The sequence below is a fragment of the Gorilla gorilla genome, chromosome 4 (assembly GCF_029281585.2).
Source record: "Gorilla gorilla gorilla isolate KB3781 chromosome 4, NHGRI_mGorGor1-v2.1_pri, whole genome shotgun sequence".
NCBI classification, from domain to species: domain Eukaryota; kingdom Metazoa; phylum Chordata; class Mammalia; order Primates; family Hominidae; genus Gorilla; species Gorilla gorilla.
Window position 1 is genome coordinate 81415209 of NC_073228.2, and position 60948 is coordinate 81476156.

The following is a 60948-nucleotide window of genomic DNA, read 5'->3' on the forward strand; positions in this document are numbered from 1 at the left end:
ATGGGGTTTCACCATATTGACCAGGCTGGTCTCGAACTACTGACCTCATGATCCACCCACCTCGGCCTCCTAAAGTGCTGAGATTACAGGTGTGGGAAGGTGTCTTTTAAATTATAGTGCATATAGTTATAACTAACAGCTGTGAATTCAGAGCTGTAAAAATAAAGCAAAGAAACCACATTGTGTTTGAGTCAGCAATCTTTAGGTCTCTACTAAGTTATCCTAAATATAATCCTGTGTTAGTCCCTAAACATACTTAGCCCCTATATTCTAAATATAATCCTACTTCCTAAAGAAAATCATGCTTTCCCCTAATTCTCTGTTATCTAGATGTTGCTTTGGTTAAAGGAAGAACACAAATATCCTGCCAAAAGGTATTCTGTTCAGTGCAAAAGGTGAGTAAACACAAAGCACATTTTACCAGAAAAAGTTTTTTTAAGTCAGAACTATAGCTCTATGCAGCCAAGCAGAGGCACTCTAGGACTGAATTCTCTATGCTTCTTTGTTACCTTCTTTGCTCTCTTTGTTTTCTGGTAGCTGTGATTGGCACAGGTCATGGAGAGTATCATTCCCTGAGAGAAGTACAACTCCAGTGTCCATCTTTTCTCGTTCTGTTAAGTTCATCTGTCCCAGTTCTTTGGTTGCTGACTGATTTTCAGGCATTGATGGTGATACAGATGGACATTTATCATCAACTTTCAGATTCTTGGATCTCTGACAAGTCTCATCACTAAGGGTCAAATTAGTAGGATGCCAATCTGAAAAATCCGAAAATGAAGTTTTCATTTTTAGGATGTAAATAACACAATAATTTGACTAACTTGTATACATGCTTTCTTCACAGAAACAGTCCCACATCCTGCTCTCTCCCACAACACACTATGCATTCAGGCTTATTATATTTTACATGTCCTATGCTTACAATTCATTCAGGTAAGTTTAATTAACTATCATCTCTCACTTTTCTACATTTTTACTGTTTGCTGTTACTTACTTTTATTCACTCAGCAGTCTCTATTACATATTTTGCTTTCCATTAAGATTCTTCGTGAATATACATTTTTTAAAACAGAATTTAGTCTAACCATTTTAAGCTTAAATATACATGACAGCATTGTATGTATGTATTGTGGAGACACAGGATTTACAAAAACTCATAATAAATATACTTTTAAAACTATTTTAATTATAATGAGATGGTCTTTCCTCAATGCACCACTATCTTCAGAATTTCCTTTCAAATACTTGGATAAACTTCATACATTTATTTGCAAAATAAGAGCTGTAAGGGCTCTAACTGTTCCCATGTGAGAACAGGATTAGTCTAGGACCACACTAGATCCAAATAGCACACAGTGCCACGAGACAGGAAAGGAATACATAACAAAAATATTTTCCTTTTTACTATATAAACAAAATTGTTGGGATTTAAATTTTTTTTTTTTTTTTTTTTTTTTTTTGAGACGGAGTCTCGCTCTGTCACCCGGGCTGGAGTGCAATGGCGCGATCTCGGCTCACTGCAAGCTCCGCCTCCCGGGTTCACGCCATTCTCCTGCCTCAGCCTCCTGAGTAGCTGGGGCTACAGGCGCCTGCCACTACGCCCGGCTAAATTTTTTTTTATTTTTAGTAGAGACGGGGTTTCACCGCGTTAGCCAGGATGGTCTCGATCTCCTGACCTCATGATCCGCCTGCCTTGGCCTCCCAAAGTGCTGGGATTACAGGCGTGAGCCACCGCGCCCGGCCTGAGATTTAAATTTTTTAAGACAAGTGAAAGAAAAAAGCCAAAAACACATAAGTGAAACTTTAAAGTCCATTTCACCATAAAGGGTGCATTTATCCACAACCACATATGTGGTTTAAAATGTTGACTCTCAATTATGATCTGAGAATCCCTGGAGTTCAAGATCCAGATGAGGGGCCAAGACGTCAAATAACACAAAATGTTATTTGCCATTTTCACTCTCATTCTGTTTCACGTGTACAGTGGAGCTTTTCATAGACATGGTGTGTCATAACATCATAGCTCTAATGGTGAATGGGTCATACTTCTAAAGGCTATTGGAATGTATGGCTGCGCGTGCTTGTTTTTTTTTTTGTTCGTTTGTTTGTTTTTTGAGATGGAGTCTCGCTCTGTCACCCAGCCTGGAGTGCAGTGGCGCTATCTCGGCTTGCTGCAAGCTCCGCCTGCCGGGTTCACGCCATTCTCTGCCTCAGCCTCCCGAGTAGCTGGGACTACCGGCGCCCTCCACCACGCCCGGCTAATTTTTTGTATTTTTAGTAGAGACGGGGTTTCACCATGCCAGCCAGGATGGTCTCGATCTCCTGACCTCGTGATCCGCCCGCCTCAGCCTCCCAAAGTGCTGGCATTACAGGCGTGAGCCACCACGCCCGGCCGCATGCTTGTTTTTAAAATATTTTAGTTTTTATTTCTAAAATAGTAAATATCAAAAGACACAACTGACTTAAATAAAAGCTCTTTGGAATTTGCAATAATTTTTCTTTATTTGAATTATTTATTTATCATTATGAAGAGAGTTTGAGATCCAGTCATTTGATAGAAAACCAGAGCTTCCTGTGTCAATAAGGACTGACCTCAAAAATGTAATGTGACCAGACAAAAGAAAGTTGCAAAATATGTAGAGTGTAAAACAATTTATATACAATTTTAGGACATGAAAACAAATTCTACATATTATTTATGACCATACACATATGTAATAAAATGTTTTAAAAGGGAATGGACATAATAAATTCTTAATTCAGGGTGTTGGTTACCTCTAGGCAATAATATTTAATCATATAAAACGAACCCCAGGCCAAAAAGTTTCAGAATCAATGTTTTAAAAGACTGTGTCCACCATATAGTTATTAAGGGTAATTAATTGCTTTCTTTGTTTTTGATAATCAAAACACACACACACACACATGATTTGCTGACCAGAATATCTGACTGGCTTAAAATCATCAGTATAGCCACACTATGATGAAATAATTAAACTTAAAGCACAACTAACATATTGGCAAGTAAAGTTTGTCTTATCTGATAAGTTTTGGTGCTGCACGTTCACCTTATATTCTTTCCACCTTTCTAATACCCCACTCTTCTTTTGAAGTATTATCTCATTTTACCACCCTCCATCATATCCACTTGCTCCTTTTCCCTTCATTTACTCTCTATACTCTCTGCCTTCCACATTCTTTATTCCCCCTTTTACTCTTATCCTCTTCCTTCTATCCTGACACTGCATATCTAGGGTTCAGTACTATCCACAGTTCCAGGCATTCACTGGGGGTCTTGGAACATATCCCCCATGGATAAGGGGGGAAAACTGTACATTTTGTTGTGTAGGTCTATGGGTGCTGTGCTGTGTTATGTGGCAAAACACAGGGAAGAGACCAGGGACAAGGATCTTTGCAAAGACTTTTCAGCTGCCAGTGGAGAAGAGCTCGAGGGAGATCAATGTACTCACTCTCCCTAATCCTCTTCTGGGGCAGATGCTGGCAATGTTTACTGAGTTCTAGCTATTTTCCCTAGCACAAACAAGGCTCAAATTCACCTCCCATTTTACCTCCTACGGACAGAACCACTGGAAAGATCACTCCCTTAAAGAGCTTTTTCACTCTGAGCCACACCGTTCATTCAGTGAGAAGCTTAAGAAGAAACACTGCCACAGTGGTGGCGGGTTGCCAGGGAGTACTACCTGGTATGAAAAATATATATGAACAGAACTATCAGCTCACTCAAGCTGTCAGAATGTGCCAACAGTTGTTACTCTCTCTGGTGAAAACAAAATTATCTTTCATTTATTGTAAAGAAAAACACTGGCATTTCCTATGACAGAGCATTTAGTTGTAGATGAGCCATATTCTAATAATATAGACTGTTTTCAAGCTCATCCCTAAAAGGAAGAGAACCAGAGAGGAACATATTTATTCACCTGTAGTGTTCACTGCCTGATCTTCTTTTTAAGTGCAAGGTAAGTATGCAAGACTTTGTGATTCTAGTTTTATAAAGTCCAGCTCTTGAGATTATCCCGTCCCATTGCTAGAGTCTATCTGGACCCATCTCCTAGAGCACGATGGTCCAGTTAGTGCTGTGGAATACTGCATGATGCCATTTTTCCCCACACTCCCCGTTACGTGGCAAACGTCTACAGAAATCACGCTTTCTCAGCACGTCAAATCATATGCCATCAGATCCTGTTCTGATGAACACAACATGAGGAAAACAAACGCAAGGACAAAGAACATCTAAAATGACAGCATCAAATTACCATGGAACTTTATTGTTTAAATATTCAAAAAGATATCCACCACTGTTTTATTCCAACTATATGACTAGTCTGGAAAAAGCAAAACTACTGAGACACCAAAAAGACCAATGGTTGCCAGAAACCAGTGGAGAGGAAGAGACGAAACAGTGGAGGACAGAGGATATTTAGGGCAGTGAAACTATTTTGTCTGTGATACTACAAGGGTATATACATGCCATCACACATTTGTCCAACACCATAGAATGTACAACACCAAGAGTGAACCCTAACGTAGACTGTGGACCTTGGGGGTGATGTGTCTGTCAAGGTAGATTCCTCAACTGTAACTCTGATGAACTCTGATGGGGGGTACTGATAATGAGGGAGGCTATTCATATGTCAGGGGTCATGGGGAATATGGAAAATCTCTGTACCTTCTCAATTTTGCTGTGAATCTAAAACTGCTCAGAAAATAATATTATTCATTTTAAAGCACATACTCACTGAACTTGCTATTACCCTAAATTATAAAAAGACAGAGTCACCTTGAAAATTGCAAATCACTAAAGATCAAGGTAACAGAATATGAGTACTATCTCCCAAATTGAAGCATATAAAAACACATAAAGCAATTAATTTTAATTGTATACTTAGGCAAAAAAAATTCACAAAAATGATTGAATATCTGATCTTATTTCATAATTAGAAACAGGGACTTAGTACAATATGAATCAAAACTGGTCCATCCATGAAAATAAAATGAAAGACAATTTGTATTCTAATTTTAAATCAGAACTTATTATGCCTACTTTATCCCACAATTTTACTGAAAGGTTAATCAGATAAGAAGGACAGATTATAATTACTTAATATTGCCATAGTAACTTATGTACCAATACCTGTTAAGTATTCACCAAATGTCAAAACTGTAAGCAGCCTTGCTATTTAATATGAATGATGCAACTGAAACCAGTACCATGTTATGGTCTATCGTATTATTTGCTATTATATTATATAAAATTTTAAGATAACACCAAAAATTTACTCAGGGGCATAGCTGCTGGGCAGCAAAGATTTCATATAGCAGGCATGAGACACCCATCCTTAGAAAGGCTTGCTTGCAAGGCTAGTCCTTGGCTGGTGTTTGGGACCTTGAATTTGGGAGGGTTCCCAGCATTCCCTAACTTAGAAGAAGGGAGTGGCTCACTGTGCCTAAACTGTTTGTGCAAATGTGGTTTACTATGAACAATTAATTTCCTCCTGGGAGTCTAGAGTTTTGTTACATGTGAGGGAGAGGAGAGGTGGCCTATGTGACTAGCCTCCATCGAAAACATGGGTGCTGAGCCTCTAATGAAACTCTGGTAAGGTAGACAACATTGCACATGTGTCGTCAAGATTTGAGGCTGGGGGAATTAAGCATATCCTGCTAGCTACACAGGAGATGACTCCTGTAGCTTGTGCCTGGCTTCCTCCAGACTTTGACGCATGCACCTTTTCCTTTCTCAAATGTTGCTTTGTGTCTTTTTGCTGTATTAAATGTAATAAATCAAAGCCCCAAGTATGACTACCTGCTGAGTCCTGTGAGTCCTTCTCAGTGAATTACCAAACTTCAGTGAAGGGGGTCTTGGGAACCCCTGATACAATTGCATTATACAATTTTTTATTGTTTAAGTTGATGTGTTACATGTGACTACAATCAGAAGGTAATTTCACAGAATACCTTTCGCTAATCTGCTTATTTTTTATTTTTTGACATTTGCCTTGGAGATTCCTGTACTTCTATATCCACTGGACTAAAGGCATTAAAAATGCATGAAACAATGATGTCAGAAAGTAATTTCAAAAAGCAACAATCCTATTTTAACCCAATTAAAAATAGAAAATCTTAATGACTGACAATATATTCTGCAGTATAAAAGTTTCTGGAACAAAAAATTATAAGATCACAGTCAATTTTCTCCCACTAGGTAGGATTTAATTCATTTTTATAATAATTGTGCAGCAGGCCAGGTGCAGTAGCACACATCTGTTGTTCCACCTACTCAGGAGGCTGAGGCAGAACGATTGCTTGAGGCTAGGAACTAAAGCTGCAGTGTGCTATAATCACACCCGTTCAAAAAAAAAAGTCCAGGCTGGGCGCGGCGGCTCACGCCTGTAATCCCAGCACTCTGGGAGGCCGAGGCGGGTGGATCACGAGGTCACGAGATCGAGACCATCCTGGCTAACACGGTGAAACCCCGTCCCTACTAAAAATACAAAAACTTAGCCGGGCGCGGTGGCGGGCGCCTGTAATCCCAGCTACTCAGGAGGCTGAGGCAGGAGAATGGCGTGAACCCGGGAGGCGGAGCTTGCAGTGAGCCGAGATAGCGCCGCTGCAGTCCCGCCTGGGTGGAAGAGCGAGACTCCGTCTCAACAACAACAACAACAACAACAAGTCCAAAAAAACCCTGCAAATAGTGGAACTGATCAGTAAGGATTAACAGGACTTTTAACTTATCTGGCCGGGAGAAGAGACATCTTATGTATAGATGGTTAAAAGTGTGGTAATCCAATTGACCACATATTCTAGTTACATCACAGATTACCAATTTCTGAAGAAATGTAATACCAGAAAAGCACTTCACATTTAAACTATGTCAGATAAAACAATTTGTATTTGACAACCCAGAAGACACTTAAAATCTTGGCAGACCATCATCATCGTGTCATTGTGGTGCAGATATAAAGAAGTGCATTTGAAATGTGTTCTAATAGTATTTTCTTTAGGAATGGAATTCAAAAGGAAGCAGTAAAGCAGAAATATCACAAGAGGGTAAATGAAAAGGGAACTGCACTAACAAAAGGAGTCAGGCACTGACTTTTCTCCTGATGTGACCAAAACCCCAAGTACTGAGAATTGCTATATTCAGCATTTCACTTTATATATTTCTCCAGGACATTATATTAGTTTCCTGCAATAAAATATTTTTAAAATGTCAGTTTGTCTAAACTGCTGGCCTGTAAACTATTTCTAATCAAAACCTGAAATTGTGTCACAACATGGCTGTATTATGATTCCATGTCAGATGAAGGATATATACGTGCATCTGGTAGTGGCTTCCCATTGTTGCTGTCAGATGTTTGTTTGGGAATGCATTCAGAAGAGCCTATCAAGGACTTGAGTACCAAACAAGCATTTCCACAAAAAAGCAGGTAAGAAAGACTACACTTTTCCTCACATATGACCTTAGGTTTAGACAATTCTAGGAAAATGGTGGTACATTAACTCACCAGTCTTGACCATTTTCCCTGATCCTGTACAGGGAGCTGCTGCAGTTACAAAAGTTAGGTAGGATCTTGATAGGTGTATTCTTCCACATTTGAACATCAGAAGTACTGATCACATAAACAGCGAACCCCACAACTCTATGATTGTTCTTTAGAAGACAGTGCCACTGAAGGCTTTTAAAAGGTTAACTCACTTTACTTTTTAGTAATCTGACTGGTTAGAATTGATACTCCCTCCTTGAAATTCTCACCTTTGTAAATTTTTGCAACATCACTTTATGATTCCTCTCCTCTTTTTCTTTAGCCACGGCTCAGGCTTCTTTCCTAATTCCTCTGGGAAATGCTGATATTCCCAGGGTTCTGTCACTGGTCCTCTGCTCATTCTATACCTTTCCCATCATGGACAAGCTCACTCAGATCTACAGCTTTGCCTCAGTTATTCCAAGTCTGCAACTCCAACCTCAGAGTTCCATCTCCAGCCATAAAAATTTTTCCAATTACCTACTGAAAATATCCCACATGGACATTTCAGTAAACTCAGCAATGCAGAGAAAACTGTTAGTCGTGACTGCTGACCTGCTGCTCTCCTCTATACACCTGAAAACTGCCTACTCCCTCATGTCCAGGTTAAATGCTAGGGCACAAGCCAGAAACCTGAGAATCATCTGAGATTTCTCCCTATCCCCTATCTTTTTACATTCAACAATCACTAAATCATATTAACTGTACCTCTTTTCTGCATCTGCTTTATATTTCCACTGTGACACGTTTATTTTATGTTTATATTTCCTAGTTAAACATGGGCTCTTAAGTAGTGGCTTTTATAGGGAAAAAACAACTATTAATGTTATTTCTTAAATAAAAAAAAAGTAGGCCGGGCGCGGTGGCTGACGCCTGTAATCCCAGCACTTTGGGAGGCCGAGGCAGGCGGATCACGAGGTCAGGAGATCGAGACCATCCTGGCTAACATGGTGAAACCCCGTCTCTACTAAAAATACAAAAAAAATTAACCGGGCGTAGTGGCGGGCGCCTGTAGTCCCAGCTACTCGGGAGGCTGAGGCAGGAGAATGGCGTGAACCCGGGAGGCGGAGCTTGCAGTGAGCTGAGATTGCGCCACTGCACTCCAGCCTGGGCGACAGAGCCAGACTCCGTCTCAAAAATAAATAAATAAATAAATAAATAAATAAATAAATAAATAAATAAAAAGTTTAAGTAAAATAAATGAAAAAGGCATCATGCCAAGAAAAAGACCAACATTTTTAAATGAATAACTGAGCTCCTTAACCTTACTGATTTCACCATGGATGGGTGAAAACCTTACAACAGACTGACACTAGTCTGAGGACAGCACAAGGAAACTATAGCTCTGATAAATGCAAATGTTTCTTTTGTTTCCCTGTCTCTTTATGTGGTTATCTTCCAGCTGCTCTCCATATGAGGGGTCAGCAAACTACAGGCCATGGAGCAAATCCAGTCTGCCTTATAGTTTTGTAAATAAAGTTTTACCGGAGCTCAGTCATGTATATTTGCTTGCCTTTTTATGACTGTTTTCATACTTCAATGGTAGGGTTGAGTAGGAATGACAGACCACACGAAAAAGCCCTGTACAGAAAATGCTTGCCAATCCCTGCTTTATACCATAACCAGATTGCCCTAATACTCAAATCTAATCATGTGACTCCCCACTCCAATGAGTTCCTACAGTAAACATTGCTGTCTCCCTACCCAATAGCGATTCCCTGTTCTGTCTTGCTGGAGAAACACGCATCTATTTGGATATTTATCATGCCAATAGCCCTCCCCACTCCAAAAGAAGAAATGATTATTCTAAGCTCATCATAGTAATTACATTTGCTTCCCCAGTGCCTGGTTTACGAATGAGCATGTGGTAGGACCCAGCCAATCAAATGTTACAGGAAGTCAACTGCACCCTTCTGAGTCTTCTCCCTAACTAAAAGAAACATGTAAAGAAAAGCCACCCTTTCAGCCTTCAGATATTGTCGGTGAGACCATGATGTTTGGAGCTGTTGCTAATTAGTCAGCCACGAAAACAGACATGAACAAAACACCGTGTTATCACTGAACCATCAAAACAACTCTGGTCCCTACTGTTTTAGCCACTGTTAGTTAGGTCATCTAGTATTTACAGCCCAAAGCATTCCACCTGGTAAATTTCCCATGGCCTACAGGAAAAGTTCTACTCATTTCTTTCTTTTTTCTTTCTTTTTTTTTTGAGACAGAGTCTTGCTCTGTCACCCAGGCTGGAGTGCAGTGGTGCGATCTTGGCTCACTGCAGCCTCTGCCTCCAAGGTTCAAGTGATTCTCCTGCCTCAGCCTCCTGAGTAGCTGGGACCATAGGCATGCTCCACCACGTCCGGCTAATTTTTCATGTGTATTTTTAGTAGAGACAGGTTTCACCATGTTGGCCAGGATGGTCTCGATCTCCTGACCTTGTGATCTGCCCTCCTTGGCCTCCCAAAATGCTGGGATTATAGGCATAAGCCACCATGCCCGACCCGAGATCTACTCATTTCTATAGTATTAAAAAGTCTGGGCAGGGAGTGGTGGCTCACGTCTGTAATCCCAGCACTTGAGAGGCCGAGGTGGGTGGATCACTTGAGGTCAGGAGTTTGAGACCAGCCTGTCAAACATGCCGAAACCCTGTCTCTACTGAAAATACAAAAATCAGCTGGGCATGGTGGCTCGCGCCTGTAATCCCAGCTACCTGGGAGGCTGAGGCACGAGAATCACTTGAACTCGGGAGGCGGAGGTTGCAGTGAGCCAAGAGAACGCCACTGCACTCCAGCCTGGGTGACAGAGTGAGACTTTGTCTCAAAAAAAAGTCTGTCATGAGCTTGCCTTAGGTATTCACTTCATTCCCAACCATTCACATCTCATATGTTTTGCACTGGCAAAACTGAACTGCTCATAAACCTTGCAAAGTTCACTCAAGCATCTTACTTTTGCACTCGCTGCTCCTTCTGCCAAACACACAATCTTCTGCCCACATCATCCTTCTGCCTCTTTACCTAGAAAAGTTCTACTCACTCTTCATGCTTACCTTAAATCTTACCCACTTTTTTACAGCTTTCATTCCTCACCACATAAAGCGCCTGGCACATATTTAACATAATAAATGAACACTATACGGTTCCAGAGGGCATCTAACACAGTAGTAGGCACTGAATAAATAATTCATCAAATAATTAAAGTGACAATGATAATAACAAGCTCCTGGGTTTTGTTGGTTTGTTTTTTTTCTTTTTTGAGACAGGGTCTCACTCTGTTACCCAGACACAAGTGCAGTGGCATGATCATAGCTCACTGTAGCCTCAAACACCCAGGCTCAAGCAATCCTCCCACCTCAGCCTCCCAAGTAGCTGGAAGTACAGGCACCTGGCACCATGCCCAGCTAATGTTTTATTGTTTTTTTAAAAATTTAGTAGAGATGAGGTCTTGTCATGTTGCCCGGGCTGGTCTCGAACTTCTGGGCTCAAGTGATCCTCCCATCTCAGCCTCCCAAAGTGGTGAGATTACAGGCATGCACCACTGTGCTGGCCCCAACAGTATTTTTAAATGTCTGTATTCTGTAACATTAGAAAAAACATGCTTAGTACTAAAAGACATTTGATAATTATTTGTTAAGTGGACAAATGAATAAATGATTTCCTTGAAAATTCTGTTGAAAAAAACACAGAAATTAAATAGAGAAAGCTCTATTCTATTATGAGCACCTCAAAGACCAAAACTATGTCTATTTCATGTTTGTCTCCCATAACGTGCAAAACCTAACTTAGAGAAGTTCTTTGATTAATATGTACTAAATTAAAGTGTCCTCTTACAGTTCAGATTGTCCAGTGCATTAGGCATCATATCTTGGAAGCACAGAAGCATTTTTTGTTATTGTGAAACATTTTTATACTTTCATTATAATTTGTTGAGCCTAGAGTTGGGCTATTTGAATATTTATTATGATAATCTTTTGGCTAATGGTAACAGCATATCTTGTTCTAACAAAATTACTGTTAACATAGCAATTAACCAGCAGGTAGAAAAACACATCTTGTTCTAATGAAGTAAATATACCTCATTCGATTTCAAATTGGGGGAAAGTCAATAATAGTGACACCTTGTTGGTTTATAAGTATGTAACATGACCTGTTCTTCTCAACAAGGAATTGCTTTTCTGACTTCTGCACTCAGAAGGTATCTTTAAAAAATAATTTCCCATTAGTATTAGTGCACATTGGGTATGTTTGGCAGGGTTTTGTTTGTGTTTTTGTTTTTGTTTTTTTCTGAGACAGGGTCTCACTCTGTCATCCAGGTTGTGATCATGATCACAGCTCACTACAGCCTTGACTCCCAGGCTCAAGCGATCCTCCCATCTCAGTCTCCCAAGTAGCTGGGATTACAGGTGTGCACCAAAACACCCAGCTAATTTTTTATTTGTTTTTGTAGAGATGTGGTCTCACTATGTCACCCGGGCTGGTCTGGAACTTCTGGACACAAGCGATCCTCCCACCTAGGCCTCCCAACTTGCTGGGACTGCAGGTGTGGGCAGCACACCTGGCCATTTCACAGTTCTTATTGCCATTTGTTTATGGTGCCAGAAAGGTATTGCTGAGTTTTCAGTTTTGAAACTAATTTCTTTTTTTTAGTGACACAAATCACTATGTAATATAGTTAGCCTTTGAACAACACGGATTTGAACTGCAGGGGTCTACTTATGAGCAGCTTTTCTCCCACCTCTACCACCTGAGACGGCGAAGACCAATCTTCCTCTTCCTCCTCCTTAGCCTGCTCAACTTGAAGACTATGATGAAGAGTTATATAATGATCCACTTGCATTTAATGAACAGTAAGCGTATTTTTTCTGCCTTATGATTTTCTTAACAGTTTATTTCCCTAGCTTCCTTTACTGTAAGAATACAGCATATTAATACATATACCATACCAAACATATCTTAATTGACTGTTTATGTTATCAATAAGGCTGCTGGTCAACAGTTAGCTATTAGTAGTTACGTTCTTGGGGGAGTCAAAAGTTATACACAGATGTTTGACTGCAGAGGGAATCAAGCATCCCTAAATTCCACATTGTTCAGGGTCAATTGTGATTGATATTCATTTACTAAACATAAGTCATTTATTTTAAAAATTAAATAGAAGTTCCAATTTCATAACAAGTCTAATTCATTATAATGTGACTATAAAGAAAACATACAACTTACTAACTCAAAAATATCTTTTTCTTGGCCGGGTGCGGTGGCTCACGCCTGTAATCCCAGCACTTTGGGAGGCCGAGGCGGATGGATCACGAGGTCAGGAGATCGAGACCATCCTGGCTAACACGGTGAAACCCCGTCTCTACTAAAAATACAAAAAATTAGCGGGGCGGGGTGGCAGGCGCCTGTAGTCCCAGCTACTCCGGAGGCTGAGGCAAGAGAATGGCGTGAACCCCAGGGGGTGGAGCCTGCAGTGAGCCGAGATCGCACCACTGCACTCCAGCCTGGGCGACAGCGAGATTCCGTCTCAAAAAAAAAAAAAAAAAAAATCTTTTTCTTATTTATACAAAAATATCACATAGGATTTTAGGGACCATAATTAATTTTTTTTCAGACCAGATTGTTTGAAAAAATAAATGACCTACAATTAACTTTTTAAATAATTGTGACATCTAACCTACCAAGAAATCTAACCTATCAAGAAAGAAATAAAGATTTTTTAAAACTGCTCTTTCATGATCAAAACTTCCTTACTCTTACTTCTTTTTTACCTATGGTAGGACCACCAAAAATAATTCACTATCAGAAGTCTTACCTGGATTGTTATTTTGAGGAAGACTTTCAGGTGTCTGTTTTTCCTTATATTCAGGAACTAGTTGCTGAATGCTATGGATAAAATGTAATAAATGAAATTACTATTTTAAAACAAATAAAAATACCAAATATATTAAATTTTTAGAGTATTTCAAACAATATCAGAGTTAATATCAGAACTTTAATTATCCCATAAACTTCAATTTGTGAGTTCTACCAACTTCTCTTTAAGCTTCTGAAGAAGAAAAAAAGATGAAGTACTCATGAATTGAAGGGAGTATAGCTCAGTAAATTAACTCACATTAGCTTGGCATAATGGAAAGCGTCCTAGCTCTATTACCAGCAGCTATTTATTCTCTGACAAGTTGCTTCTCTTAGGCTCAATGTATTCTTCTAAAAAGCAAGGATTTTACTGCCTTATTTCACTAGGTTGTTAAAGATTTAACAAGAAAACGTTTTGTAAATGCTCAGAGAAACAGTGAAGCAATGAAATAATTTGTTCTTGAGCTTTATTGCGGAAATGGTTTTGGAATCACAAATAAAACCCAATGTGTATTTTTTCCAGAGTTTCTAATATTCAAATGTTGCAGTTTTCCAAAACTGTTATTAAGTTCTAGTTTTATTAGTTCTATTCTTTGTGGCTTATAATTTGGGGCATCACAGCTAGTTCATAGTTTGTAACTAAATTTACTTATAAATATATTATTTCATCAAACTAGATAGCAACACTGTCCACTATTACTGAGCTCATCAATCACGCCAAGGGGAGAAAGCTAATAGATGTCAAGACCTAGCTTGGACTACTGTTCCATACAGACTCAAACTCTGAATCGGCAGATCTTTGTTAGAAGGATGTTCAATCCCCATGTTCATCTCCAACTGACATGGAAAACAAAATTCTACTTTTTTTTTCAGTTCCATGAAAGACATGCAAGTTGACATTCTCTCATTTCTGAGATACATACTGACAATATATTTGCACACAACATCCCACGTGTTACTCAGCTCCATTGATCACCTTACTGCACATTTTTGTAGTGAAAAATCACAATTTTAATATTAGGTGATGCCCAGTTTGCTTTGACTCACACTGTGTCTTCAGAACTAGTCAGCAAATAGTCAAATGAACTTCTAGTGACTGTGCAAAATATGGACCACTTCAAAAATCTGTGCATCATCCTTATGCAGGCAGGGGCCATGCTAATTTCTCTCCATTTTGTTCCAATTTTAGTATATGTTTGCTGCTGAAGCAAGTTTTGTTTGTTTGTTTGTTTGTTTGTTTGTTTTAGACTGAGTCTCGCTCTGTCACCCAGGCTGGAGTGCAGTGGCGCGATCTTGGCTCACTGCAAGCTCCGCCTCCCGGGTTCCTGCCATTCTCCTGCCTTAGCCTCCAGAGTAGCTGGGACTACAGGCGCCCACCACCACGCCCGGCTATTTTTTTTGTATTTTTTAGTAGTGACGGGGTTTCACCGTGTTAGCCAGCATGCTCTCAATCACCTGACCTCGTGATCTGCCCACCTGAGCCTCCCAAATTGCTGGGATTACAGGCATGAGCCACTGCACCCTGCCAAAGCTCTCATTTTATACATGGATATTCATGAGTCATGGATGAGACTTAGCTCTGTTAAATCCAACTAACATACTTGAGACTCCGAATTCTGGTGATGGCTTCCTGCCACAAATCTGGGAAAGGATAATATGGGACATTCCACGATCTAAGAAAAGGGTCCTCAGCATACAGATCTGGTAGCAATGAAAAAAGGAAACTCATCTCTTTCTGCAACGTTATTTGAATTGAACCCCGAGGGCCTAAAGGATAACTTATCATGAAGGTCTTAGCTAAGTCTAGGCTGAGACAAAACATAACAGGCGGGGTTTCACCATGTTGGTCAGGCTGGTCTCGAACTTCTGACCTCGTGATCTGCCCTCCTCGGCCTCCCAAAGTGCTGGGATTACAGGCATGAGCCACCGAGCCCGGCCAACATGAAGTTCTTAAGGATGGAAGGAACCTGAGCGACAGTAGAATATGTCTGCTGTATAATAGGTATTCAGCTTATGTTTGATGAATAAATTGAGAAAATGGATAAACACAGTTGGGAAGTGCAATATTTTTAAAGAAAACTCCTGTAAAGTAGACCAACACTTTTGCAATAGTAATAATCATCTATATTTGATCCCGTCTCACTAAGAGGCCTGGGCCCCTGACCCCTCTGATGTTTCCCCATCGCGGGTGCCGTGGGGCCTGCGGGCACCAGAAAGCCAGTGTCCCCGACAGGACGGCGCGCCCGCATCCTTCGCCTGGCCATTACCTCTTCTTCCTATCCCTCTTGTCCACGCCAGTGTCTCCAGGAGCCAAGACGTGCTCCACCCCAGGGACGTCGCCCGACCGGGCAGCTCTGTGGAGCTCGCCAGGATCTTCCAGGCGGACATCGTGCTGGGGCTGGTCTAAGGCGCCCTCACCGTGCTTGCTCTCGCTGCCGACGCTGTGTTTCCACCAGCTGTAGGAGAAGCCCGAGGACCACTGGTCCCCCGGGTAGCCCAAGTACCACTGGTCCCCCTGGCTCCCGACGCTAGCGGTCTTCCTCGTGGCGTAGACTGCCGGCTTCGGAGACCCCTCAGCCCCTCCCCGCTTTTCTCCACCCCAGGAGGCCATCAGTAGCGAGCTACTGCCTCGGCCACAACCTCCCAGCAGGATAGCCCGCGGTTTCCAATCTGCGAAAGGAGGACCGCCAAGCCAGAAATGCCAAGCCAAGCGATCACTGCCACGCCAAGCCAAGCGACCACCGCCAAGCCAAGCGACCACCGCCAAGCCAAGCAGCCACCGCAAAGCCTCGCAGGTAAGGCCAAGCCACGCGGGTCAGAAATTGCCTCCAGGTAGAAAGCCAAGGCAATTATAGGGTTCTTTTCACTTATGTCCATTTTCCCAGGGATCACAATCATGTACTTCCTGAAATAAGTTATTTTATGTATCTTGTCCACTTTCTAGTTACTCACAGTGGGAGGATAAGTCTGGTTCTTGTTATCACATTATGGCTGAAAGTGGACATCCACACATGTTCAAACAAAGCTTTCAACATTTTACCGTTAACTGTGATATTATAAATGTTCCCCTTAATATTGGGGGCAAGCAAGGGTGCTTGATACCACCATGTCCTTACAAAATGATACTGGAGTTCCTAGTGAAAGCAGTAACGCATAAAAAAAATGAACATTGGAAATGAAGGAAAAAAAATCTGTCATCATTTGCAGTTTGCATGTTTGTCTAGATAAAAATCCCAAAATATCTACACAAAAATCCTAAAGTATATACATTTAAAATGAACCTTTAAAAAAATGTGATTGCATAAAATACTACTAATGATAGCAACAGAAAATGTAAAGTACCCAAAAATAAAGCTAACCACAAATAGAAAAGACCTCTATAGAGAAAATTATAAAAACTTTACTTAAAGAAATCAAGGACTTAAGAGACATACAATGTTCATGGATCAGAAGATTCAATATTGCAAAGATGAGAATTCCCCCCACTTGATACACGGTTTCAATGGAGTTAAGATCAAAATTCTAGCAGAGCTTTTTTGGTACTTAACAAGTTGATTATAAAATTATTATAATCTGGCCAGGTGCGGTGGCTCACACCTGTAATCCCAGCACTTTGGGAGGTCGAGGCAGGCAGATCACAAGGTCAGGAGATCAGGACCATCCTGCTAACATGGTGAAACCCCATCTCTACTAAACATACAAAAAAATTGGCCAGGCGTGGTGGTGGGCGCCTGTAGTTCCAGCTACTTGGGAGGCTGAGGCAGGAGAATGGCGTGAGCCCAGGAGGCGGAGCTTGCAGTGAGCTGAGATTACGCCACTGCACTCCAGCCTGGGCGACAGAGCGAGACTCTGTCTCAAAAAAAAATAAAAATTATTATAATCTCTACTAATTAAGTTAGTGGGTATTGGTGTAGGGATATTCAAATAGAGAAATGTAACTGAAAAGAGAGGCATGAAAGAGAACCACATGTATAGAGAAACTTAGTTTATGATGGAGTTGGTATTGGAGATTAATGTGAAAAGGACAGATATTTCAGTAATTGGTTAGCCACACGGGAAATAAAAAGAAATGTGATTCTGTGTTAGCCATGTTGCTGCAATTATGCTGTGTAACAAACAACTTCCCAAATCTCAGTAGCATATAATGACAAACATATATTTGTCACACAGAGGTCTATAAGTCACACAGAGGTCAGATCAGGTCTACTCCACATGTCTCTCATTCTCTGACCCAAGCTGAAGGAGTGTGGCCACCCGGGGCATGCACTTCTCATGTTGCAGGTAAGGAATACACGAGAGTAAATCAAACCATACATTTAAAGTTTCTTATTGGGTGGGACATACATTATATCTGCTCACATTCTACTCACCAAAACAAGTCACGTGGTTAAGCTCAAAGACAGTGGGGAAGTGGAGTATATTCTACCCAAAATGAATCATGGCACAGGCAGGAAGGAAAGAAAGAATTCTGAGCAAATATTACAAATTACTACAGATTCTACCTCACACCATACCAAAAAAATCAATTTGAGGAGGCTTAAAGACATAACTTATGAAACATTTAAGAGACTATATAGGAAAATATGTTTATGTTCTTAGGGTAAGAAGGAAATTCACAAATATGAAGCATAAAACAGAAACTATAAAAGATTGATAATTTTAATTGAGCTGCTATTCATGAGAAATTCAAAGTGAGATAAGACATTCACAATATATATCAGTGGCAAAGAATTAGCATTCAGAAAACACAAAGTACCCCTATAAATAAATAAGGAAAAAATAGACCTATTCACACCAGGAACTTGGTATTTGACAGAATGGCATCACAAATCAGTGAGGAAAATCTGGATTATTCAATACAGGGTGCTGATACAATTGGCTGTCTACATGGGGAAAGATAAAATGAGATCCCTACTTCAGTCTATATGCCAAGATAAATTCTAGATAATTTTAAAAGCTAAATATGAAAAGCAGCATTTTATAACTTTAAAAGAAAATGTAGCATATCATTATTACATTGATAAAGAGTGTTTTCAATGAATATTGAAAAGAGAAGTCATAAAAGTTGGTAAGTTTGGCTACATTTTTAAAAAAACTTATATAAGTCAAAACACTCCTGGCCAAGCATTGTGGCTCACACCTGTAATCCCAGCACAATGGGAGGCCAAGGTGGGCAGATCACCTGAGGTCAGGAGTTCCAGACCAGCCTGACCAACGTGGTGAAACCCCATCTCTACAAATATACACAAATTAGCCAGGCATGGTGGTGCACACCTGTGCACCACCAGAGCGAGATTCCCTCTAAAAAGAACAAACCGAACAAACAAAAAACTCCCTAAACAATGTTAAAAGTGAAGTTATAGAGCAGAATTTTTTTTTTTTTGGAGACGTAGTCTCGCTCTGTCACCCAGGCTGGAGTGCAGTGGTGCGATCTCGGCTCACTGCAACTTCTGCCTCCCGGGTTGAAGTGATTCTCCTGCCTCGGCCTCCCGAGTAGCTAGGACTACAGGTGCATGCTGCCCGGCTAATTTTTTGTATTTTAATAGAGATGGGGTTTCACTGTGTTGCCCAGACTGGTCTCGAATGCCTGAGCTCAGGCAGTCCACCCACCTCGGCCTCCCAAAGCTCTAGGATTACAGGCATGAGCCACCCCGCCAGGCCTTTTTTTTTCTTTTTTTTTTCTTTTTGAGACAGAGTCTCGCTCTGTTGCCAGGCTGGAGTGCAGTGGCACGATCTCGGCTCACTGCAACCTCTGCCTCCCAGGTTCAAGCAATTCTCCCACCTCAGCCTCCCAAGTAGCTGGGATTACAGGCACCCGCCACCATGCCCAGCTAATTTTTGTATTTTTGTAGAGACGGGTTTCACCATGTTGGCCAGGCTAGTCTTGAACTCTTGACCTCAGGTGATCCACCCCCTTTGGCCTCCCAAAGTGCTGAGATTATAGGCATGAGCACCGCACCTGGCTAGAAGATATTTTTTTTTTGAGACAGAGTCTCACTCTGTCGCCCAGGCTAGAGTGCAGTGGCGCAATCTCGGCTCACTGCCAGCTCCGCCTCTCAGGTTCACGCCATTCTCCTGCCTCAGTCTCCCAAGTAGCTGGGACTACAGGCGCCCGCCACCACGCCCTGCTAATTTTTTGTATTTTTAGTAGAGACGGGGTTTCACCATGTTAGCCAGGATGGTCTTGATCTCCTGACCTCGTGATCCACCCGCCTCGGCCTCCCAAAGTGCTGGGATTACAGGCGTGAGCCACCGCGCCCAGCCGCCAGAAGATATTTTTAACATGCCAAGAAGACAAAGGTTAAATATCCAGAATATTTCAAAGATGTCCTATACGCACTACAAAACACTGCTGAAGAGAGCTTGGTGCATTTGAAGAACAACAAAGTGTTTCTTGTGGTTGTAGCAGAGTGGGGTGTGTGTGTGTTTGTGTGTGTGTGTGTGTGTGTGTGTGTGTGTGTGTGTTACTCCCGTCTTTACATGATAAATTCCTTTGACTTAGAATGCCCTTTCACCATTTTGTTCCTGGAGTTAGAAAATACCTCATGAAAATTAGCATGACCTTCCTTTATGCTTCTCTGGTTTGTTTTATATTCTCTATTAGGCAAATTTTAAAATATTGTAATTCATTGAGAGTACCATTTTGCCTCCCCCTACTCCCTACTCCAAATATGAGTTTTTCCTGTTTGATTAAACAGCCTTTGAGCATCTGTCACAGATCCAGCTCTGTTCTAGGTACTTTAGAATAAAGGTGAATGCTTGGTTGTTTCCAGGCTATGCTGTAAATTCTAAGGAAGGGGGTTAAGGACAGGATTCTTGGAGGCAGTATGATGTGATCCCAGAGACAGGAGATAGGAAAAGGCAAGCACATGTTCTAGATGTGTTTAAATTCTCATCAAATAGGAGGCGACGCCATTCTCTGATGAGGAAGGAGATATGAAATCAGACACCCAAAGAGGCTTTCCAGAGGACACCCTAACTTTTGATAGATGTTTCCACCATCTGGGTGGCGTCCTCTTCTCCATCCCTCTGTTTTCTCAGAAGCAGCTGCTGGGGTCCCAGAGGGATGCACACAGTGGCTATAGGTGCTCACAGATCCACAGTGAAACACTCTTATCTAACCCTGGAAGGTTTTGCTGCTTGAAAACCTTTATGCCTTCATCCTAAGACACAAGGTTGCAAATAGCACCAAGAGCTGGAAACAGATGCCAGCTGAAACCTAAGAACAGACACAGTGCATGAGCAGTGTCCTACCAGGACCACCACTCGGCTCTTGGCAGTGGCAGCCCTCCTCCTGGCTTCTGGCAATGACCATCAGTTGCTTCATCTTCTGAAAAGGAAAACTACCCAGTTGGCCAAGCCAGATCTCCAGGAAGGAGGTGTCTCTGTCTCCTGCTTTGAGATCAGTCCTTCCACTGCTCCATCCAGGGAGCCCCAGAGAAAGTAATGTGTGAGTTGAACACACTGAAAATCTGTACCTAGCACAGGTCAGCAGTTGAAAACAGCATGTATACAATGGCTTTCACCTACACTGTTAAAAGGCGGGCACATGCCCAATAAATGTTTATTGAGTGCCATTAGGTGCCCGGCACTGGGTCATGCACTGACAATGGGAAGGCGAATGACAAAGATAGGCTTCCTGCTGTCATAGCGTTTACAGACAGCTGGAAGCGTGTGATGGTTAATTTTCTGTGTCAACTTGGCTAGTACTGAGTTATTTAATCAAACACTAATGTAGGTGTTGTTTGCTTTGAAGCTATTTTATAGATGTGGCTAACATCTACAATCTGTTAACATTGAGTAAAACAGATTGCTCTTTTACTGTGTGGGAATGTCTCAGCCAGTCAGTTAAAGGCCTTATGAACAAAACTAAGATTTTCCTGAGGAAGTAGAAAGTTGACCTCAACATTGCAACATCAGCTCCTGCTTGAGAGTTCCAGCCTGCTGGCCTGCCCTACAGAATTTGGATTTGTCAGTTCCCACAACTGTGTAAGCCAACTCCTTGAAATAAATCTCCGTGTGTGTGTGTGTGTGTGTGTGTGTGTGTGTGTGTGTGTGCGCGCGCGCGCATGCGCGCATGTGCATGCGCCCACGTTCATCTCTGGCACGAGACCCACATACAAAGGTGGTGTCCTAAGGTGTATGATTGGGGAAACTGCATGTGGTGCTTAGCACTGTAAGCCTAAGGCAGACTGTCCAGATAGGAACCTTGGATCCATCATGTACTAGATGCACCATGACCTTGGGTCAACTCCTACATTCTCTAACCCTCAGTTTCCTCATCTGTAAAATGGTGGTAGTATCTCCCTCACAGGGTTATTGCAAAGAGTCAAAGAGATTAAGTATCTCATGATATTTAAGAGGTTAAATGCCCATGACCAACACAGCAAGTAAATATGAAGCCGGGATTTAAACTCATGTTTGTCTGCACTGCGTATGCCCTTTACCCGCTGCCATATCACCTTGGTCTTCGGGAATTACACTTCAGCTATCAGCTCTTTAACAGACACAGTTGCTGTAGACCACTCCTACATTGTTACAGCTTTGACTCTGCTCTACAGAGATGCCTCTTAAATGTATACCTTTGGCCTAATCCTGAGGTTGACTTCCAGGTTTCCACTGCACTTTGCTAATTTGATATGCTCCATTGGCTTCAAATCTGACATATCTTAAATTCAAGCTCATCATCGAAGCCTCACCATTGACAAGTCCTGGCCTCACCTCTCTCTAGTTATATGACCCCAGGAAAGCTACTGATCCCCCAATCCTCAGTTTCATCACTTGTTAAATGGCAGGGTTTGCCGAGATCAGGAAGGTAGACACATAGCACTCATAGTTCTTCTTATGTCTGACTGTGTCTACGGTACCTGTCTTGCTTGATCTCTGGTACATTGTGGGTATTATATTGTACTTATTTATTCAGCATCTATTCATTCCCTGGCACTGATTTTGACTAATTTCACAATAAGATGCATGGATTTAGTCCTAACTCACCACTTGTAGGAAAACCATCATTTCTTACTAAACCAAGTAAATTGGCTGCTCCAGTATGCGTTGGTTTCATTTACATCATATGTTAGTATATTGCCATCTAGAGGACCAAGTGCAAGCTACAAGCAAGAGGGAACTGGGGCTTGGGGAGAAAGGCAACATCCTAGAAGAAATGTTTAAAAAACATTAAGACTCATTCGTAGCTGTGTTGGATTTCAACGATTATGTGAAAAAAATAAATAACAGGATGTGTTTTAACTGTAAATTAGAAATGAATGCTATAGTAAGTTACCGGCTCATAAACTTATGATCTCTGTTAAATAAAATTTATAGGAGGTCGTTGGTTTGAAGTAAGTTCCTGCACTAGGCCCCAGTAGACCAAACCAAAATGGAGTTATTCACGGTGAAGTTCCAGGCCACCAAGCCAAAACTACATTGTTATCTGACCTTCCAAGAAATCAGGAGCGAGAGGGAGATAATAGCCACATCTCCAAACAGCCAGTTTTAGCCTGCCTGATAAGGAAGTCCCCCTACTTTAACCTTCACAAGGAAAGTAACTTTGAAAAAACCAATCCACTTTGTGTTCTTTGTTTCTGCATTCTTCAGCCTTTTTCTGCCTGTAAATACTCACTGCCCATGTTTCAGAGCAAAGCCCAATTCCCATGAATCATTCTTTGCTCCATTACATTTATTTTGTTTAAAGTTTTTCTTCTATCTTTAACTTGTTCTAAACAAAATAAAAAATAAAATGAAATCAGCATTCTTTCCTATAATTGACTGTTTTGCTGCATTTGGATTATCCATGCCATATACTAGATGAGAATCTAAATTAAAAGAGGAGCCACTTAACTAGGGGTTAGCTCTCCTGACTGCTGCACCTTTAGCTTAGCAATTCGGTTTTCCATCTGAGCAAGTTACCATTATCGAGTGCTTACTGTGGGCTTGGGACTATACTGAACATTTTACATGAGTTATCTCATTTAATCCTCACAAGCTCCTTCCACCTCAAGAGGGTAAGTATTTACTTGTGCTTATGACTCTCAGCCTGCTGCTTCATCTGTAAAAATGGGATAAGTGACTTTCTCAAAATCTAAAAAAGGATATTGAACTGGATCCACAACTCAGATCTGCCTGAATCAAATACAAGTTCTTAATGATTACAGTTTACTAAATACAACAGCTTCTGCATTCTAAGAATGTCACGAGGATGAAACAATTCGTGGAAAGCACTTTTTGGAGAAAAACAATGTTCGAATGCTTACATAACAGAATGTTCACACAAAAAATAGGTGTAAAGTGATGTATATTCTATTGGGATAACCAATCGCTTTACAAAAGCATTCAGTAAGGATTGCTTTTTCAGTAAATAGCAGTGGTATCTTTTCTTTCAATCTGATTCCAGGTTTGTCAATTTTGCTAATCCTTTCAAAGAACCAACTTCTAGTTTTGTTGTTTTCTCTACTGTTTTTCAAGTCTTTATGTTTTTTCTTTCCTTTCTAATCTATTATTTCCTTCCTTCTGCTTACTTTGATTTACTATGGTCATCTAGTTTCTTAAGATGAAAGGTGAGACTTGATTTGAGATCTCTTGTTTAAAAAAAATAAGTGTTTACAGTTATGGATTTCTCTATAAACACTGTTATAGCTGCATCCCATAAGTGTTGGTATGTTGTGTTTTCATTTTCATTAATCTCAAAGTATTTTCTAATTTCCCTTGTGATTTCTTCTTTGCCCCACTGGTTATTTAGCAGTATGTTGTTTAATTTTCACATCTTTGTGAATTTCCCAAATTCCCTTGTGTTGTTCATTTCTAATTTAATTCCATTTTGACCAAAGATTATACTTTGTATGACTTCGATTATTTTAAATTTATTGAAGCCTGTTTTATGGCCTAACATATAGTCTATCGTGGAGAATGTTCCATGTTCATTTGAGTAGAATGTGTATTCTGCTGTTGTTGGACAGAGTCTCCACAGATGTCTGTTGGGTTTTTTTGTTTGTTTGAGATGGAGTCTCATTTGTCACCCAGGCTGGAGTGCCGTGGCGTGATCTTGGCTCACCGAAGCTTCCACCTCCCGAGTTCATCCTGCCTCAGCCTCCCAAGTAGCTGGGATTACAGGCATGCGCCACCACACCCAGCTAATTTTTGTATTTTTAGCAGAGACGGGGTTTCACCATGTTGGCCAGGCTGGTCTCGAACTCCTGACCTCAAGTGACCTGCCCACCTCAGCCTCCCAAAGTGCTGGGATTACAGAAATCAGCCACCGTGCCTGGCAGATTTAGTTTGTTTATAGTGCTTTTGAATCCTCTTTTTCCTAGTTAATCATCTGCCTACTTCTATGCATTATTATAAATGAAGTGTTGATGTCTCCAGCCACTGTTGTTAGATTTTCTGATTTCTTTACCTTTAACTAGCAAAGCAACTCAGTTTTTCTTTCTAAATAAGAGTTATCATTATCAAGTGCTTACCGTGTACCTGGGACTATGCTTACTCTTTTATGTGGATTATCTCATTTAGTTATTAATAATTATTAAGAGTAAATTGTTATGCCAGGCTCAGAGGCTCACACCTGTAATCCCAGCACTTTGGGAAGCCAAGGGAGGCAGATCACTTGAGGTCAGGAGTTTGAGACCAGCCTGGCCAACATGGTGAAATCCTATCTCTACTAAAAATACAAAAATTAGCCTGGCATGGTGGTGCAGGCCTGTAATCCCAGCTACTCGGGAGGCTGAGGCAGGAGAATTGCTTGAACCTGGGAGCGGGGGGTCGCAGTGAGCCGAGTCAGCGCCACTGCACTCCAGCCTGGGTGATAGAGTGAGACTCTGTCTCAAAAAAAAAAAAGTAAATTAATTGTTAATAATTATTCAATTGTTAATTATTCAATATGGAGAGTTTTGTCAGCTTTTGTTTCATGTGTGGGATTTTTTAAGTGCCTATTTGTTTTTAAGTGTTATGTTTTTCTGATGAATTGGTCCTTTTACCAATGTGTGATGTCCTTCTTTGTCCCTTGAAACAGTTTTTGCCTTAAAATCTACTCTGTTTGACATTAGCATAGTCACTCCAGCTATCTTTTGATTACTGTTTGCATGGTATATCTGTTTCTATACTTTCACTTTCTACCTGTGTCTTTGAATCTAAAGTGTGCCTCTTGTAGACAACATATAGTTGGATCATGTTTTTTGCCAATCTGTTTTTTGTTTTTTGCCAATCTGTTTTTTGTTTTTTGGGTTTTTTTTGAGATGGAGTCTCGCTGTCACCCACGCTGGAGTCCAGTGGTGTGATCTCAGCTCACTGCAACCTCTGCCTCCTGGGTTCAAGTGATTCTCATCCCTCAGCCTCCAGAGTAGTTGGGATTACAGGTGCCCACCACCACACCCAGCTAATTTTTGCATTTTTAGCAGAGATGGGGTTTCACCGTGTTGGCCAGGCTGGTCTTGAACTCCTGACCTCAAGTGATCCACTCACCTAGACCTCCCAAAGTGCTGGGATTACAGGCGTGAGCCACTGTGCCCAGCTGCAAATCTGTCTTTTGACTGAATTATTTAACTGGTTTTCTTCTAATATAATTACTGATAAGGTGGGAGTCATTTGTGGGATATCTGCTCTTTTCCTTTTATGCATCTTATGTCCTTTGATTTAATTTCTCCACTACTGCCTTTTGTATTAAATAGGTGTTTTCTAGTATATCATTTTGATTTCCTTCTTGTTCCTCTTATTGTATTTTTTGAGTTTTTTTTCTTAGAGGTTGCCCTAGGGACTATGATTAATATCTTAACATAAAGTAGGTTCAGATTAATGCCAACCTAACTTCAATAATACTCAAAAACTTTGGTATAGCTCTATTCCCTTCCTCCTCCTTTGTGCTATTATCATCATACAAATTGCATCTTTTATAAGTTATAACCCTATCAACATTATTTCATAAGTATTGCTTTATGTAGTTGTCTTTTAGGTCAGACAGGAAAAGAACTACAAACAAAAATACATTTATACTATATTTCGTATTTACCTATGTAGTTGCCTTTAATGATGCTTTTTATTTCCTCATGTGGATTGGAGTTATTGTCTAGTGTCCTTTCATTTCAGTCTGAAGGATGTCTTTTAGCATTTCTTGTAAGGCAGGTCTGCTAGCAGTGAATTCTTAGTTTTTATCTGGGTATGTTTTAATTTCCACTTTTTTTTTTTTTTGAGAGGGTGTCTCACTGTGTCACCCAAGTAGGAGTGCAGTGACACAATCAAGGCCTCAACCTGCCAGACTCAAGTGATCCTCCTGCCTCAGCCTCCTGAGTAGCTGGGACCACAGGCACATGCCCCCACACCCAGCTGTTTGTTGTATTTTTTGTAGAGATGGCTTTTTGCCATGTTGCCCAGGCTGGTCTCAAATTCCTGGGCTCAAGCAATCCTCCTGCCTCAGCCTCCTAAAGTACTGGGATTACAGGTGTGAGCCACCATGCTCATCCTTTCTTACAGTTTTGAAGGATAGTTTTGCTGGATCTAAAATTCTCTGTTAAGTTTTTTTCTTTTAGCACTTTGAGTATGTCATTCTACAGCCTTCTGACCTCTGTAGTTTCTGATGAGTGGTAGGCATTTAATCTTACACAGGATCCCTTGTATGTGATAAGTTGTTTTTCTCCTGCTACTTTAACGATTGTCTTTGTCTCTGGCTTTTGACAGCTTGATTGTAATGTGTTTAGTAATAGATCTCTGAGTTTATCCTAGTTATAATTTGTTGCTCTTCTTGAATGTGTAGCTCATGTATTTCATTGAATTTGGGAAGTCTCAGCCATTATTTCCTCAAATATTATTTCTGCCTTTTTCTTTTCATTTTCTGGAACTCCTTTAATGCATATGTTGGTAACTTGATAGCATGCCACAGATCCCTCAAGCTCTGTTCACTCTTCATTCTTTTTTCTTTCTGTTCCTCGGACTGGATAATTACATTTGTCCTATTTTCAAATTTGCCGATTCTTCTGCCTGTTTAAATCTGTAAAGCCCTCTAAGAAATTTTTCAGCTCCAGAATTTTTCATGTTTTCTATTTACTGATACTTTCACTTTGTTTATACATTATTTTCCTTTCTCGTGTTCTTTGTCCATGGTTTACTTTAGTTTTTAAAGCATATTTAAAGGTTGACAAACTTTTTGTTTAATAGATCTAATGTCTGGGTTTTCTCAGGGATGGTTTCTGTTTTCTAAGTTTTTTCCCCCATATATAGGCGGCTGTAATTGCTGTTTCTTCACGTCTTTTGTTGTTGTTGAAAACTGGAAAATTTAAATAATATAAGGTGGCAACTCTGCAAATCAGATTTGTCCCACACCCCCCATCTTTGTAGAGTTTGTTACTATTTGTTATTTTTATTGCAATGGTGGTATGTCTAGTACCTTTCCTCGACTAATTCTGTTTAGTCTGTGTTCTTTGTCATGTTGCAGTCAACAAAATCTCTGCTTGGTTACTTTAGTCTTGAGCATATGATTAGACAGGGATTTCCTTAAGTGGTTGAAGCATAAGTCTCTCACCTTTACCTGACTTTCTAGCTCCCAAGAATATTTTGGCACTTTTCAAAGCCTCTGTAGACATCGCACTCCCCTTTTTTTAAGTTTTCTGGCCAGTCTCATTTGTCCCAACTAGTATAGCCATGTCAGGCAACTGTGCTATTTAAACAATTGCCACCAATTGTTTATAACAAACAACCTGAGGATAGTTTCCTCATTGAGTGACCTGAGTTGGGTTAAATGAAGACAAGCCCTGTGATTGGGACTATTCCAGGGAGCTGCCAGACAGGTCAAGGAGTGACAAATCTCTGGGGATGGGGCTTCTTGGATAACTCCAAACCTATCTTGGGGGGACTCTAAATTCCTTCAGTGGTTTCTAGGCTACTGGTTTTCACAGCTACTGTGGTCTCAAGGTTGCTGATTTTCAAGGCTACTGTGGAGCTGAGAAGAAAATGGGGACAGGACAAGTTAAAACACCACAAACCTTATTGATCATACGGAAAGTCAGCTTTTTTCTCAAATACATTTTCTTTGGGTTGTTGCAATCGTTTGGTTAATTTCCAGAGTTTAAAAAAGTTTATTTTGATCATTCCTGCCAGTGTCCTCATTGATTTTATGCAGAATCAGATATTCAAAGATCCATACTCCACCATTCTGGAAATGTTTCTCTATGATTTTTTTTAATGGGATATATAGGATTTCTCTTAAATTAATATAAGCAGCATCTATAGGATTTCTCTCAAATTAATATAAGCAGCATCTACTACATTCACTTAGAACACTAGATATTACCACCCATGATAGACCATCTAAATGAGAAAACTGCTTCTCTTCTCAAATTTCATAGAATGTCCATGCTGGTTTCCAAAGCACATGGCATCTACCTTCAGTAAGCAACACAGAATATTAGAACACCAGAGTTCAAGTTCCTATCTATACACTCTCCAGCTCCAGCTAAGAGGGCCTAAGGGACAGACTGTTCATCAATGACTGTAGACTAATGGTTTTCACCCCTTCAGGCCCACAGCCACTTTTTATCAGAAATATTTTTAAACATGTTTTATTATTCTAAAACACAAACAATATAACTTACGTGAGGCATATTTTTAAATCATCTATCATGATTAAAGGTATCTTTAATATCTAACTGTAATGTAACAGACAAATAAAAGGAAGCAACTTACGGTAATGTGTAATTCAAACTGGAGATGGCCAAAACTCCTGATGACACAATCATTAGATGCTTGCATATGTACATATAATTACCATTAATGTGCCCACTACAAATGCAGACTACTGCAGTAGTTTTGACCTGGAACTCAAATGCCATGAGCAATGTTGCCACTAGTGACAGTTTTTAAAATGATAGAAAACTCTTGGTTACGTACTGAACAAAGACTACAACCTTCCCTCACTTAACTGGTAATTGCATTTTTGAGCAAATCAAGTACCGCAGATCTACAACAAAAATATAAAATGGAGTTATAATCTAAGCTCAAAAAATTATTGTCAACGTCCACCCGTCAGAGATCATGAGGAACAGATCTGTGGTTGAATTGAGTTGGGTTTATCAGCACACTTTTACACAAGAGAGATCACACACCATGGGGAACCATGGGGTGCCTCAGTATGAGGGTGCTGGGAAGGGCTTTTTAAAGGATTTGGGGTTGTGTTGGGTGATTTCAAGAAGGGCTCCATGAATCATGGTTTTATTCTGGATTAAGTGCTTTCAGAAAGCAAGGGAAATTCTAAATGACTGTAAATATTGAAATTTTTAATCTAGGAGGAAAAAGGAACAGAGTGATCTAATGGGTAATGGAGCAAATATCACACATGTAAGCCAAGAGACAAGAATGTTTGGTCGCTCTATGATTTACACAGAATCTTGCTAAGTTCCAACATGCCTATGGAGTGTCTTAATTTTTGTCTTCCTCCACCACACTCAGAGTGGCCTTGTCAGATGTTGGTGTTATATAACATTGTTTATATTCAACAGAATATAATAGCCTAGCCATTAGGGCTAAATCAGCTTCCAGCTGACAGCTGTAGGGGTTGCTCTTCCTTTCTCATTATAAACAGGATTTCTATGTACATAATTATTCAGCGAGGTTCAAAGAAGTCATGAGATACAGGACAATTCTTTGTTGTCTAAAACTGTCCTATGCTCTTCAGGCACCTAGCATCTCTATTCACTTTCACTCACATTTCATTGGCCATTGTTAACCACATGGCCTCAAATTAATTAAGGAAGCTGAGAAATGTAGAACAAATGGAACGTTTAGTGAGCATTACTATCTCTACTACATGCAACCTTCAATAAATTATTTTACTTCTCTCAGTATTAGTTACCTACCTGTAACATGAGGTTACATGGTACATAGTGGTCATTCTTCCCTCTTGGGGAGAATCACATGAGATAATACATAAAGGAACTTTAATAAGCTCTAAGAGTTATATAGATTTAAAAGGCCTGTAGTACCTATATGTTGGAGTTAATGTGCCATCACTTCCACACACACACACATTTACCTATTTAGAGGTCTGGGTCAAAGAATACATACTCTGGGGGATGTAGAATTAGAATGTGATTTTACTAGGGCCAGGCGTGGTGGCTCACACCTGTAATCCCAGCACTTTGGGAGGCCAAGACAGGCAGATCACCTGAGGTCGGGAGTTCAAGACTAGCCTGACCAACATAGAGAAACCCTGTCTCTACTAAAAATACAAAATTAGCCGGGCGTGGTGGTGGGCACCTGTAGTCTCAGCTACTTGGGAGGCTGAGGCAGGAGAATCACTTGAACCCGAGAGGTGGAGGTTGCAGTGAGCCAAGATCACAGCACTGCACTCCAGCCTGGGCAACAAGAGAGAAACTCCATGTCAAAATAAAAAAACAAAAATGTGATTTTACTTCCATTTTACTAGCACCATTCAGTCAATTCACCTGTATCCAAGGCTGACCCAGGGAAAAAAAATGGAAAAACACTTATCCTCAGTCTCTCCTAATTTCTTCAGTCTTAATGAAATGATTAAAGTGTCACAGATTTTATGTTCTAAAGACTATCTCCCATCCCACATACTTCTTATTATAATGTAATCTTAACACTCCTCTCATCAAGTACTGGGCTCTATGTACCCTTCTATTGAAGCTGGATGGACCTTGGTTACTGCTTCATCCAATGAAGTATGACAGAAGACACATCATGTGAATTCCAAGACTAATCATTAAAATGCCATGCACTTCTCTTGCTCTCTTGGAAGGCTCATTGTTAGAACCCAGTGCCAGGTAGTGAAGAAGTCAAATGTGCCCACGGGGAGAAACTACACAGTGTAGGTGTTCCAACCGAGAGCCTAGCTGAGGCCACAGCTGACAGCCAATGTCAACCTCCAGGCCAGTAGCTGAAAAGCTCCCTGCCACTCCCTGGCTCCTTCCCCAGCCATCACTGTGCTCCATCCAAATTCCTGTCCCACAGAATTTGTGAGCATAATGACTTTTCACCAGTAATTCTAGGAGTGGAGTTTTATGTAGCAACAGCATCTGAACAGTGCAACTCGGCAGCAACTACAATATTCACTTAATTACTACATAAAGGACAACTATGTATTTACTAAATTATTACATCTCTAACACTGTACTAACAACTGGAGTTGTTAGTACAATATGGAAAGTTAGTTCAAATGGAAATAATCATGGATAATGCTCAAAGTGCACTGTATTGACAAGAATCCAGTTAGGCTATGAGCAACAGAGAAGCCAGAACATTAACACTTGAAGAAGGTAGTTCCTGCCTTCACTTTTATTAAAAGTTCAAACAGGTCGCCAGATACGATGGCTCACGCCTGTAATCTCAGTACTTTGGGAGGCTGAGGCGGGCGGATCACCTAAGGTCAGGAATTCGAGACTAGCCTGGCCATTGTGGTGAAATCCCGTCTCTACTAAAAATACAAAAATTAGCCAGGTGTAGTGGCAGGGTGGTAATCCCAGCTACTAGGGAGGCTGAGGCAGGAGAATCACTTGAACCCAGAGGGCAGAGGTTGCAATGAGCCGAGATCACACCACTGCACTCCAGCCTGGGTGACAAGAGCAAAAACTCTGTTGCAAAAAAAAAAAATCAGACAAGTAGTTCAGGGCTGCTATACCCACAAGATGGGATTCAGACAGTATCTACCCCATTTCTCTGCCATTCACAAAATGAAGCCTTTATCACATAGTCCAAGATGGCTGCTCTAGTTTCTGCTATTGTGTCTACCTTTCAGGAAAAAGGGGGAAGGGATGGGCATGCCTCCTCCTTTTAAGGATACTTTCTGGAAGTGTATCCATTGGCCCAAACTTGGTGATGTGGCCACACCAAGATACAGCGATAAAATCCAGGAAAAGTTTTATCTTTATTCCAGGATGCCATTCCCTAGCTAATTAGGTGGGAAATCTGTAGAAGGAGAAAAACAAATATTAGGGAATACAGGGTAGCTCCTACCACATGCATATTCTAAAATTCATTGTTACTTGGTTTAGGATGCAGTTCAAATAACACAGTTACCTAAAGAACTACACCAATGTATCCTTTGTTAGACTCTCAACCCTAAAGATTTAGGTTAGATCTTTCAGATTGTATTTTAAAATGTCTTTAGTGCAGTATCAATTCTCACCAGACAGAACAGCTAAGTAAAATAAACAAGCTCTTAACAAATTATTAATTTTTAAGAAAGGAAAGGGCATTTAGAGCAAATATTTTCTCTAAAAAATACTAATATATCATGTTTTATATCCTACAGATATTCCTGCAATCTGTTTTCCTTGGGAAAGTCACTCAATAACCTGAAGTTCAGTTATATCATCTGAAGTATTACATATTTATCATGAGGGTTAAATGAGATTACACATGTCAAATGCCTTGTAAATAGTAGAATTTTATACAAATATAAAGTTTTGCACCTTCAAAGCTATCACTCCAATAAAACACTTATTCAATTAAACAAATAATCTTAAAAACTATTTTAACAATGTACAAATATATTCACAACATAATCTGCTGATTAAGACTTCAACAAAGTTTATAATACCTACAACAGAATTTACAGATGCCTACAATAGTTTGTAGATTGGTTTAATTTACAGTTACATAGATTGCTTTAAGAAATACCATTAATACAAATGCATAATTTACAATATCCCCATTATAGCAAGAAAAAAATAGATTCAGAAAATAAAATGTCTTTTAGGCATTTATTATGCCAAGTATGTAAATTATTATTCTCATTATGACATGAGAATAATGCTCTTTTAGTGGTAAAAGATCTATTAGCTCAAGGTCCACTGAAGAGCTTTCAATCTAGCTATCCTTTCTGTAAAATAAATAGAACAGCAGCAATCTCTGGGTATTCCTTAAACTATGATGATTCCACTTATATTAACTGGGCCTTAAGTAGATGACTTCTTACAAACAAAAATAAAATTTTATAAAGTAGTTAATACCACTGGCCCTAATTGTTTTCACTTGCTTGCATATGTCTAAGAAATTTCCCCACGAAGTACATATTAAAAACTAACAATTATTTCTAACTTATACATAAGCCAAAGTGCTCACTCTTACCATAGAAGCAAAACTTTCTCCTGAAAACAATCTACAGAAATAATATGTAAACATATAGAGCTTTGAGACAGACTAAGAACATCCTCCTATGTTGTATGGATCAAAATGCAAAGGTCTCCATTACCTGTGTAAATGAACACTTTCATTAACTTGGGATATACTGATATTACATGGCCGTGTGCATACCTATGGAATGTGCATACCTACACCACAGAACAAATCTTGACAATGTTTCTAGTGCCAACATATACTTTCTAACCCCAACTGCTGGAAAGGAAATAAAAACGTAATATGAAAACTACTTTTCCTTTTTATAAATAAAGTTTTTAAGTGGAAAAACAAAGCAAACACTCCTCGTTGCAACATGGACTAAGCTCTAAAAGGTTGAGTCAAGAATCTCTTCAGTTGTTCCCCAATGTAACAAAGCACATAAGCTTTCTCTATTCAGGAAGTCTGATCATCTCCAGTGTTCTGCAAAAGACAAAAAAAAAAAACTCCTTAACATCAAAGTTATTTCACTTCACACACCATGGACTTGGGGCCTAGGCCTAGGAAAACATTCTAGATTTCTAAGCAGAGCATTACCTTACATACAATGGCCCAATCACATTAAAAAGTAGACATGCTAGGCTGGGCGGCTTACACCTGTAATCCCAGCACTTTGGGAGGCCGAGGAGGGTGGATCATGAGGTCAGGAGATCGAGACCCTCCTGGCTAACACAGTGAAACCCCGTCTCTACTAAAAATACAAAAAATTAGCCAGGCGTGGTGGCGGGCGTCTGCAATCCCAGCTACTCGGGAGGCTGAGGCAGAAGAATGGTATGAACCCGGGAGGTGGAGTTTGCAGTGAGCCGAGATCGCGCCACTGCACTCCAGCCTGGGCAACAGAGTGAGACTCTGTCTCAAAATAAATAAATAAATAAATAAGTAGACATGCGCTAATGAAGTAAATCCATGGATACCATCATCCACCCAGCTGTCCAGTTTGTCTCATTTGAGCAGACGCCGGATACCATGTAAGACACTAACCCTATCCATGTTATGCCAGGTTTAAGGTTTAATTTCACCTGTATTCCATGTCCCTCCCCACCTTCAGAAACACTGAAAATTCTAAGGAAAAGAACCTAATAAGCACATACATGAAAGTTACCCTAAGGTGGACCACAGTAAATGTATATTGGGGCCATGGAAAAATCCTTCAGAATGAGATGATCATGTCCCTACATGAATATTCATTTTCTCTACTTTTCATCTTCTGTGAGAGAAACTGTACAGTAGAATAAAAAGAACAATAAATTTTGAGTACAGAGGGCTGGGTTTAAGATCTAGCTTTGTACCACTTATTAGCTGTATAATCTTAAGTAAATAATTTAATTTCTCGGGGCTTTAGTTATCTAAAATGTAATCCCTGGACCAGTGCCCTCAGTACCACCCAGAAACTTGGGAGAAATGCAAATTATGAGACTCCACCCCCAGATCTACTGAATACGGAGTCTGGAGGTGGAACCCAGCAATCTTGTGCCCTCTAGGTGATTCTCATGTATGTTCGAGTTTAAGAATCCCTGTCCTACATAATATCACTTGCCCAACCTACTGTACTAACCAAATGCAAGGTATTACTCATATAAAGACCTAGTCATGGCCGGGCGCCGTGGCTGACGCCTGTAATCTCAGCACTTTGGGAGGCCGAGGCGGGCGGATCACGAGGTCAGGAGATCGAAACCATCCTGGCTAACACGGTGAAACCCTGTCTGTACTAAAAAAACAACAAATTAGCCGGGGGTGGTGGCGGGCACCTGTAGTCCCAGCTATTCGGGAGGCTGATGCAGGAGAATGGCATGAACCCAGGAGGCGGAGCTTGCAGTAAGCCGAGATCACGCCACTGCACTCCAGCCTGGGTGACAGAGCAAGACTCCATCTCAAGAGAAAAAAAAAAAAAAAGACCTAGTCACTTTTCCCAAGAGATTTAACCAATAATTATTTACCTATGACTACTACTCATCCTGCTGAAAACCCTGATGTTGGGGTATTATAGTAAAATCCTTACGTTCTAGGGGGGAAAAAACATCTGAGTACAAATGTTATGGTCTTCTTGTGATTCAACTGTTCTCCCTAAAACCATACAACATACAGGCTGGGCACGGTGGCTCACGCCTGTAATCCCAGCACTTTGGGAGGCCGAGGTGGGCAGATCACAAGGTCATGAGATGGAGACCATCCTGGCTAACACGATGAAATCCCATCTCTACTGAAAATACAAAAAATTAGCTGGGCGTGGTGGCATGCGCCTGTAATCCCAGCTACTCATAAGGCTGAGGCAGGAGAATCACATGAACCCGGGGGGCAGAGGTTGCAGTGAGCCGAGATTGCACCACTGCACTCCAGCCTGGGCGACAGAGCAAAACTCTGTCTCGAAAAAAAAAAAAAATAAAAACATACAACATACATTCTGCAAGGGCATTCACTTAAAGCTCCCATAATTGATGAAAAACAACTGAACTTAAAAGTAATTTTAAAAAAATAAGTTATTATCAATGATAGTTTATCCTTCCTGGCTTTAAAATAATTTTAGAATACTGACAATACACTTCCAGACTGTCTTGAACACCCCCAAAGAGCAATTAAAACATCTTTATCATTATATTTATACAACTATATGCCTTTAAAACTTCTGTTCAGGAGCGTTTCATAAAAATTAAACTATGAAAGTTAGAAATAATTGCATTAGTCACTGATCACATCCAGAAAACACTTACTTGTCTTAAAAACTGCTTTCCAAAATATGAAGTAGCCATGCTGGTTAAATTCTTTCTGCTGCCCACCTTACACCTGATGTAACCATACAGGTTGGCACCTTGTAGCACCACACCCATAATAACCACTGCCTGGGACAAGGGAAAAAATAATCAATGGTTACTGGCCTGAAATTGACCTTTCTCTATGCCATAAATGAGACAAGGCAGATTGTCATGAGAAAGAGAAGGAAGAGGAAGCTCTGCAAAGCCATGATTGTGCCAGTTGAGATTTTCCAGAGACAGTTGCCAGAACAGACCCATCTGATAGATGCTCCGCACAAGGCACGAGTCATTCACCCAGCAAATATTTACTGGACACAACTGCTCTATGTGCCAGGCACCATGCTAGCTGCTGGGGATGCAGTGCAGGGGGAGCCTTCTTGCTCTCTGTTTCCCATTGGTCTGTGAGTAAAGTTAGGAAAAGTAAATGAGACTCAGGAAAGGTTCAAATGTTAATTATTCCTATAAGAATTACAAAAGAACAGTCAAGAGGTAGATCAAGTTCAATAAACTGAGAGCAGGTAGGGGTGAATCTCTGCTCTATGTGACAACTGGCTTCTGGTAGAGGGGATGCAATGCCCTAAGGTACAAATCAACAGATGCCTGCCTTCCCCGAGGAGGGAGACAGCTCCAAGGGGAACTGTACTTTTGCAGAGCTGTTTGTTCCTTTGAGTTTCATTTTCTCACCTATGGTCATCCCACTAGGATCAATGAGAAGTGAGAAAAAGAAACTCAAAACCCATTCTTTAAAAATTTCTAATTAATCTTAATTAGAAAAATTGAGACAATGTGAGGGATTCCCAAGGTTAAAGACTCTAATACAGCGATCAGCAAAGTTCTCCTGTAAAGGGTCAAATCATAAATATTTCAGACCATACAGTCTCTGTTGCAATTACTCAACTCTGCTGTTCTAATCCAAAGGCAGCCATAGACAATATATAAGTGGGCAAGGCTGTTTTTCAATAAAAACTTACAAAAACACGTTGTCGGGCTGGATTTGGTCTGCAGGCCATAGTTTGCCAACCCTTGTTCTGGAATAAACAGCTCATCGACCATTCTACTCTTTTATATCTGTGACAAGCAAAGCAGCTCAATGAAATGTCGTTTTCCAATCTAGGTTTATTCTCCTTACCCTTAACAAGATGTATAGCTGATTTTAATGTTTAATTAATAGATTTAAATGTTTGATTAATGAACAGGTTCACATTCCTAGTAAAAGAAGAGGAGGTGGTACTTTCTGTTCTAAACTTATGTTTCATGGAATTAAACGTGTTAGTGTAATAACAGGGTGCTAGTTTCCTAAATAAATATAAAACTGTGTATTTATTTGAATAAATTTCCTTTTAATTTCCCATGCTTCTCAAATGGGGCACTGCTGGGTATGTATATATCAACATGCCAGGGTACACCTGAATTCAAAGACCAATCACGGGTCCTGCTAAGGCATCGATTTACTCAATGGCAACAAATGTTAAAATCTGTAAGTTAAACTTCTGGTTTAAGATGGTGCAGTGAAGTCAGACATGAAGATCTCCCTCCCCTTAAGGTACAAACAGCAAACAACGTTTTTAAAAACACAAATAAACTAATACCAACAAACATAAAAAAGGGCTGGTGGCCAAAGAAAGAGCCAGGTTGGAGCAGCTCTACATAGCTCCAAACTCTGCAAAGAAGCTCTAAGGAAAATTTCACTAATTACCATCCCCAGGAACTTATAGAAAAGCAAAAGACCCGAGAAAAAAATGCAGAAACAGCCATGACAGCAGAAACTCCTCCCAACTAACAATGACCCAAACAGGCAGGAAAATCCCTGCAGCTGGCCATAGTGGTGCCACCGGGTGGGAAGAAGGCAGGAGAGGAAGCGCAGAAGGATCATTAATCATGAGAGATGATCATCTTAAGAGAAGTGAGGAGATGGGAGACTCATGGAGAGACTGGGTGAAGCCCATTCCCGTCCTGTGGTCTTAACCCATTTATTTTTATTATTTTTATTTATTTATTTTTATTTATTTATTTTTTGAGACGGAGTCTCGCTCTGTCGCTCAGGCTGGAGTGCGCTGGCACGATCTCGGCTCACTGCAAACTCCGCCTCCTGGGTTCACTCCATTCTCCTGCCTCAGCCTCCCGAGTAACTGGGACTACAGATGCCTGCCACCACACCCGGCTAATTTTTTGTATTTTTAGTAGAGACAGGGTTTCACCATGTTAGCCAGGATGGTCTCGATCTCCTGACCTCGTGATCCGCCCGCCTTGGCCCTCCCAAAGTGCTGGGATTACAGGCATGAGCCACCATGCCGAGGTCTTAACCCATTTATGCTGTAGGCTGCAATTTTGTGAATTTTTGCATGAGTGAAAAATCAGACCTTGGTGATGACCTTGAGCAGTAGGATATAAATAACTCCTACATGCTTAGCGTTCCAATAATGGAACACTAGGCATAAGTAGGTTAACACAGGATCAAACTGGCTTTCACATAACCTCTCCCTGTTTTGTTTTAAGGAAGTAGAAACACTGCTAGAAAAAGACTGGGCTGACTCTCTTGGATGGATGCTAAAGCTCTAAGGTCTTACAAACAATCCAAAGCAGAAGGGAAGAACCAGAAGAGAGTGCACAGCCAACCAGCAGACAAGAGCCCCACTAAGGAAGAGAACGCAAAACCAGGCAGCCCAGCCAAGACAGCAAGAGCCTGGCAAGTTCTCCACATCGCGTATCACACCTGTGTCTTCAGGCCACCAAACCCAGCACTGCAACTCCAGCTCAGAGCAGCAGCCACGTGCCTCAGACATCAGGAGAAGGTGGTCAAGGGGGATTCACCCGCACTAAACCAGCAGAAAGAGAAGGGCTGGACAGGACTGTCACTGTAAGGATAAGCAAAATGGATAAGGAAAAAGGGAAGTGCATTTATGCAAAACTATAGTGAAAAAAGAAAAAAGAAGCATAGTATACAGAAGATAGGTGAAGAATCTACTTGAAAAGAAAAAAAATCCCACCAAAATAAAAGCATTCCTGGGACTATTTCACCCTACAGAAAAACCTAAAGATAAGAACTCAAAAAGCATGAGGGTGAGATAACAGGAGATGAAAATGGAGCTGACAAAGCTAAGGAAATACAGAGAGAAGCCTTAGCTGAGCACTTAAAATAGTTACTGTTCTCTCCTCTGCACTCTCTACCCCATTACTTTGTATCATTAACTAACATCCCCTACTGTATTTTTTACTGTTTGTCTACCTTCCACTAGAACATAAGCTCTACTGGAGCAGTCAACTTGTTTACTGTCCCCTAACTTATCCCCCTGTGTCCCCAGACAGCTCTGACATAAGAGTGAACTCTTAAAATTGCTGAATAAATAAGGAAAAGATGAATATTAAAGCAACAATAGTAGATGAGAACAAATAAAAATGATCCAACATAAACGTAACGGGTACTTCAAAATGAAAGGTCAAACCATAGAACATAAATAAATGCAAAGATTTAACAGAAAAAATTTTCCTGATTCCAAGCAAAACTTTAGTCTGCCTGTCAGAAAGGCACAGACTCCAGAAAACTTGATATGGAAAGATAAATACAGATACATCTGGGTTACATGAACTAAAAAAAAAAACACCTTATGAGGAGAGATTACAAAGGTTAAGTAAGCCTGGCGTCAGACTTCTCCAAGATATTCAGTGAAAGAAAATGATGGAATAGCATCTTCCAAAAAGAAACAAACTGTGACCCAAGAATATTAATCCAGCCAGGTCATCATTTAAGAATAGTCAATAGGCTCATATGTTTAAACATGAGTCAAAAGAAAATGTAGCCAACCAATAAGTAAAAGGAGAAGCTGCAGTAAGACTGGTGATAGGCAATGAATCGACTTTTTTAAAAAACAGATCAAAGACTGAACAACCAGTAAGAAATATGTTTTCAAAAGATAACTATTATAAAACTTGGTAACACATACATTGGAACAAACAAGAGAGAAAGGAGGAAACTCATAGGAAGGAATATGAGTGTTTATTTTCTTCCCTTTCTAAACAGAGTCTATTAAGTCAATAAACAGGTTTAAGTACATTAATTAATGTTACAAAGAAAACCACTAGAAGGACTAAAATAAGACTATAATAAGCAAAACTCTAGAGGTAGGAGGAGGGAGAAGTTAAAGAAACCATATTAGCGTAAAGTTTCCCATTTTCCAGAGCAGGAACTCCATAAATACTGAATACATTTCCTAATTCTTGAAAGAGGGTAATGATATAAACATATAAAGTAATTAAAGGTAACTACCAGAAGAACTGAAAAAAGACAATAAGCTTCCAATAAGCTTCCAAATCCAAAGAAGGAAAGTATGAATGTATGAGCACACACAAAGAAGAAAAGAATCTATATCGCAAAATAGGACTAAGAAAATACTACAAATTAGGAGGAAAAACATAATTAAGGCCAAAATATATCTGATATCAATAAATATTGTGTGAAAATTCACACAATATTTATTGATATCAGATATAAGATAGAATAAGAAAAAATAATATGAGATATAAAAAAGAGTAAGACTCACAAATTGGGTCAAGTGACAAACTATATTTTCCAAAGACAGCAGCAACAATATCTCCTCTTCCACAAAGTCTTCTAGCACCTTCTTATTCCTTATCAAGAGCAGAGCCTAATTCCCATTTCCTTGAATGTGAGTGGACAGCAGAAGCGATGCTATGACATCTTAGGCTAGATTGTAAAAGCTTGTGAGCTGGAACACCCCACAAGTGAAGTACTGGGCTGCCACGTAAGCAGTCCCACCACCATGAGGCCACCATGCCATGAGGAAGCCCAAACGAAGGCACATGGAAAAACATGTGGAGAGGCCATGGGACCTCATGAAGAGGAGATGGCTCACAACCCCCATCATTCCAACTACTGTCTGACTACAACTACTCAAGACCCCAAGCCAGAATCTCCCAGCAGAGCCCTTCCCAAGATCCTGACCCATAGAAACTGTGAGATAATGGCTGTTGTTGCTCTAAGCCACTATGTTTTGGGGTGATTTGTTAGGCAGCAATAGGTAACCAAAACAGATTACCAACCATTATTTCCAGAAAAGACCACTAATAATCTAGAAAACTGGTGGGAAGGGGTTTTTTAGGATCTCTTCTCCAGTATTACAGAGAAAGGTAAAGTTGGGAAGCAAAACTTGGGAATTACATGATGAAGCTGCCTATTCAAGATAGGTCCCTAATGATAAGGACTCAGTTGTAGTTGTTGCTTCCTATGATTACCATCAGACATCTTAATGGATTATTTGAAAGTTCTACACTGATACTCACCAACCACTTTACTCTGAAGGAGAAGAGTGCACTAAAGGCAAATATCACCCACAGTACTGGACAGGCAATAAGTCCCAACCAAAAGATTCTTGATTCAGCCTCTGACACAGTTTTATTCTCTTGAGAGGACTCCTATAAAAGAACATAAATTCAATTATCATGTTGTGAAATTTATCAATAAAAAGTTCAACATGTTTAATAAAAAACATATTAACCACAAGTTCAAATATTAATACACATAGCCCAACTCCTAAGTTAGAACCCAAAAATACATGACTATCACTCTTGCAATTTTAGGAACTGATCTATATTAACTCAAGAATTTTGCATTTTCAGGGCAGGATGGATGGTTTACCACAACTCATGACAGTAAAGAGTGGTCTCTGATAGGCTTCTATTCAATTCTTCTTGCACTTGTACTATTTATTCATAAGGAAGCTCTAAATGATACCTTTCTGACCAATGATCAAGGAAATCACAGTTATAATCATTCTGGAGACTAAAAGGTCAAATTAGGGTCCAGAGGAAAAAAAAAAAACGGAATCAAGGGATTCTGGACAATAATCAAAATGTCTTAGCAATACCCAGGAATTTACAAGGGTGGTAAGTTGTTTCCAAGGTAGATTCTATAATATAAAAGAATACAGGCTCATTGAACACAGTGCCACTTTCTTAAAATAACTTGTCAATACCCTTGGTGTACTGTCGCCAAGAATTTGGTCCTCTGCTTCCAAAACTTATTTCCACAAGGAAAGTGAATATTCACTATAGTGTAGCAGGCTAACCCAAAACAGACCAGGATCCCCAGGGCTCCTGAAGGCAGAAGCTTAGGAATAGAGTGCTCTGATCAGATATTCTATCCAGCTGCACTCCTCCTCCTTTTTCCTGCCCAGAAATGAAAGACAACCACAGGAGCAAAGACAGAACAAGATGTTAAAAGCAGTTATCTGCTGGGCACAGAGGGATTTATGGAGACACTAACAAAGGCAACACAGATCTTTTATCAGCAATCCCTGACAGGCAGCTTAGCACACTGTATGAACTCAGACCCAGTGTCTTCTCTCAAAGGATTCTGTTCTGTATATTGCTTGTTTCTGGTCTGAACTAGACAGAAAAATGCATTAAATTCTAGAAGGCCATCTCCTTTAGTGCTGACATGCCAAGTGATTTGGTATAGTGTTTTTAATTCTGAATACTTCATCTTCCAGTATTTAAATATAGTCTACAAATAATTTAGCTGATAACATTATTTAAAACAAAAAAGGCACTTTACCTTTCTAGATTCAAACACCCAATGGCTCTTTCCATCTTCATCAATGTGATTCCACCAACGTAGGCCAACCATTAGTCTACCTGTGACATTCTGGTGAAGATTAATATAAACAGGCACATTTTAAAAGCATTATTTAAAGATCTATCACAAGCTCCTATCTTAGTGTAACATTTCACAAACAAAAACCTTCAGCTTTACCTCCATAATATCCAGTCAGCAAAGACTACTATGTATCAGGCCTGGCTAAGCGATTAAGTAAAATGGTAATGGCAGTACTAACAGGGGTAGAGGTGACAGAGCAAGCAACAAGTCCACCCATAAACATTACACCTTCTCTTTTCCCTCATGAACAATTTGCCCTTTCTCCAGTTCCCTAATTTTCCCTAAACCCCTTGCTATTTGGTTACTATGACCTACTTTACATCCTGACTATAGCTACATATATTTTACAACTACATATCCCTGAAAATGATTATAGACACTGGCCTTCAGTCAGTCTCTCAAGTGTACCAAGCTCTTTTCCTACTTACTAAGGTAACAAATTAGTTTGATAGCTTTCCTAATCTTTATTTACTCAACAAATATTTAGTGAGCATCTACTATGTGCTGGTAATACAACAGTGACTAACAGATACCAGCTCCTTCCTCAGGGAAAGAGGTGAAGAGAGGCAGACAACCAATGCACAAATGTACCATTACCAACTGAGTTAAGTCCTGCAAGGGAAAAGTGTGAGATGCTTGAAGAGTATAACAGGGAAATTTGATCTAGTCTGGGTATCAGAAAATGACTGAGGAGTCAACATTTAGAATGAAATATAAAAGATAAATAAGAATCAACAGTACCATGGATGTTTAATTAATGGTGTCCACTAATAGATTCAGTGGTTCTGTGAACCTTGATGGGTAAAAAAAAATGTTACCTTCATTTTCATTAACCTCTGGCTAAAATTTAGCATATCTTTAAATTATGAATGTAGACAACAAACTATGAATGTAGGTAAAATTAAAAACACCCTGACACAATAGAAATCACAGGCATTTTTTTATTTTGTACTGTATTTGCTGCAGTTACCTCAAAATATTGTAGTTTTGTTTTTTGTTTGGTTTTGTTTTGTTTTTTGTTTTTGAGACAGAGTTTCGCTCTTGTTGCCCAGGCTGGCATGCAACGGGGCGATCTCAGCTCACCGCAACCTCTGCCTCCAGGGTTCAAACGATTCTCCTGCCCCAGCCTCCCAAATAGCAGGGATTACAGGCATGCGCCATCATGCCCAGCTAATTTTGTATTTTTAGTAGAGATGAGGTTTCTCCATGTTGGTCAGGCTGGTCTCGAACTCCCAACCTCAGTGATTCACCCGCCTTGGCCTCCCAAAGTGCTGGGATTACAGGCGTAAGCCACCATGCACGGCCTCAAAATACTATTTATGCTCACCACTGCTTTGAAAGTAGTTAGCATATCATTAAATTATGAATGTAGACAACAAACTATGAATATAGGTAAAATTAAAAACACCCTGACACAATAGAAACCACAGATATTTTTCATTTTGTACTATACTTGCTGCAGTTATCTTAACATATTGTTTATGCTCACCACTGCTTTGAAAGTAGTTATTAGACCTGCCACTAGATCTTACCATTAATAAATTCATAAAGTATAGTAGTCCTCCCTTATCTGCAGGGGATACATTCCAAGACCCCCAGCAGATGCCTCAAATTGTGGTTAATACCAAACCTTATATATGCTATATTTTTTCCTATAAGTACATACCTATGATAATGCTTAATTTATAAATAATGCACAGTAAGAGATTAATAAGAAATAAAAATAGAACAATTATAACAACATAATCTAATAAAAGTTATGTGAATGTAGTTCTCTCTCCTTACACAGTATCTTCCTGTTTAGTGTAGCGTATAGCAGTAACTGAAACCGCAGAAAGTGAAACCTCAGATAATGGGGGAACTACTACACATATAACTCAATCAGAAATTTACTTTTTTAATATTTTTAAATTATATTTCAATATGTGACTTCCTTTGAAATCTTATGTATTTTATATATGTGAAAACTTATTCATGAGTCTATGAAAGGGGCCCATGGCATAAAAAGATTAGGAATCCCTGTATGAAGGTGATGTGGGAGGAAGAAGAGCATTCCAGATAGAGCAGCAGGCACTGATGCCCTAATGAAGAAAGTACAATCTATGGATTTATGGGACTTGGTCATTAATTGGATATGGAGTAGGAAGGAGGCAACTGATACATTTCTGGTTTGCTCAAGTAAAAAAATAGTGATTCCAGGCCCCACGAAAGGGAACACTCAAAGAAGAAGAGCTTTTGGGGAGTGGAAGATGACAAGTAGTATTTTACACATGTTAAGATATAAGATGCCTGGCCAGGCGTGGTGGTTTACTTGGGTTCAAGACCAGCCTGGCTAACATAGTGAAACCCTGCCTCTACTAAAAATACAAAAATTCGCTAGGCATGGTGGTGCATGCCTGTAGTCTCAGCTATCTAGGAGGGTGAGGCAGGAGAATCGCTTGAACCCCAGGAGGCAGAGGTTGCAGTGAGCCAAGATCACACCACTGCATTCCAGCTTGGGAGACAAAGCAAGATTTTGTCTCAAAAAAAAAAAAAAAAAAAAGATTTGAGATGCCTTCAAGACAGCCACATAAAAACGTCAAGAAGACACATGGAGAGGCCTTGAGTTGTGAGGACAAACCTGAATGGAGATACAGATCTGGGAGGCAACACAGCTTACAGATCAGCAATTAAAACCAGAAGCACAGATGGCACTCCTTAGGAAAGGGATACAGGAGAAGAAAAGGAAGAGTCTTATGAGACCAAAATTCCTATGGGAGAGATGCTAAGTGAAAAAAAAAAAAAAGAGCTGGCAAGGGAGGCCTAAACCAGAGGTCTCTTCTATAGGCATTTTCAAAGAATGCTCTCAGAATACTTTCAAACTCTTCTGTGTTCCCATTTTCTAACTCTTTATTTCCTGCTTTTATCTTTATTAGTTTATTTTCCTGATTTCTCACGCTTATTGCTTGTTTTTGAAATTTCTGGACTCAAGTAGTCCATTATTTTCCCTCTTTCTTGTCTAAAATAAAAGGCTTTAGTCTATTATTTTCCCTCTGAATTCAGTTTTTGACATATTCAGAAAGTTTAACTGTAAATGATCACCATTAAGGTATAAATAACCTATATTTACAGTTTTTGCTTCCTTTTAAACCCAAGATATGCAGTAGTTCGCTTTTTAAAAAGAATTCCAATTTTGACAACTACTTTCTATTAATTTCTAGTTCTGTTTCATTGGAGTAGAAAATGTAGGTGCTTTGGGCAATTTTATTTTGATTTTCTTCACAGTGATATTTAGTCAATTTTTGTAAATGCTCCACAGGCATTTAACAAGAAAGTATTCTCTCTGTCATACAAAGTCCCAAATACTGCTATCAAATTGATGTTGCCAATTATTTCATTCAGATCCTTCAGAACTTATTTATTTTTTGGCACTTTGGTTTGTTAAAGATAGTAGTTTGTTAAACTCATCATAATGCTTTTCTGTTTTCTAATATTTCCAATTTTTTTACTATACATAGTTTGATATAATTTTACTCTGTGAATGATCTTCACTGTGATTCATAAAATCACCTTTTTTTGTTCCTCTTAGTGCTTTCTTACTCTGATCCATATCTCATCTGATAATAATACAATGCCAAGTTTCTTTTTGTTTGAGTTGATCTGATGTTATCTTTGCCTTCTTTTATTTTTTCTAATGTCATTAATTTGGTTAGATCTTTTGTTTGGACTTTGATTTCTGACCAATCTTAGTGTTCTTGTCTTTAAATGGGTAGTTTAATCAAATTACATTTCCTATTATAATGAATTTGCTATTACTTACATCACTTTATACATGTACTTTCTGATTTAAGCTTCCTTGACAGTTGCTTTGTTTTCCTTCTTTTGCTCTATGAACTGTTTTACTTGCTCCATCTTCTCCAATGTTGCAGAAGATACACGACTGGTTTTAAATTTTACTAATAGTTGCCATTATTTTTTTTTTTTTTGAGATGGAGTCTTGCTCTGTTGCCCAGGCTAGAGTGCAGTGGCGCAATCTCAGCTCACTGCAAGCTCCGCCTCCTGCCTCAGCCTCCTGAGTAGCTGGGACTACAGGCGCCTGCCACCACGCCCGGCCCATTTTTTTTTTTTTTTATTTTTAGCAGAGATGGGGTTTCACCATGTTAGCCAGGATGGTCTCGATCTCCTGACCTCATGATCCACCCACCTCAGCCTCCCAAAGTGCTGGGATTATAGGCGTGAGCCACCGCGCCCAGCCATAGTTGCCATTAAATTTTTAAAACCATTATTTAACCTTTTTTACTCAATTTGTCAGAGTGAAGAATAAAATAAAAACCAATATAAGCTTTAGCATTTAAGCATACCTTTAAATTATTTTCCCTTCTCTACCTCTTCTTTATCTTCATTAACATCACCTAGGGCAAGCCTATCCAACCCTCTGCCCACAGGCCTCATGCTGCCCAGGACAGCTTTGAATGCGGCCCAAGAGAAATTTGTAAACTTTCTTAAAACATTATGAGATTTTTTTGTGTGTGATTTTTTTTTAAGCTCATCAGCTAATGTTAGTGTATTTTATGTGTGGCCCAAGATAATTCTTTCTTCCACTGTGGCCCAGGGAAACCAAAAGATTGGACACCTAGGGGTTTAGATGAAGATTGATTTTTTGTTTTTTTAGTAAGTACATTGAGATTTATAACAATTATGACACATCTCTATTTTAACTGTTTCAGAACCCTGCCTATCCCAAGTCCACTAATAATTTCCCTATTCTTGACTTCCTAATTTTGCTTCATATCTCCATTGTTTTGCTATCTATAAGTAATTTTGCCAAGGATAAAAGGGTGCCATTTTTTAAGCCCTTGTTTAAAAACAAAAATAAACAAACAAATAAACCTTATCAGAAAATAAACTATTTTGATTGCATTTTTTAAAACTCTAAACCCAGAAAAATTTTAAGAGTTTGGAAATTACCAGGAAGAACTGACTGGAAAGCATGTTCTATTTGGCTGAACAGAAATTTTATGAACAACAAAAAGAATCGTGTATCAAAACTGTGAGCAGTATGTACTAAATACTTTGGAGCATAAAGTAACAGAAGAAATTCAAAGAAATGCAAGCCAAAGAAGACTGGACAAAAGAAAAACCTAAAGGAAACAGACCTTTGAAATCTTCCTTCTCAGCATTATGCGGCCTATGGAAACTGGCCATCACCAAGCCAACCACTTCAGATATCTTTAAGAATTAAAAGGTGGCCAGGCGCAGTGGCTCATGCCTGTAATCCCAGCACTTTGGGAGGCTGAGGCAGGCAGATCACTTGAGGTCAGAAGTTCGAGACCAGCCTGACCAACATGGAGAAACCCCGTCTGTACTAAAAATACAAAAAAATTAGCCAGGCGTGGTGGTGCATGCCTGTAATCCCAGCTACTCGGGAGTCTGAGGCAGGAGAATCACCTGAACCCAGGAGGCAGAGGTTGCGGTGAGCCAAGATCACGCCATTGCACTCCAGCCTGGGCAACAAAAGTGAAACTCCGTCTCAAAAAAAAAAAAAAAGAATTAAAAGATCTAAAAATGGCTACATTGGTGGGTGTGAATAGGGTTGTAACATCTTACTAGTCTTTGAATCAGTATATGTCTCTGAAACTCCAAAATCAGCCTTTGATTTTTTTCTCCACTATTTTACTATATTTTCGAACACACACAGTTAAATTTTACAGTGAATACCCAAATATCTATCATCTAGAGTCCATATTTAATATTTTATTATGCTTACTTATCTATTTATTATGTACCTATCTATCCATGCATCCCTCTAATCATTGTTCTTGAGTTTGAAACCATTTCTTACACTCCTTTCTATCCCCTACAGCAGGGTGTCTCAACCTTGGCACAACTGACATTTTGGGTCAGGTAGTTCTTTGTTGCAGAGGGGCCGTCCTGTGTGTTAGGATATTTAGCAGCATACCTGCCCTCTAGCCACTAGATGTCAATAGCACACTCCTCCCACCTCTAGTCATGACAACCAAAAACATTTTTGGACACTGACAAATATTCAGTAGGTGGAAAGCTTGTCTCTGGTTGAGAAACACTGCCTTAAAGCATCCACAGGAGCCTTTTCAAAAGGTAGGTATTTTTTAGGTATTTGTGGACAAACTACACTGGGGCCTTATCTAGAAATTATATACAACACACCTACAGGTAAGCCTGAAGCAAAACCCATGGTATAGATTAGAAGCAACATTGTAGGGTCTATGGTTGCTAGTCACATTTGTTTGTTTATTTGACTTTAAAGCTGATGTAGGTTAGAATATGGCACAGAAAAATCAGCAGCACAGTAACCTACATGTCTCATCTTGTATTGTCAAAGGGAAAAAAATGAAAAAAAAAAAAAAAACAACTACATGCAATTTGATATATCTAGCACTTCAACACAGATGAGGTTTGAAGTAACAAAAGATTAACAATAATGCAAAATGCTAACTCTCATATTTTTATACATCATTTTCATATTAAATATAATTTTAAAATAAAAACAATCAAAATTACCTTCACTGCCCAAAAGTCACACGACAACAACAAGATAATTGTCACCATACACGTAATAAAGCTGCTGCTGAGCAACTCACAGAGAAGATAGACGATGATTGCACTGACTCGAAAGAATAAGTGGAAAAACGATGCTACTGGATGTCTGAAAACCAAAACACAATGAAAGAAATGCAATTACATTTTACTACAGGTACTAGCAAATGTAGAGAAAAATGTTTTAGCCACCGTGTAACTGTGAAGAGTTTTGTCAAAATAAAAGAGGTGACTTTAGTAGGAGGAAGCAAACCTCCTAGCTCTCTTTTTCTTAAGCCCCACTATTTGACTAGGCCCTGTAGTTACAGAAAATACACTATGCACAGATGACTTTAACACCTCATTGAATATAAACTTTCATAAAATAGATAATAAAGAATTTTATCTCTCTTGGAGAAATAAGGAAACTGTATCTTAGAATTTGAATCCTATTTTCAAATCACGCCAAAAGAATTCCTTAGCCCTCAGAAATCACTCAGACATTAAGACAAAGTTATCAGGTAGTTTGTTTGTTTCTTTTTTTTTTTTTTTTTTTTTGAGACAGAGTCTCGCTCCGTCGCCCAGGCTGGAGTTTGGTGGCGCAATCTCGGCTCACTGCAAACTTCACCTCCTGGGTTCACGCCATTGTCCTGCCGCAGCCTCCCAAGTAGCTGGGACTACAGGCGCCTGCCACCACGCCCGGCTAATTTTTTGTATTTTTAGTAGAGATGGGGTTTCACCATGTTAGCCAGGATGATCTCAATCTCCTGACTGTGGGGAAAAGCAAGAGAGATCAGATTGTCACTGTGTCTGTGTAGAAAGAAGTAGACATAGGAGACTCCATTTTGTTCTGTACTAAGAAAAATTCTTCTGCCTTGAGATTCTGTTAATCTATGACCTTACCCCCAACCCCGTGCTCTCTGAAACATGTGCTGTGTCAACTCAGAGTTAAATGGATTAAGGGCGGTGCAAGATGTGCTTTGTTAAACAGATGCTTGAAGGCAGCACGCTCCTTAAGAGTCGTCACCACTCCCTAATCTCAAGTACCCAGGGACACAAAAACTGCGGAAGGCCGCAGGGACCTCTCCCTAGGAAAGCCAGGTATTGTCCAAGGTTTCTCCCCATGTGATAGTCTGAAATATGGCCTCGTGGGAAGGGAAAGACCTGACCGTCCCCCAGCCCGACACCGGTAAAGGGTCTGTGCTGAGGAGGATTAGTATAAGAGGAAGGCATGCCTCTTGCAGTTGAGACAAGAGGAAGGCATCTGTCTCCTGCCCGTCCCTGGGCAATGGAATGTCTCGGTATAAAACCCGACTGTACGTTCCATCTACTGAGATAGGGAAAAACCGCCTTAGGGCTGGAGGTGGGACATGCGGGCAGCAATACTGCTTTGTAAAGCATTGAGATGTTTTATGTGTATGCATATCTAAAAGCACAGCACTTAATCCTTTACCTTGTCTATGATGCAAAGACCTTTGTTCATGTGTTTGTCTGCTGACCCTCTCCCCACTATTGTCTTGTGACCCTGACACATCCCGCTCTGGGAGAAACACCCACTAATGATCAATCAATACTAAGGGAACTCAGAGGCTGGCGGGATCCTCCATATGCTGAACGCTGGTTCCCCGGGTCCCCTTATTTCTTTCTCTATACTTTGTCTCTGTGTCTTTTTCTTTCCTAAGTCTCTCGTTCCACCTTACGAGAAACACCCACAGGTGTGGAGGGGCAACCCACCCCTTCACCTGACCTCGTGATCCACCTGCCTCGGCCTCCCAAAGTGCTGGGATTACAGGCGTGAGCCATCGCGCCCAGCCTGTTTCTTGTTTTTTAATAGCTTTTTTGAGATATAATTCACATATCATACAATTTACTTATTTAAGGTAAACAATCTAATGGTTTTTAGTACATTCACAGATTTGTACAACCATCACTCCAATTTTACAACTTTTCATTACCCCAGACAGAATCTTTGTACCCACTGGCAGTCATTCCCCATTTACCTTCAAACCCCTCAGCTTCTAGCAACAGCTAATCTATCTTCTGTCTCTACAGATTTGCCTATTCTGGACATTTCATATAAATGAAATCATACAATATGTGGTCTTTTGTGACTGGCATGAAAGATGAAAGAAAAGTAAAAAACAGCATTTTAGCAGGGTTCAAGTAGAATTTTCTTTCGATAAATGAATTTCTTTAGAGAGAATTAAATTTAGAATAGAAATGTTATGTGATTTTGAAATGTGCACAATAAATCAAAATGTAATGTATCTATAGAAACTATATAAAGAAATGGTACATTCTTGGAAAATAGCATAGAATTAAAAACACAGGTGTTCAAATAATTGGATTTGCTGATTTTAAAACTCAGTATTAAGTATGCCAATTATTCACAAGAAAATCTGAAATGTCATCTTTGTCGTACACTAAATGTCAAATTAGCAACATGCAGTACTCACAAGCACATTCAAACAACTCTGCCTTGACTCCCATCGGCTAGCACTGACATACACACAGAACAGCACTGGACACTAACACAGCTCATGCAACTTCTCTCCTCCTACCTGATTTTGGCTTTTCTTGGTCTATTAGTCGTCTCCTCTTCCGCATCAAACAGTGAAACATCTTCAGTGTCATCATTACTATCCTGGTAGGAAAAATAAATGGTCAAGAAGCAAAACAAAATTCAGTGTTTACACAGCCACTGCATGCAAAGCTGCATACTCATCAAAATAGAAGATAAAATAATGTGGTTACAGCATCAGGAATTCAAAACCTAGGAAAAGGACACATGCAGATCCTCCACTCCACCTCCTCAAATCATCTGGCAAAAAACCCAGAGAATAATCGAAGTCTCAGCTCCTCCATCCCTGCCCCTAGGCTGCACCATCTGAGAAAACTCTGGGGTGCAGATGAGGCTACTACAACTTAACACCTATCCTCCTCACCTGTTCTCTCCCAAGTCACAGAGCAAGCCGAGGCTACTGGGGATAATCTCAAGGTTTCTGACTCCTTCACAAAATCATCTGACTGCATCCTTAGTTCCATGACCCCTTCTCACAACTCCTTCTCTTCTTATCCAAGGCTAAACCAATTATTTGTGCTCAGAATAACTTCTTTTCATGCCTCCTCAGGGATTTGTTTCATCATTTTCCCCTGTATTTACACTTTCTTCTATCTTCAAGTCTATCTATTGGATCTTTCTTTTTTGTTGTTGTTGAAATGGAGTTTTGCTCATCACCCAGGCTGGAGTGCAATGGCACGATCTTGGCTCACTGCAACCTCTGCCTCCCGGGTTCAAACGATTCTCCTGCTTCAGCCTTCCAAGTTGCTGGGATTACAGGCGTGTGCCACCACACCCAGCTAATTTTCACATTTTTAGTTGAGACGGGGTTTCACCATGTTGGCCAGGCTGGTCTTGAACTCCTGACCTCAGGTGATCTGTCCGCCTCAGCCTCCCAAAGTGCTGGGATTACAGGCATGAGCCACCACGCCCGGCCTCTATTGAATCTTTCTAATCAGCATATGCATATAAACTTCTTCAAGGCCACTTATTAGGCAAAAAAAGATTTTTTTAAGAACCCTGATCCTGAATCTCCCCTTCAATCCTCTACCTTCCCAAAGCATTGCTTCCTTTTACAACCTTAGGCTTTTTTTTTTTTTTTTGAGATGGAGTCTTGCTCTGTCGCTCAGGCTGGAGTGCAGTGGCGTGGCCTCAACTCACTGCAACCTCTGCCTCCTGGGTTCAAGTGATTCTCCTGCCTCACCTTCCCAAGTAGCTGGGACTACAGGCGCGTGCCACCATGCCTGGCTAATTTTTTGTACTTTTTTAGTAGAGACAGGTTTCACCGTGTTAACCAGGAGATTTCATGACCTTGTGATCCACCCGCCTCGGCCTCCCAATTGCTGGGATTACAGGCGTGAGCCACCATGCCTGGCCCCATAACCTTAGGCTTCTAAGAGTGGTTCACACCTCAATTCACTGCAATTCCCCTCAACTACAACAAACCTGATCCTGTTCCTCTCCTAGCGCCACTCACCAGCCTCCCTGCCTTTATCCCTCTCTATTCCAGCCTCTCCTTTACATTACCCAGAGCAATCCTCCCAATATGGAAATCACACCATGTCACTCTACTGCTCAAATTTTTCAATGGCATCCCTACAAGTATAGGATAAAATTTAACTCCTTCACATAAAGCATAGAAGATCACAGAATCTAATGCCCCCTACTTGCTTCTGACACTGTCTTCATTGAGCACTGTTGAGCACTGAAGCAATACTGTTACTACATGGTCTCTAAGAACACTACGATCTCTCTCCCATCTCCTGCCTTTCACATGTTGTCTCAGAAAACTCTTCCCTTCCCCATGCCCTGCTCACCAAATACCAAATCATCCTTCAAGTTTTTTAGCTCAAATACTGAAATAGCTGAAAACCTGTCTCTGAAATCCCCATGTTCCCACAGCACTTGGACGAATCTCCATTTGAACAATTATCTCAGAGTATTCTTATTGCACATCTACCCGCTCCTACCTCCATATAGATTAAGCTGCTGGAGGACCTAGAAGACAAGGTTTTTTTTTTTTTTTTTTGAGACAGAGTCTTGCTCTGTCGCCCAGGCTGGAGTACAGTGGTATGGTCTGAGCTTACTGCAACCTCCATCTCCTGGGTTCAAGCTAGATTCTAGTGCCTCAGCCTCCTGAGTAACTGGGATTACAGGAGTGTGTCTCGGCTAATTAGCCTGGCTAATTTTTGTATTTTTAGTAGAGACAGAGTCTCACCACGTTGGCCAGGCTGGTTTCAAACTCCTGACCTCAAGGGATCCGCCCACCTCACCCTCCCACAGTGCTGGGATTATAGGTGTGAGCCACCACACCCAACCAAGACTGTCTTTGCATTGTAGTAAATCCTAGTGTCTAGCACAGCATTCAGCCAAGTGGTACAGTATTTGTTGAAGGCATGAGTAAATAAGCAAAGGAGACGATAATATACAGCTGACTGTGATCAGGGCTGAGAAATCTAAGTGCAAATGGGAGCCAGGGAAGGAAGCAAATCATTCCTACTACAGGGCACTGGAGAAGCTTTCTGGAGGAGAGTTTGTCAGCTGGGCCCTGACAGTCCGCGTAGGCCTCCCTAGACTAGGTATATTTTGAAAGGCACAGGTGGGAATACAGGAAGTTTGTCTAAGAAATGGTCAAGTAGCTCATGCAGTAAGTGATGGATGCGAGAAGCTCCTACTGAGCTAAGGCTGAAAAGGTAAAATGGATTCAGATCTATGAGACTAGTGGTTCTCAACCTTGGCTACAATTAGAATGCTCTTTTTCTTAAAAAACAAACAAACAAACAAACAAAGGCTGATACTTGGGTCCAGCCCTCAGTGGTTCAGATATAATTGCTTTGAGGTGTGATCATAACGTACAGCAAGATTGAGATCCACCGTATGATGTTATGAATAAAAAGCTGAGGCCTTCTGCTCTCGATCCCAACAGTCTAATCGCCATCCAGCGGCCAGGGAGACTTTTTCACATCAAATCCTATCATTCCCCTACTGAAACCTCTCAGCACTATGACTGAAAAACAGACTCCCTATCATGACCTATCATGATCTGGTCCCTGCCAATCTCTCAGGCCACTCACTCTTCATTAACTGTGGTAGGCTGAATACCTCCTCACCCCTCCCAAAAATGTTTAGGTTCTAATCTCTGGAACCTGTGAATATGTAAATTTACTTGGCAAAAAGAATTTCACAGATGAGATTAAGTTAAGGATCTTGAGGTCAAGAGATCATCCTGGATTACCCAGGCTGGTCAGATGACGTAATCACAATGGTCCTTACAAGGGAAACAAAGGAGGGTCAGTGAGAGAAGGTGATGAAACAAGCAAAGTAGAGATGAGAGACAGAGATTTGAACAGGCCGTGCTGATGGCATTAAGATGGGGAAGGGATCCCAGGTGTTTAGAAGCTGAATCAGGCAAGGAAACTGATTCTCCAGAACCCCTACCCACACCTTGATGTTTAACCCCTTGAGCCTCATTCTGGACTTCTGACCACCAGAACTTTACAACAGTACATATGACTTCACTGCCGCAGTAGCAACAGGAAATTTATACAGTACCTAAGCTCCTGCCAGACTGGCCATTTTTTTTTTTTTTTTTTGACACGGTCTGGCTCTCGCCCAGGCTGGAGTGCAGTGGAGCAATCAGGGGTCACTACTGCAGGCTCTACATCTCAGCCTCCTGAGTACTGCAAGCCACCATATATAATATTTTAATTTCTTGCAGAAATAGGGTCTCGCTATGTTGCCCAGGCTAGTCTCAAACTCCCGGGCTCAAGCAATTCTCCTGCCTTAGCCTCCCAAAGTGCTACGATTAGAGGCATGAGCCACCATGCCCAGGCTGGCCTTCTTTTCAGTTCCTTAAACATGCCAAACTTGGGCCCCGTCAGGTTCTTTTGCACTTATGGTTCATATTACCTAGAACACTATTCTCTTACCCTGCTCTTTGAAAGACTGATTTCTTCTCATTTATTCAGTAAATACTGAGTGCCTACCAAGTGCCAGGTACTGCTGTAAGTGGTACAGATTTAAAAAAAAAAAAAAAAAGACAAATAGCTCTGCACTCCTGGAGTTACATTTACTAAGATGGGGAAGACCATGGACACAAAAGATTTCGGGGCAAAATCAGCAGTTTGATTTTGGACATTTTAAGATGCTAAATGACATTTTAAGATGCTAAAACCAAAAAGCGTTGAAAGGGAGATCCATTGGAGTGTTTTAAGTGTAAGACTGCATGTTCTGACTCACCTGTTAGAAAGAGAATTCTGGCTACTGTAGTAAAAATCTGGAGCGGGAGGGGAGAAGAAGGAGGGACAAAAGCACAATGCTAGGAGACTGGTTAGGAAACTACTTTAATCACGAGGCCAAGAAGTAATGGCTTGGTCTAAGATGGATGCAGTGGAGGTGATGAAAAATAGATTCCAAGTACATTTTAAGGTAGAGCTGACAGGATTTGCTGATGGACTGACTGGGGAGGTGGAGGAAGGGTAAATAAAAGGAATCAAGGAAGATTCCAAAGTTTTTGTCTTGAACAACTAAAAAGATAAAGATGGCTAAGACAGACTCCTGGCATTCCAATAATTAGAGATCACAAAAATAAGAAGGAATAGGCTGTGGGGACCGAAAAAGAAGTACCAAGGAACATAAGGTGAGCCAGGAGGGGGTAGTGTCCTGGAAACCAAACAAAGTGCCTCCAGGAGGAGGATCCATCATCTGTGTCAAATGCTGCTCATAAGTAAGATGAAAACCAAAGAGAGACCACTGTATTTTTTTTCTTTTTTTTGAGACGGAGTCTCGCTCTGTTGCCAGGCTGGAGTGCAATGGCGTGATCTTGGCTCACTGCAACCTCCGCCTCCCGGATTCAAGCGACTCCCCTGCGTCAGCCTCAGCCTCCCGAGTAGCTGAGACTACAGGCACATGCCACCACCCCCAGGTAATTTTTGTATTTTTAGTAGAGACGGGGTTTCACCATGTTGGCCAGGATGGTCTCCATCTCTTGACCTCATGATCCACCCACCCTGGCCTCCCAAAGTGCTGGGATTACAGCCATGAGCCCTGCGCCCAGCCATGACCACTGTATTTTTAACAGGTCATCGGGGAACTCAGTAAGAGCAGTTCCAGTACGGTTGGGAGAGGGGAAGAGAGACTGGAAGAATTAAAAGACAAGTACATATGATACAAGTCTTTAAAGGAAAAAGAATGGGGTGACCAGTGAAAGAGCATGTGGTGTCAAGTTTGTTTTTTTTGTTTGTTTGTTTGTTTGTTTTGAGACGGAGTCTGGCTCTGTCGCCCAGGCTGGAGTGCAGTGGCGTGATCTCGGCTTACTGCAAGCTCCGCCTCCCAGGTTTACGCCATTCTCCTGCCTCAGCTTCCCGAGTAGCTGGGACTACAGGTGCCCGCCACCACCCCCAGCTAATTTGTTGTTTTTTAGTACAGACAGGGTTTCACCGTGTTAGCCAGGATGGTCTCGATCTCCTGACCTCATGATCCACCCGCCTCGGCCTCCCAAAGTGCTGGGATTACAGGCGTGAGCCACCGCGCCCGGCCAAGTTTTCATTTTTTAAGGTAAGAGAAATTAAAACACGTTTATATGTTGATGTGAGCAAACGTTTAAAAGGATTAAAAAACTGATGATGCAAGAAAGAGAATTACTAGAACAATGCCTTCCAGTAGGCAAGAGGAGATGGAAACCAGCACACAGTAGACAGGAAGACCTAAGAATGGAGCACTGACAGTCCAATTATCATAAAAGAATATGAGACCCCGAGTAAACATGCAAATAAATAGGCAGCTAGTGTGAAAATTGTCTTCCAACGGCTTCCATTTTCAGTGAAACAAGAAGCAACGTTACCAGCTGAGAGAGGATAAGAGAAGAAACGTTGAAGATTTGAGTTTTAATAGTTGCCTAAGGCGAGAGGGTGAAGGGGCCATGGAAATGTAGAATGACCGCCTGGCAGCACTAAGGGCTCGACTGAGGTTCACGTCACAAACTTATCAAGTGGGAACAGTCGGCCGGGCCTGGCGGCTCACGCCTGTAATCCTAGCACTTTGGAAGGCCGAGGCGGGTGGATCACCTGAGGTCAGGAGCTCAAGACCAGCCTGGTTAATATGGTGAAACCCCATCTCTACTAAAAATACAAAAATTAGCCGGGCGTGGTGGCGGGCGCCTGTATTCCCAGCTACTCTGGAGGGTGAGGCAGAAGAATCGCTTGAAGCCGGGAGGCGGAGGTTGCAGTGAGCCGAGATCACACCATTGTACTCCAGCCTGGGCAACAAGAGTGAAACTCTGTCTCATAAATGAATGAATGAATGAATGAATAAATAAATAAATAAATAGTGGGAACAGTCAACATGGTTGTGTTTCTCCAGCCTCATCCGGCCTGGGCGCAGGTTCAAATGTCAGAAGCATGTGAACCTGAACAACTCCATCTTCAATAGGAGCTGGGTAAAATGAGGCTGAAACCTACTGGGCTGCATTCCCAGACAGGGCATTCTAAATCACAGGATGAGATGTGAGGTCGGCACAAAATACAGGTCATAAAGACCTTGCTGAAAAAACAGGTTGCAATAAAGGAGCCAGCCAAAACCCACCAAGACCAAGATGGCCACGAGAGTGACCACTGGTCGTCCTCACTACTAGACTCCCATCAGCGCCATGCCAGTTTACAAATGCCATGGCAACATCAGGAAGTTACTCTCTATGATCTAAAAGGGGAGGAATGAATAATACACCCCTTGTTAACCATATCACTAAGAAATACCCATAAAAATGGGCCACCAGCAGCCCTCCAGGCTGCTCTATGGAGTAGCCACTCCTTTACTTTCTTAATAAACTTGCTCTCACTTTGCACTGTGGACTCACCCTGAATTCCTTCTTGCCTGATCCAAGACTTTTTTTGTTTTGTTTGAGACACAGTCTCCCTCTGTAGCCAGGCTGGATGGAGTGCAGTGGCCCGCGGCTCACTGCAACCTCGGCCTCCCCAGTTCAAGCGATTCTCCTGCCTCAGCCTCCCGAGTAGCTGGGACTACAGGCGTGCACCATCACGCCCAACTAATTTTTGTATTTTTAGTAGAGACAGAGTTTCACCAAGTTGGCCAGGATGGTCTCGATCTCTTGACCTCATGATCCACCCACCTCGTCCTCCCAAAGTGCTGGGATTACAGGCCTGAGTCACCACGCCCGGCCAAGGACCCTCTTTTCGGGTCTGGATCGGGACACCTTTCCTGTAATACAGCTGAATTTAACCATTATTAGATTTTCTCCGCTCAAGGCATCTCCTCATAAGCAGTCTTTCCTGACCATAAATCTTAGTTGTCCTATCCTCAGACACTTGTTATTTCATCACCCTGCCTTTGCAATTATCTGAAAATATCTTTGGTTATACAATTTATCGTGTCTCCCCACCCAACCCCCATCTCCTAGAACCCACTTCCCTAACCCGAAAATACGGGGCAAGAAACCTGTCTGTACTGGTCACAACCCTATCCCTGGGCCTACAACCGTGTCTGAGTCATAGCAATCCCTCAACAAATTTTGTGTGAACCGAAAGAAAAAAACACTTAAGACAATCTAAGTGACTATAAACAGTAGTTTTTTCTAAAAATATTATTAATCTTACGAGTCTCTGGTTGCCAACATGCGGACTACAATTAACTCTAAGAGCACAAAGGAGAGAATCACCAACAACATTAGTCTGGAAACAGCAATTTGAAAGCGAGGCTCTGGCGGTGTCGCCGATTCCTACAAGACAGCATCGCACCCCTGGGTGTCAGGAAGCTAAGAGGCCAGCAGGCCGCTCCTCCTCAACTCCACCCCGGCAATAAGGGTTGAGGAAAGAGAGACCCCCACTCGCGCTGGTTAACAATGGGCGTCCCCACAGCCGCAAGAAGTACTTGCACTGTGCACGGGTCACGCCTCCCCCAGCGGCCTCAGAACCCCCAGCAGCCCTCCTCAGACAACTACCCACAGCCCTCCACTCCCGGCCGCCCCGCTCCTCCTCGAGTTCGAGTAGCGGGCGCGGGGGACGCGGGCTCCAGTCCCACGGAACCTGCAGAGCCAGTCCAGGAGCCGCCACCCTCCCAGCGCGCCCTCAGCCCCTCACCTGCTGCAACATGGCGGCCCTACGCCAGCCCTACTTCCGGGAGCCACGTCAGCGCAGCAGCGTGCGGGTCCGGGTCGGAACTGACGCGACCCGTCACCAAGGGCCAGCAGGGACCACTGTTAAGAGCCTCAGTCCGGCCTCACTTCCGCTTTGAGGGAGCAACTCCAGGGGCGGGGCGAGCGGGGGCGGGGCGAGCAGCCCTGACACGGTGGAGGCGGAGCCTGGAGCAGCAGCGAAAGGGAAAGGCATTGGGGCCACAGTGGGCTCTAAGTGGAAAGCTTCATGGTCTGTTTTACGGAAGTATTTGCTGTCCACCCAATGCAAATTCTAAAGTCGTTCCCCCAGCGTCGCTGCCCCGAATGCAGGGGGGCGGGGTTTTATTGTATAATTTTCTTTAAATATTTTACAAAGACTTACTCCTGTACAGTATTACTTTTGTACTTTAAATTGTAGAAGCAACTTTTTAAAATATGTTCTTGCAGAGAAGTAAAACGTTAAGAAAAACAAGGCAGGAGGACTCTAGAGTAATTAATGGACGGTATTATTATGGGAGGTATAAACTTAGACGCCAGGAGTTGAGACCTTGCGCCCTGGAGCTTAGGCGCCTGGGAACTCTATTGCCAATCATATCACCAACCTTTATGTACTTCTTTCGTCAGTTGTAAAGTGGGGATGATAATGGTTTCCTTACAGTGTAAGTATCTAGTAAATGGGAGACGTTATACTTATTACAGTTTTAAGTCCAGCCGCTCATGCTGTGATCTTGCCTGAACAAAGGATGTGAAATTAGGGGGCGTTAAGTCATCTTTGAAGCGGTGATGATGACAATATCCTATCTG

At 41.0% G+C, this 60948-nt stretch overlaps 2 protein-coding genes and 1 non-coding gene across 6 annotated transcripts in view; all 3 read right to left on the reverse strand.

Moving 5' to 3' along the window:
• LOC101143460 (putative coiled-coil domain-containing protein 144B) overlaps positions 1-16129 on the reverse strand; it is a 22072-nt gene extending 5943 nt beyond the window's left edge. The window contains 3 exon segments of the mRNA XM_055385975.2: positions 510-758; positions 13341-13411; positions 15649-16129. Of these exon segments, the coding sequence (XP_055241950.2) occupies positions 510-758; positions 13341-13411; positions 15649-15992 (664 nt within the window). The 5' untranslated portion in view covers positions 15993-16129.
• On the reverse strand, positions 14483-14590 carry LOC115932997 (U6 spliceosomal RNA). Its single transcript, XR_004069059.1, has one exon. It is a non-coding gene; the product is annotated as a U6 spliceosomal RNA (small nuclear RNA).
• A 16619-nt stretch (positions 16130-32748) lies between the features above and the next one.
• TVP23B (trans-golgi network vesicle protein 23 homolog B) lies at positions 32749-60666 on the reverse strand. Of its 4 annotated transcripts, none has more exons than XM_031006731.3 (7): positions 60110-60666; positions 52018-52100; positions 49442-49586; positions 42821-42910; positions 41548-41679; positions 36208-36336; positions 32749-33922 (listed from the first exon to the last, which is right to left on the reverse strand). In XM_031006731.3, exons 1-7 carry the CDS (start codon positions 60119-60121, stop codon positions 33896-33898), a joined length of 618 nt encoding a protein of 205 aa, XP_030862591.1. In that variant the 5' UTR covers positions 60122-60666; the 3' UTR covers positions 32749-33895. The 4 variants fall into 4 exon arrangements, with proteins under 4 accessions (XP_030862591.1, XP_030862592.1, XP_030862593.1 ...); XM_031006732.3 differs by having other exon boundaries at positions 59689-60116; XM_031006733.3 differs by lacking the exon at positions 36208-36336 and having other exon boundaries at positions 60110-60281.
• Positions 60667-60948: the final 282 nt, after the last annotated feature.

Coding starts and splice junctions, on each gene's coding strand:
- TVP23B (XM_031006731.3), bottom strand. Junction 41,680..42,820: donor GGGTGTTTGAATCTAGAAAG/GTAAAGTGCCTT, acceptor GTTCTTTTATAG/GAGTCCTCTCAAGAGAATAA. Junction 36,337..41,547: donor CCTTCAGAGTAAAGTGGTTG/GTGAGTATCAGT, acceptor CCCTTGTCCCAG/GCAGTGGTTATTATGGGTGT.